The 72,089-nt window shown below is 42.6% G+C and overlaps 1 protein-coding gene and 1 long non-coding RNA gene across 4 annotated transcripts; both read right to left on the reverse strand.

Annotated features, from left to right (window-relative positions):
- Positions 1–5,940: 5,940 nt before the first annotated feature.
- LOC115177211 (protein eva-1 homolog B-like) lies at positions 5,941–30,604 on the reverse strand. 3 transcript variants are annotated; one of them, XM_029737796.1, is made up of 4 exons: positions 30,487–30,604; positions 10,866–11,031; positions 7,515–7,614; positions 5,941–7,296 (listed from the first exon to the last, which is right to left on the reverse strand). In XM_029737796.1, exons 3-4 carry the CDS (start codon positions 7,579–7,581, stop codon positions 6,866–6,868), a joined length of 498 nt encoding a protein of 165 aa, XP_029593656.1. In that variant the 5' UTR covers positions 7,582–7,614; positions 10,866–11,031; positions 30,487–30,604; the 3' UTR covers positions 5,941–6,865. The 3 variants fall into 3 exon arrangements, with proteins under 3 accessions (XP_029593656.1, XP_029593657.1, XP_029593655.1); XM_029737797.1 differs by lacking the exon at positions 30,487–30,604 and adding an exon at positions 29,882–29,898; XM_029737795.1 differs by lacking the exon at positions 30,487–30,604 and adding an exon at positions 20,073–20,371.
- Positions 30,605–51,734: 21,130 nt separating this feature from the next.
- Positions 51,735–52,631, reverse strand: LOC115176804 (uncharacterized). The gene is made up of 2 exons (XR_003872286.1): positions 52,474–52,631; positions 51,735–52,136 (listed from the first exon to the last, which is right to left on the reverse strand). It is a non-coding gene; the product is annotated as an uncharacterized LOC115176804 (long non-coding RNA).
- Between the last annotated feature and the right edge of the window lie 19,458 nt (positions 52,632–72,089).

Below are 72,089 nucleotides of genomic sequence, written 5' to 3' on the forward strand. Positions count from 1 at the left end.
CAACAATTGGCTCAAGTTACCCCATGGCAAACACTTTGACTATATTAGCCCACACAGCTACAAGGATACACATTTATGCTAGGTTTAGGAGCTCATATAGACCCCAACTGATGTATAGAACAATCTTACAATTATCTACTTTGGTTTAGATACAAGCATCATGAAACCTCTGACACTATCACGTTTGAAGGTAAGACCCAGGTGCAGACAATGTCAAAGTAACAAAAGTGTATTAATTCGAACATGGGCAGGCAAAGGTACAGGACGGTAGGCTGGGTCAGGTTAGGCAGAGGTCGGTCATCCAGAGTAGTGGGGCAAAGGTACCGGATGGCAGGCAGGCTCAGGCAGAGGTAAGTAATCCAGAGTAGAGGGCAAAGGTACAGGTCGGTGGGCAGGCAGAACGGACAAAACCGGGAAAATAGAAAAGGCGGGCACAAGGGGAAACCCACTGGTAGGTTTGAGGAACAAAACAAACTCACAGACAGACAGAAAACACAGGTATAAGTACCCAGGGGATAATGGGAAAGATGGGCGACACCTGGAGGAGGGTGGAGACAAGCACAAGGACAGGTGAAACAGATCAGGGCGTGACACACATGATAAATTCATTTGAGTTGGTAAAAAATACATTTTTGGGACCTAACTTGCTTACCACTTTTTCCATGTGGTTTCTTCCTTCACAGACTCCATGAAATGATGACCTGTTCCTAAATGTTTGGTCAAATTATACATTTTGTGTATGGTTTCCTAGAAACAAAGATGGCTCAACTTACCCCTTTAGCTCAACTTACCCCACTCTCCCTTACCGTTCTAAGGTCCGGCCTGAAAAGTAGAAAAGGCGTTGTTGATCGTGTTACTATCAGTCTTTTTCTAACAAATGAGTGTTCAATGGCTGTGTAATAAAGACTAGGGGCTCTATTCAATCCGCATCGTGGAAGTTCAGCTTTACAGCGTAATTGAAATTTAAAGGCAATGTTCCCGCTTTACCAGAGACTACATTCATGATAAACGCTGCATATTTCGGCTAAATCGAAAATTACCATTACATTTCTATTGCGGACTCATAGAGCCCAAGCTCTTTAGAAGAGGGTTTACACCAGGGTTGGGGTCAATTCAAATGAAACTCAACGAATTCAAGAAGTTATTTGAATTAAATATCCCAAAATGCCAAAACGTTTGACATAATTAGGGTCTCCTTTTCAATTTATTGAGAACTCATTGAAAATAGATGCCCTTTTTCAATTATTGAATTGGAATTTCAGTTTACTGGTATCAGCCACACTAAGATATCAAGTCATTCTAAATAGATTACACATTCAAATGATATTGCTATTCATTTTATTTATTCATAGCATTGTACTCGACAGGGATATTACATTTTAATCAACATGTCAGTTTTCACATCAGTACCATAGAGTCCGTTATAAAGCTAGCTTACTCCATGGGCCTACAGCTTTTGGAAAATGGCTCACTAAGTGTGTCACTTTCCCCATACGGGTTACATGGAGGAGGGTAAGGCTCAGGTCAAGCCTCTGACCGACAAGACCCAGGAGAATGCTGAGAAGATGCATGAGCAGAAGAAGCCCTTCGTCAGTGAAATCGAGAAGCAGGTCCACTTCCACCCCATGACTGACAACATCCAGACCCAGTTCAGTCCTCTGGCTGACAACCTGCAGGCCCAGTTGATGGCCCTGGTCGACAAGATGCAGGCCCAGTTCAAGCCTCTGGCTGATGACTTCCAGGACCAGATGGAGCAGCTCTTCCAGACCATGGTTGACCAGACCAAGGCTCTCCTCCCCCCCAGTAAAGCTAACATAACATCCTCCTAGCTTGGATTCAGGCCATACACAGGGGAAAAAAAATTCCCCTCTGTTTCACCTGTGTCATGTCCATCTAACTCCTTCTCTTGACATCGTCTTGAAATTATGCAGAAATTTCACCAATAAAGGGGTTGAAAGGGGGTCATTTTGTCTGTGATTGTTTCTCTATATAAACTCAGCAAAAAAAGAAACGTCCCTTTTCAGGACACTGTCTTTCAAAGATAATTCGTAAAAATCCATATAACTTCACAGATCTTCATTGTAAAGGGTTTAAACACTGTTTCCCATGCTTGTTCAATGAACCATAAACAATTAATGAACATGCACCTGTGGAATGGTCGTTAAGACACTAACAACTTACAGACGGTGAGCAATTAAGGTCACAGTTATGAAAACTTAGGACACTAAAGAGGCCTTTGTACTGACTCTGAAAAACACAAAAAGAAAGATGCCCAGGGTCCCTGCTCATCTGCATGAATGTGCCTTAGGCATGCTGCAAGGAGGCGTGAGGACTGCAGATGTGGCCAGGGCAATAAATTGCAATGTCCGTACTGTGAGACGACTAAGACAGCGCTACAGGGAGACAGGACGGACAGCTGATCGTCATCGCAGTGGCAGACTACGTGTAACAACACCTGCACAGGATCGGTACATCCGAACATTACACCTGCGGGACAGGTACAGGATGGCAACAACAACTGCCTGAGTTACACCAGGAACGCACAATCCCTCCATCAGTGCTCAGACTGTCCGCAATAGGCTGAGAGAGGCTGGACAGGGCTTGTAGGCCTGTTCTAAGGCAGGTTCTTACCAGACATCACCGGCAACAACGTCGCCTATGGGTACAAACCCACCATCGCTGGACCAGACAGGACTAGCAAAAAGTGTTCTTCACTAACGAGTCGCGGTTTTGTCTCACTAGGGGTGATGGTCGGATTCGCGTTTATCGTCGAAGGAATGAGCGTTACATCGAGGCCTGTACTCTGGAGCGTGATCGATTTGGAGGTTGAGGGTCTGGGGCGGTGTGGCACAGCATCCTCGGACTGAGCTTGTTGACATTGCAGGCAATATCAACGCTGTGCGTTACAGGGAAGACATCCTCCTCCCTCATGTGGTACCCTTCCTGCAGGCTCATCCTGACATGACCCTCCAACATGACAATGCCACCAGCCATACTGCTCGTACTGTGCGTGATTTCCTGCAAGACAGGAATTGATGAAAATAATGCACTGTACTGCCATGTAAATTATTGAAGGTTAACCATCAAGTTATGAGGTTGAAATTAGATTAATTTGTGGGTGGAGTTTGATGGGAAGTGCTTGTTGAAGTTCAAGCAGTATTTGTTTTTGATATACTGACCTTTGGGCCAGTCCATCATATAGCTTAAGCCCTGTTTGTTAGTATTCTGAAGTAGTTTTTTGTATTGAATGCAGTTCAGCTGAATTGTTGTATTAAGATTTAATTCATTTCATTGATTGTGACCTCTAGGCCTACTACACAGTAAGCTATCCAACAATGATTTTCTCAAAAAAATTGCATTGGAATAGAAAAGGTTACAAAAACTAAGAAAAAGGCACAAATATGCAGTCATGATTACACATTTAGTATAACTGATTTACACTGTGGACTGGGACTTGAGCCAAGCCCCTCGATGTCGTGGAAGCCATCGTCTATGATCTAATCCATGCACTCACGGCAGGAGTGGTGATCACAGGGATGCGATCACAATGCTGAGGAATAGCCCACCACGTAACTGAAAATAATAAGATATTTTGTTTATAGTGCAATGCATAGTCCTAATCATCATCACGACATCACCATCAAATTCTTCATCCATAATCCTAATTATCCCCACCTCCACCACCATCATCATCATTATCATTATCAACAACTTCATCATCATCGTCGTAAAAAAGGTCTTTCAACCAATCGGCATGCCCAAATGGACATTGGAGACTCCTCCGACTCCAGGTCAGTGTTATCGTTTAGAAGTGTTGTCCCACAATGTAAGTTATGGCTATATAATCATCATCGTCAACATAATAGTTTAATAAAAATGTATTGTAATTTTAAATGGAAAGTGTATTGAAGACAGACCTAATTCAAATTCGATTTAGGCTAAGCAGTTTACCTGTTTCAAACGCAATTTAGGCCTACCTGTCTTTAGAATCTTGTCCTCTCATCTGGAAACAAGGGAAGAAAACATTTCTCTAGCTTCCCTGTGGCTCAGTTGGTAGAGCATGGTGTTTGCAATGCCAGCATGGTGAGTGTAATGCCAGGGTTGTGGGTTCAATTCCCATGAGGGGGCCAGTAAAAAAATAACAAATATGAAATGTATGCATTCACTACTGTAAGTTGCTCTGGATAAGAGCGTCTGCTAAAATGTAAAATGTCTCCAAAATCTCTGCAGTCCCTTCCCAGGGCTGTAGCCAGGATCTGAGTTTTAGTGGGGTGGGGAGACGTCAGTGGCTTTCCATGTGGGTGTATGAGTGTGGAAGACACAGAGGTGCACCAATCAGTATAGACGCATCGTGCTGACAACATCAAAAGAGCCTTTCCAGAGTTAGGTATCAGCCAGACTAATGACTTATGCCATGTTACGGCTCTATTCAATCCGTAGTGCTAAAGATCCGCTTTGTAGCGCAATTGACAATTAGAGGCAATGTTCCCTCGATTGTGGAGAGCTCAATTGGTCAGCTCAGTTGAAAATTACCTTAACATTTTAACGCAGATTTTCTGCGATACTGATTGAATCCAGCCCTTAATATGATATCTGAGTGAGAGTGACTAACAAAAACAATGTGGGCCCTCTGGAGGTCAGGGCACCTGGGGACGTGCCCTTCGTGCCCGGTCGGTAATTTGACCATGATTACTTCAAGTTTAGATAGCTGGCTAGACTAACTATAGTAATTTACCAATCAAAAATGTTTTAACTGATATGGACTGTCAGTGAGTGACATATAACAAGAGGAAAACTGCTGATGCACAACGAAGTTTTGAAATTGCACCTTGTGTATTCTACTATAACTCTCAACAGCAAGTTGAGACCCCAATTATTATAAATTCTAATTCGAAAAAATTCCAGATGTCCAGACCTCTGTGTCATCATATGTAGCTAGGTCCTTGGCCACATACGGTTTTAGCCCTGACCTCAACAGAGAAAACCTCGCCAAGGCAAACCTGCTACCCTGTCTGCTTTTCCAGCACATTGTGTACTTCGAGGAGGTTTAAGACATGTTTCAAAAGTTCCTGGCTGGTTTCCTTTACAAGCCATGCCTTCCTCCTCGCAACGTTGGCATGGCCTCTCTATACATTGGTGTCCAGCACAGTCAGACTCTAGTACTAAGGCTTCTGGCTGCTAGGTTGGCCAAAAAGTCAAATGGATATAAAACATACCTACTGATCACACACTGGTTGAATCTATGTTGTGTCAAGAATCAAGTTTTAATGTTACATGCACGAGTACAGTGAAATGCCTTTCTTGCGAGCTGTAAACCCAACAATGCAGTAATCAATATAAATTACTGCATTGGTGTCACGCCCTGACCATAGAGAGCCCTTGGTTCTCTATGGTGTTGTAGGTCAGGGCGTGACTAGGGGGTGTTCTAGTCTTTTCATTTCTATGTTGGTGCTCTTGGTATGGTTCCCAATTAGAGGCAGCTGATGTTCGTTGTCTCTAATTGGGGATCATACTTAAGGGTTCCCTGTTTCCACCTGCTTTGTGGGATATTGTTTGTTAGTGTGTTTAGCACTACGGCTTTCACATTCGTTTTATGTTTGTTTATTGTTTTGGTAGTTTCACTATAGAATAAAGTATGTGGAACTCAACTCACGATGCGCCTTGGTCCGCTCCTTTGGTCCGCTCCCTTTGTTCGTGACAATTGGTTCAACATAATTTCAATGAAATTACGTTGAACCAATGTGGAATAGATGTTGAATTGATGTCTGTGCACAGTTGGTACACTGATAATGATATTTTGTTGGAGGGCCAGGTCTTTATTTGGTTAATAACCTGTACAGCTAAAGCCCAAGAGAACCAAACTGGATGATGATCATACCAAAGATACATAAGCAGACTGTTATTCATCAACGTTCAACATGATTCTGTTGGCAATCAAATATCCTTTTTCCTGTGTTTTATTTCATACAATAAAATAAGACTTTATTTTGTTAACACTGGGTTGTGCCAAAACATTTAGCAAACATGATTTTTATAATACAATATCTTAAACTTATCTATTTAACATTTCAAGGCACACATGGTAGCAAATGATTAAGATTAACAATGAGTGACCTTACAATCCATTGTAATTAAATGGCTAAACTGAGGTTTTTCAGTTGTTACATTTCACCCCTAGACTATCTTTATATTGTACAGTATATTCAAAATACATAGCCCAGGGACATTTTAAGGAAGAGCATTGTTTGTCTAAAAGACATGTGTAACAGAAACGACCACAAGGCCTTTTGAGTTTAACACTTTAATTATTTAATTTCCCCAAGTGTAATTGGTTCTGACAACAGCCTAAAACTGTGTCTTTAAATTGAGCAAACTGAGCAGTCCAAATCCAAAATGACTTGACATCAGGTGAAAAATGGTCCCACCGACTCTATTTCTATTTTCTTACTTAGGCGACGCTATTTCCTCACAGAAGGTTCCAAGACCACTCTAAAGCATTGAGGATCATTTCCTAACATAATGACTAAAAGTTCACGGAGCTGTCCCGCTGTAAACTCACCAATGTGTTGCGGGAAACATGGCCCCATAGCAAACAAAAGGAAGTGACCTCTCAACGTTCAGAACATTTCACATCACTGAATACACACCAGATCGAAGTAGCGCGCCATTTGTGACCTGCCTGTATGTAACAGCATGAGTAACACCCCTGATGGGAATCGTAAGGTCTCCCTCAGGGGCACTGACCCACCCAGAGGTCTGAATCTAAGTCTGTCTTTGGCGGGTGTGGACCACAGTGAACCCCCTGATTCCATAGCATCATAGTTCTATATAGTATGTCCATTCAGTGGTCCTGTAGTACTGGGCGTTAGTAGTAGTGCACCCGACCTATAGTGCCTGTTCCTGAACCCAGGATATCAGGCTGCCCATTTCTCCAGATCTCCCGTATGATTCGCTCCCTCTCCTCCAATCGCTGCGCCCGCTCCAGCTCCTCGGCCGACGTGAACACGTTAACGCTCAGTGTCCCGTCCGATTGGCTGTGGTTGTGGTGGATGCCAATGGGAATCTCTGTGGTGGGCAGGGGGGCGGGTGTTTCAACGTCACCCTCCTCTTCCTCATCCTCGCTATCTGCATCACATTCGTCCTCACTGAAGTCCTTTAAGTGTTTCTTCTCGGGCGTGGAGGCCGGGATGTTGGTGCGGGGCTTGCAGGAGATCCGGATGACCAGGAGGCAGAGGGTGAGGACCAGGCCGAAACAAACCCCGATCACAAAGTACAGCCCAAAGCTCTCCGGGTTCTCTACGGGACAGAAAAAGATCATTGGTAAATTCACCTAGGATCACAAAACACCACAATATGTCAAAAAGTAATTGTGCTAGTAGCCTAAATCAATATTGTTATGACTGGCACATTGGCGATTTTGTTTCATTGATTCATTTTGTGGTACTTTAAAAGCAATGTGACAACTGCTGTTGTTAAAGTGATTGATTGATTGATTGATTGATTGATTGACTGACCTTTGATGTGTGCGTAGGCAGCTATGCTGTTGCTCAGGAGGTCCATCTCTTTCCTCTTTTCATCCATGCTGACGATATGTCCAGTAGCCCTTTCTTACACCTAATACAAATAAACACAACACACTGCATCAGAATTCCTTGCGATCTCAACTACTATGCCATGCATGCAACGCCAAGTACTGTCTGCATTAATGTATGCATGAATTCAGTTATTCCCACCATGTATCACAGAAACTTCCACACACCCTCAAACAAACTGACACAATGAGGTTTGGCCAAAAGACACATTTGGCCAAAAGACACATTCTACCCTCATGCACCCCACAGCTACCCTAATGCTACCCTCATGCACCCCACAGCTACCCTCATGCTACAACAGCTACCCTCATGCACCCACAGCTACCCTCATGCTAACCTCATGCTCCCCACAGCTACCCTCATGCTACCCTCATGCACCCCACATCTACCCTCATGTTACCCTTATGCACCCCACAGCTACCCTCATGTTACCCTCATGTACTCCACAGCTACCCTCATGTTACCCTCATGCTCCCCACAGCTACCCTCATGTTACCCTCATGTTACCCTCATGCACCCCACAGCTACCCTCATACTACCCTCATGCACCCCACAGCTACCCTCATGTTACCCTCATGCACCCCACAGCTACCCTCATGTTACCCTCATGCACCCCACAGCTACTCTCATGTTACCCTCATGCACCCCACAGCTACCCTCATGTTACCCTCATGCTCCCCACAGCTACCCTCATGTTATCCTCATGTTACCCTCATGCACCCCACAGCTACCCTCATGCTACCCTCATGCACCCCACAGCTACCCTCATGTTACCCTCATGCACCCCACAGCTACTCTCATGTTACCCTCATGCACCCCACAGCTACCCTCATGTTACCCTCATGCTCCCCACAGCTACCCTCATGTTATCCTCATGTTACCCTCATGCACCCCACAGCTACTCTCATGCTACCCTCATGCACCCCACAGCTACCCTCATGTTACCCTCATGCACCCCACAGCTACCCTCATGTTACCCTCATGCACCCGACAGCTACCCTCATGTTACCCTCATGCACCCCACAGCTACCCTCATGTTACCATCATGCACCCCACAGCTACCCTCATGTTACCCTCATGCTCCCCACAGCTACCCTCATGTTATCCTCATGTTACCCTCATGCACCCCACAGCTACCCTCATGCTACCCTCATGCACCCCGCAGCTACCCTCATGTTACCCTCATGCACCCCACAGCTACCCTCATGTTACCCTCATGCACCCCACAGCTACCCTCATGCTCCCCACAGCTACCCTCATGCACCCACAGCTACCCTCATGCACCCTACCGAAACACTTCTGCTACCACAAACCCCCATAATTCCCCTCCCCTTTACAATGTAGTTAAAGTGTTTTACGAATGCCTCTAGTGCCACACTAGATGTTTTCTCATTTGCTATCGCGCCAAACACACTGACCACAGCATTTCTCCATAGTAACATTCAAGTGACATTTTCTCAAAATTGGGGTTACAAGTTGATCAACTTTCAAAGCAGAATTACTTTCACATTGTTCATCAACTGTAGTGTTTGATATACCATTTTCTAGCTCTGAGTCTACTTTAATCCAATGTAAAAAAAACACAATTTCAAATTTTGCTACATAAGACCGAATCGAGCCGGTCGGTCACACATGTCTTTGGGTGGGTGAGGACAAGGCCTACTGGTCCAGCTGTGGCAAACAAAAGCTCCACTGTTTCATCCTCAAATACCAACAGCGCAAACTGGGATCATGACATATTTGACACATGGTTCTGCCTGTGAGCTGGGACAGGCCTCTACAGTGAGGGGCCAGGGGTCAACTCTCTCCTCAGAAGCCAATGAACAGCACTTCCTCCAACGAGCCTTCCGGATCAATAGGGGCACGGCCCAAGGACCTCTGCGTTGTTTTTACAGTACCTGGGTTGTTCACCCTTTTAATTTCCCTGACTGACACAAATGGGTGAAGACCTGGAGGACCTGTGTTGTTGCTGTTGTTTAAATATCTATTTTAGTCACACTTTTATTGTCCCTGACTGAAACAGAGTCACTGGGTTTTCCTTTCTTAATCTTGATCTGAAGGGAGCTCTGCCTGGAGAGCAGAACCAAATGTGAATGATTAAGCTTAGGCAAGTCATTTGATTGGTTTAAGTTTTGGCCACTGGGCTTATCCCTGGTGACGCTTTCTGGTCGTCTGAGTCTTTTCCTCAGCGTTTCCTGTCGCTCTGTTTGGCTCCATTGTGTTCCTGCAGGCCCTCGCTGGCCCGGTCATTACTCCCTCGCCTCAGGCTCCCCAGGAAGTCTCAAGTTTCCCTCACAGAGAACCTTGGGGCGCCACGCCTCGCCACGCAACAAAAGTACTACGCCTGGTCCTGCTTCTTTACCAATGTGGTCAATTACATAGGCTAGGCTATAACAGCGAGCCCCTATGCTACCCCTGTGCTTTTGAGAGAGCAACAGTGAAAGAGAGAGAGAGAGAGAGAACCTGTTTCCAATCGAAGTGAGAGGCTGGGTGGATTCTCCCATATGCAACACTCTATCCACAGGGTCATGTGGCTCCTACTGGGTCTCTCCCGCATTTCCTGTGCAACCCCCTCTCTTCACCCTCAACCCTTGTCATAGCCCTTTCCTGCTGACTCTGCCCTTTTCTCGTCCGCTCCACTATTGTTCTCCCCCCCGACCCGCCTTGATGACATCTTCACATGGTACATGGTAGGCACATGGCACAGGAAAACCAAGACGTGATAGATAGCGACACAGGGGCCCAGCCAATACGAGTATCCCTGAATCTTTAGATGTGTTAGCATGTTAGCATTAGCCTCCGATCCCTTTCATTCTACATGTGTTCTGTGTTATGGCTCCTAGGGGAACAAACATGTTGTTCAAGTATGAAAAGATGGCTGACTCTAGCACAGTCACATAGAGTACTAACCCGTGGAATTGATCACAACAAACTAAGTCATAGCACATGGCCTACAGATCATTGACATCAAAAAATGGCACAGTCCACCGGTTTTTGTTCTATGTCACCTCAACATTGTTGGGTGAACTCTTCAGTCTATGGTTTCTACGCTAATGTGAATCTCAAGGATATTATGCTGTTGTTATCATGCTCATTTATTGATACAAAAATGAAACAAAAACATGGGGCAACCATATGTATTGCAGCTGTTCATAGCACATGCCTGACTCTTTTTAAAAAAGCACAATACTCTTTCTGTTGCTGTAAGATATAAAGATAGGCAATAAGAAGTACAGACAGATGTACACTTTTGTATTGTAACATTAACCTTACCATAAAATGAAGCTGTAGAGGTAACTCTTCAGTCCCAGCTCATGGTGGAAGTGGAGAGGTTTGCTGAATGATTGAGTCTCTCTCTCTCTCTCTCTCTCGCTCTCTCTCTCTCTGGATCTATGCCCGTGCCCTTCACTCCTCAGGCCGAACAGTTCATTTGGCCGCCCTGAGACAAGAGAAAACACACAGACACTCACACAGCCGTCAGCCTACATCAGATCCAAACTCACTGAGGCGTTTGCAATGCAAACAATGACTGGCCTTTTGCTGTTGCCGAGGGATACACAGTCCGGCAGCAGACAAAATGCAGGCTTAGCTTTCAGTAGCACAAAAGTTCATATTTTGATACGCAAACGCATACATATACAGTGCATACTGTATAAATACAGTTTACATGTGCATATGTCCAAAAGGCATGTACAACCATGATGAAAAGGCATGTCAGAAAATATATTAAACAACGAAACACTACACATGTATGGAGACTACACAACAATAAATTATGCGCAGGGAGACAGAGACATTTGGTGGGGGGGGGGGGGGATTTGTCCTATGGTGTTTGTAATCAAACATGACAAAGAGTGAATTCTCTCTAGGTTTTTTGTGTGTACTCCTAAGCACGTATATGTTTGAAGTCAAAGCTACTAACAAGGGATAAATAAAAGTACATCAAATATCTCTGATACAGTCACAGGCTGATGATTTCCTGGAATAGTTTAACATAGAAACTTAAGTCTCATCCCATCTCTGACACATCAAACCACTGTGATATCCTCAGAGCACTTTGTCTCCAAGAAGTAGAACTCCTAGCCTGTAAACCCGACAGCCACAATATATTCCACAGAATATGAGCAGCTCTTTACATTTCAGGTGGGGAAAGAGGACCATGAAAAAACGCTGCGCTTTGATTTTTCGCAAACCCTTTTTTGTGTTGAGAGGAAAAAGCCCAGTGCCAGCTTGAGTTGGTTTAGCAGGGCCTCTTTGCTTTCCAGTGCAGATTTTGATCTTGCTGACTTTTGCCCTATGTACACTAATGCTGGGCCGAGAGAGTGTTCGGGGCTAGCAAGGACACAGGGAGCAGTCGCCATAGCAGCATCTATTCTTTAAAAACAAATGTTTTGGCAGCATCTCTTCACTGCAGGCCACCGAGTCATACGGTCAGCCTTTTGTTTTGGACCACAGAAGTGGGATCCATCCTGTATGTGTTGTATGTATAGCCAACTACAGTCGTCGTAATTGCCAAACAAAAAAACAGATCTCGGACGAGGTCACCTAGGCCTAATCCTTGCTTAGCTATTTGAAACGATTCTTCGTCTAGGCAAAGCAGCCAGTATCCACATAGGATTCTGTCTAAAGAGCTTTCCAATGCAATATAATGCTTTGGTCTCAAGGGTAATAAAGTGTAAGACCTGAGTGACTTCACCAGTTCGCCATGGTCATGGCTAATGATTGGACTGCTAACTGGGCCTAACTGCTCTTTTCTCAGAGTGGAATGCACCAGAACGTAATTCATCAGAGCTCAGGCATCTGAGAACGGTGGTTAAAGACAACCGGAGACTCATTTGAAGCCAATCTAAACAATAATTAACCTGGGCCTGTTGTTTTGTTGTGCTTTTGTTTTACCGGGAGGAAGAAATGATGAACAGACGTGCTCTCGACCTCCCTCAACGCACTATCCCATGACTCAACTTTCAGTCATGTTCTCCAAGTGAATTAATTTTCTATTCAATAGCAGATGTTGCCATGTCCCTTGACTGTTGGAGAGAAAAACACTGTTTACATATGTTTCGGTATTTCTGCAGTTTTAGGGACCTTGAATGTGTGCTGAAAATGTTCTGGCATATTACTCCCCTCAAGAGCCTCTAAAGAAGTTTAAATGCTGACTGGATCATTATGCCACTACAAAAAAGTTGTCACAAACAGGTTCTCAAAGGGTTCTTAGTGGTTGTAGAATTCTATATGAAACCAAACTGGGTTCTCCTACACCGACATGCCAAATACCCTTTATGGTACTAGAACCTTTTTTTGGAAATAAATGGAGGCACACTTCAAGCTAATGTTACGTGAGAAGGCTTCCACTTTCATGGTCTCACTCATAGATTACATCACCTTGCATGTGACCAGATAATGCCTGTCATTCATTCCTAACTGACCTCATAACCTCAGGTCAAACAATTTGAACACATAATCCACTTCCTGTGTCCTTAGTCACATGGTGGGCATCATCAGTGAACCAATGAGTTCACATTGAAGCCAATCAGTTTGTACTTATTAAGTGTATAAGAAAAGTGTATCTTGACACCACGTCAAGATACAAGAACAATGAAAAGTTCATCCAAGTCTCAAATAACTGTAAGGCCTAAGCACAAATAGTGCTGAGACTGACGCCAAGGTAAACAACATGTGCTGTTGTGAGGCCTGGGAAGAGTTCATTCTCTATTTCTGACTAACAGTTGTTTACTTTGGTTGGGAGGAAAGAGGAACCAAATTAAGGAAAATCCTGTCCGTTACGTTGTGTGATATTTTTGTCCTTATCAACTTGGAGAAGAGCACAATAGCTTTTCCTTTCCTACCAAGTTTCCTCCCATACATCTGGTTGTACTGTCAGTCCGGAACCCAGTCCAGACAAACACCCTCATCTCCCACTCCTTAAATTTGACAAACAACAAAATGGAAGCCCCGCCACTTGGTTTGTTATAAACCTGGGTCAAAGAAATGTAAACAACTCAAATTCATAGATGGAGGTATGGATACAATGACTGACTACCCATGAAGTCAACATGATAGTTTTAAAGTTGGCCTTTAAAGTGAAGGATAACATTGTCTGATTGTTTAAGCTTTGTCTGACTGCCTAAGCTAATCACGCTGTTTTTGTCTTGAGGGGAGAAGCTGATTATGCCGTCTCACTCGATACTTCCTAAATTATTGACGAGCCACATAGTGACAGGGACCAACCTCAGAAGCAAGAGTTTTCGCTCCTATTACCAAACAGAAGCCCTTTTGTACACTATAAACCATTCATAAAGTATCTAACCATAGTACTCCTCTGTCACGTCTGAGAAATCACATGAACAGCCCCTGAGTAGGATTTTATCCAGGGAGTGTAGCCATAATTGAATTACAATGAGAAAATACATTACAAAAAACTGATCCCACAAGGGAGCCAGTACGCCTGTTTCCTCACCATAATGACACACTTTGAGAACCACAGAGCGAAAGGGATATTTTCGATACATAGAATTTATGTGCAGCCACAATAGTTCCCTGGCACAATGGATGGTCTTTCTGTGGTTTGCCTGGCATAGGTCTTCAGTGAGTTGAAAAAGCCCAGATTTGAATTTAATCACATTTAGTTGTTTTTATGCACATATATAGCCTAGTCCAACAGCTCTGTCATGGGAGATCAGAGACATACTGTAACTGGTGTCACTTTGAGTTTGAGTGTAAAATGAGGACCATTTTATAGCATTCATCAACTTTGCCGCTAACAATGTTAATTAAACAGTTCCTTGTTTCTTAGATTTTTGTTTCAGCTACTGAGAAAATATGTCTGGGATTAATGATCCATGGGATCAAATGGACCACTGAGGAGTAATTTATTCATTGTTTTGAGCACATGGAGGCAGTTCTAAGCTCAATATATTCCACTTGACTTTTGTAACTTGAATAAATACTGTATGTGCAATTGAGCGGCCGGTAGAGATAGTGCTAGTGCTTTGATTTACTTAGTTTCCATTTTTCTCAGAAAGCCATGATGTGAGATTCTGTAAGTAGCAGAAAAGCAGGTTAATGGCTGTTCCCTAGAATGCTCATAAACTGAAGTTGTATCACAAAAGTATTTACTGGATATTTTTTTCCATACCTTTCCTATTTTAACAGCTTTCAGTAAAATAGTTGACCATGTGGCCTCAATCACGCCAGTGTATGGTCTCCCAGGCATTCTCTATACCTAAACCCAGCCAACCAAGATCACCTGACCACCAACCAAGGCAGGACAGCATCCAAGTCCAGAAAAGCCTGATTGAACTTTTTACTAGATGGGATACAGCTTTTGTCATATTTAATTTTTCGTGAGAGGTTAGGAGAACTTACGCAGCAGGTTAGGAGAAGAGGTTAGGAAAAGAGTTAGGGTTAGCTAAAATGCACCAAAAAATCAACTTTTGACATTAATTTGACAGAAGCTGTAACCTTTCTAGCCCTGTCCCTCTCCCTGAGACAGACAGGCAGAGGCGCATGTGGTAACGTTCCAACCGATAAAAACGGACACTTTTCCTAAGAGCTAGGGCTCTGTTCATGCTGGTGCCTGCAAAAGCATTCAGAGGGTAGGCTTCTGGTGAAGGCATTTTCTGTCCAGCGCAGCTGGTCTTTCTTGACGGCCATGAAGGGTTGAAGGGGCATTTTGGAGGAAAGAGAGTGTCTTCCTTTTTTGTTTTCTCTTGACATGGGATCTTGGGGATCAAGCTGTGCTAAGTTTTGGTTCTGTTTTCCATTGCACCGTGCCCTAGCCATGGGCTTGTACTGTGGGGGGAATTATTCCAGTCAGACATGTGTTTGCCATCAGGCTCAGTGACACTGAGCACAAGGTAGAGCTGACCCCAAAGATGGCTGCCTGCTGAGAGTATGGGGAGCTCCACAGAGCTGAAACTCAAACTTAGAAAATCTGCTTTTTCGTTTCTCCTCTGAACAGCGAGCAGGATTGCCACCCAGTGAAGGTGGTTTCCAAACAGTAGCCTTGGATTAACTTTCTGGGGGCTTTAAGTGAGACATTTTAAACTGCCCACTTGGCACAAACTGGGAGACCTTTTTTGGGGTATTTTTTCACCAAACTTTTAACCAAAATGCACTTATATGGCTCAAAGATTGTTTTGATTTCATTTTCAATTCACACTCATTGACAACGCAATGAAATATAATTCAAAACTAGATGTTGTACCGACATTTGTGCACAGTGGGTGGACATATTTGAGTTACACATCATTCTCCATTACACACTTTTGCCACTTACTGCCTTGCTGACAGCCAGCCAGGTTTGATTTTGACTTTAGACTCAATTAACAACAGCTTTTTAACACTGTAGCTTTCAAGGACCAGAACTTTCTTCTCAGTCAAGGCATTAAACATTCTGATCTAATTCACAGGGCAGGTACTCAATAAGGAGGTTGTTTTAGTTTCTTTATGTCATACTTCTCCACGTGAGGCCATGATTTCATTTAAATGGAGAGTGCCAACTTCAACTCCAGTCCAACTTGGTTCAGCAGAGAAGCCTCTATGCTTTGCAGTGCGTATGTAACTGCCACCTGTGACAAACCGAAGCAGGTATTTTAGTGACATAAGAAATGATCTAGAGAGCAATCTCTTTACCCCATGAGGATTGGGCTGGTGGGGGTATGGGGGGTACTGGAGATACGGGCCCATGGGGGTGGGGGTTAATAGTGGCCAGATGTGGGGTTGAGGGGTTTGATGCTTGACAGAGACAAAGCGCTGCTCTCATATGGAAATCCAGAAGAGGAAAGACATGCTCTATCTTCATATCGACTTTATCATACGTGTTCCATCTCTATCCAGTACTGTACATACAGAGCCCAGGACATTGACGCTCAGAATTGGAACTTAATGAGTTTGTGTGTTTGTGCACAGGAATGTGTGTGTGTGTGTGTGTGAGACGGAGCGTGAGAGTGTCTGTCTGTGCATACCACCATATGTGTGTTCATTTTTGCCCCCTCGCATGCACCCCAGGTGATCCCCAGCCTCAAGCTCCAAAAATGGAGTTGTGATCTCTGATCGATCTGGGCCAGCATGCAACATCCGACCACAACCACACACTGTATTCATTACACAGGACTTGTGATTACCCTATGACACAAAACGTGTTAACCCTTTCCATGGGTGGCTGGGCAGAGTTAACTGTCCTGTCCACAAACATGTAGACATAAATGAAGCCTAGTCTTCTGGGTAAGTGACCCGTGGTGTCATTTTTAGTCTGTATGGTATGAATTCTTTAGTTCGTCAGGGTACAGTTTTGTCAGAGCTGGACAGACCAGTTGGTGTAGACCATGAATATTTGATAACCAACCTTAAACTAGGATTCAATTATAAGATTAAGCTTCTGTGTCCAGTGTCTCTTATTTAATGTGTAAATAACTAGAGATACTTTACAAATGTCACTATTCCTTCTTCACCATATGGTTTCTCTCTTCCCCCAGATTCCCATGTAAAGTTTAAACAAATTCACCCTTAAATCCAGGGCTTATTTATGTTCTTGGACATTCACATGTGTGTACAGAGAAAGAGAGAGAGAGTGAGAGAGAGGCTTAAGGCAAACCCTAGTGGATTTAGCACGTCAAACATCCCCCTAAGTCTAAGGAGACCAGGGAGAAGCCGTCGCTAGAAAGAATTGAGCCTTTATGAGACAGCAGTGGTTTTAGTAGGAGTCTTGCTAAACACAGCTTCAGAGATAAATCACTCATCAACCTATTATTTGTCAATGGCGAATCTGAATCGAATACAGTCTTGTTGGCTTTACATCTGATTAGATGAGGCAGTTCATAGCTTCTGCGTCTCCTTCAAAACCTGTTTATGACATCTAATGGCTGGTGGTCTACAAAATATAATATACTGTATGCCCCACTTCATTTAGATGGCATGTCTCAAACTCTCTCTCATGTTACACGACAAAGCAATCATTATACCAACACAAATGGGAGAGTAATGTTTCACTCACCCTGAGAAATTGTCAGACGTGAGTTACTCTATCAGTGTCTGCTAGGAGAGAATAGCAAGACCAAGGCAATGGCTTAAATAGCGATACCAAGGCATCATTACAGGATGGTAGTGGTAATAAAGCAAATACACCACTCATAAAATACATCACTCATCTTGATCCTGGGCTATGTGTGTCCGTGAAAGCACTCCAAAACACTGTTGTCTCCTGTGCAGTAAAGGGCCAGGCAAACGGTTTAGAGTTTAGACAAGCGTTTCAAGTCAGAGATTGACTTGTGACTCCTTAGAGGCCACAGATAAGGCAAAACCACCAGTAATAAAACATGGGGCAGTGAGATAGAGGAGAACAAGAGGATGGAGGGGAACAAGGCTGGGAGAGGTCAGATACAAGTCAACTGTCCCAGAACACGCCTGAGGGTTATAGGCATTCACACTTATCCTCTGTTATCTGTCACTTTATCAGATTGACACAGGGAGGCACAGCAAACAGCCTGCCCACTTAGATATGCTAATTAGAGGGGACCTCTGAGAATGGCTATCTCCTACTGATAAGAGGACCACAGCACTCCAGTGGAGACGGTGTGCGCATGTGTATGTGTGTGAGACAAAACCATTATCCCCCCCCCCCACACACACACACACGTATGCACACACACACGAAACGGTGGGCTGCACATTAGCGAAGCGTGACGCTCTAACCTCGGCTCCCCCTGATCGTATTACGCTGTTGATGCGGCCCTCACCACAATACAGGATGTTTTCTATTTATTGTGGCGAAAGTGCAGTCATTTATCACCTCAAGGTTAGCCACTGTGCGGCTAGCTGCATCAGCCCTGCTCTCTGGCACTGATCCATCAGATACGTGTTGTAACCACACACACTTCATACTGTAGCTCTTGTTGAGACGCTCAAAGGTGAGCATTGCTTCTCTTGAGGACACTCCAACAAGAACAGTATAACCCCCTATAAATGAGCTTGAATCACGTAAAGATATGAATATAGCTACTGAAGGAAGGAAACAAGGTACGACACACAGCGCTGGAACCTATAGCTGTGTGTTCTATTGAGTGTACTGACTGAAAGGGAACCTCTAGTCATCATTAGAGTTTTAAAGTGTTTTTAAAGTGTTCGCAAAGTCGTGCAACCGCAAGAGTACTGCTTTGCAGAGTTCTGAAGGAACATAAACTGCAAAACATGAAACAGCAGGCACTCATTGAAACCTCACTGTACCTAGACACACACCACACGTTGCACCCCCATAAAAATCAATCAGTTTAAGATAGAGATATCAGCATCTGCCTATGTCGCACTTCCACATCTGCGGTGAAAGGTGAAAGAGCTAGAGCTATGTTTGTCATACCATGAGACGTCACGAAAATCAGTCTTCCCAAACTATTATGACCCCTCTATGGAAAGATGAGACTTTCACAAACCCGATGGTTTTCTCCTTTTTGCTTTACGACTCCAATAAGCGTCTTGGAACTTGTCTGAAGTCGGTACAGCCAATCTGCCAACTTCTGTCTGTAGAGTCCTAACAGTTTGGGCTACACACTAATATGATACCAGTTGAAAAAATGTATGGAAGTATTTATATATATAAAGACTGTTTTGTGCCAAAAATAAGGGGTTAAATACATGTAAAAAATAATTTACAAATGTTTCCTGATCTTTCTTATATCGCTCAGATATAGGAGTGTCACGCCTGCTCCCGCTCTTCCTCCCCCTTCCCCAGCCGGCTTGCCCAGCGCCTATGTCTCGGCCGGTTCACCCAGGTGGGACGCCGGGTGGCGCCCCTGGGGGGGGTACTGTCACGCCTGCTCCCGCTCTTCCTCCCTCTGGCGCTCGAGGGCGCCAGACTCCCCAACATTACGCACTCAAGTCACCTTCAGTACGCACACCTGCCTCATTGGACTCAATTACTTGTGTAATTTCCTTCCCTATATCTGTCTGTTTCCTAGCTCTGTTCCCTGCTTCGGGATTGTTTGTCATATGTCCTTGTTTTCCCGTGTGCTGACGCTGTTCTTGTCGTGTTCTATGTCCGTTCCTGAATAAATGTTTGACTCCCCGTACCTACTTCTCCTGTACGGCGTCGGTCCTCACAAGGAGAGACATTTCAGAACAAACTTCCTTTTGATATTTTTGGGGGGCTATCTGTTGTTCCATGTAGTGAATCTGTTATTCAACACGTTTGTATGGGCAGGACGGCCCAATATAATTTTTAATATTTATTTATTTTTACATATTTTTGGGATATACTTCAAGAGGTCTAAAAATTATAAATCAAATAGCAAAATGAACCTTGTTATGAACGTCTTTAAAAAAAAATCCATATAGCTTAGTAGAACCTCCTCCCCCAGCTTAGACTCTTATGGGTTTTAAGGGAAAAGCAACAAGTTACAGCCTTTACATTGTAAATACAGTGATATAAATACCTCGTTGAGGTTCATATGTTATTATACATACACAGACTGGGGTTGTCACACTTACCAAGTAAGTAGTGCTGTCAAGGTGTCTTCTTAGGAAAGTTAATTCCTGTCAAGATAAGGTAAGGCTCAATGCTAGCCTCAGTCAAAACAGTCCACTTCGCGCCTTCAGGTTGGGAAAATCAACACAACAAGCAATCCTGACTTTGTCAATCTTGCCGATTCCCTGTATGTGACTACTGCTGTTCTCCAGTCCAGGAACGTGTAGAGAAGCCTATAGGGAAGATGTGGTAACTTCCTCTGAATAACAGACTTTCCCTCTCCCTCACAGTCTCCACTCTCTCTGCCAGCAGCAGGAATAGCTGTCATACAATCCCTCTAGGAGAGAGAGAAAAAAAGGAGGAACGAGGAACTGCCAAAAATGAGCAGGGTTTGGGAAAGAGGGAGGGAGGGAGGAAGGAAAGAGGGAGGGAGGAAGGGAGTATTGGGAGGGGAGTTATTCCCCCTCGTCCCCTCTGTTAAGATGATGAGCAGGAAAAGCACAACCCCTCGACAAATTGATTTTCCACACCGAGTACAGAATGACAGCAAACACAAACAAAAACAAAACACGAGGCACAACAATGAAGGATTGTTGTTTACCTTTGGAGCCATTAAAAATAACTGTATATAGGAAACAAAACTGTACTGTATTGCAGCTTAAGCCTTTTAGATATAAAGATGAATGGGAAAGTGGAACATTTGGGGGGTAGGACTAAACATGTAATCTGAATAGTATGACAACACCCTCACTGAAAGCTAATTGCTAACAGTTGTGAGCCACACTCAGAAACATATGGCTATCAATATGATTTTAAAATCCATTATAGAGAAGACAAGGAAGATTGAAGAGGTTTGAATGCATAATATGAGATATCTATCTAGTAACTATCCTTATTGAATAACAAAATAACACAAAACGACAAAGCCATGTAAGTATCCATACTCTTTTGAACACTTTTGAAAAACAAAAGGCCTACTTTTCAAGCTTAGCACTTGGCCATGAGAGCATGACATGGACATAAGTCCTACATTACAGACAGCACACAGTCGTCTTGTTTTGTAACCCAGACTTACTAGCAGGGAGCAAACCCCCAACCAACTTAAGAGAGTGAGCAGTAAATACACTGGGCCACCAAGCAAAGCCTTGACCAGATTTAATTAAAGCCAGACGGAGTGGGTGGGCACGGAGATACAGTATTTCCCATCAACATGGACTGGGTCTCCATGGGAATCAAGGGAGGGGAAGACTTCTCTACAAAGTGCTGTGAAATCAATATTGAAAAGCTGCATTAAAAAGTTCTTCATCAAGTTTCCTTATTTCTCAATGGGGTCAATGTTGGCGCAAAGCTGTTATTGTGATACACCCTGTTGCGGAGGTGGAAAGTGAAAGAAACATGGTATTGGGATACGTCCCAAATAGCACCCTATTCCCAATGTAGTGCACTATGGGCCCTGGTCAAAAGTAGTGCACTATAAAGAGATTAGGGTGCCATTTGGAATGCAGTCTTGGTTCCTGTCCACATATTTTACTCATTAACCCACGCTCACTAGAGAGCAGAACTTAACAACCCATGATGGGACACAAGCTCTTTTGATGCTCTGGAGATGGATTCAGTTCAATTCGACTTCATCGTGGAGTGGAGATGGGTAACAACTGCGCATGTGCGCTCTCAGGGGAATCCCTGCCTCATAGAAACGGCACGTTATGCCCTTATTCACAGATGCATGTTTTTTTGTGTGTTACACATTAATTATACAAAGTTAACCACAGCCTACAAATACTGACAGTGTTACACATTAATTATACAAAGTAAACCATAACCTACAAATACTGTATGTCTGATGACAAAATACTCGCTACTGGAGGGGCACCGATGATGTTGTTGAGTCCTATTTATATGAGCCTGAGTGTTCGGATGAAGATTTGAGGCAAATTGAGCTTCAGATGGTCGCTGCCGCTCTAGCCACCAAAGCCACAGCAGTAGCTGGACCAAAGCCCTAACCCATCCCCAGGATCAACACAGACTGGTGGTGCAGTTGTGGCAATTGTGCTCCAATGGCACGAATGAGGAATGTTTCCGCTGCAGAGAATTTGAATACGTGATGACAATTCCTACAGAAATAGAGGAACGTAACGATGATGAGGAGCGGTAAGGTTGCTTTTGCGACCACAGGGATTTTGCTGCCCACATAAACTCTGGTGTCTTGGAAACAATTGTCCGTATTCCAAAAATGAATTGGTGACGCAACCCTGTTCCAGCTGGGCAAAATGGACAGTTATTTAATGAGTAAGTAGCTAAACTTTACTTCATTGAATGATTGCTTATCGTAAATCTATGAGCGGGACCATTAGTGGGTTTATGTTTTCACGTTAGCCCAAAACACAATATAGCCTATGTTTATTTATCACAATGGTTTTAGGATACTCTATTCTGCAATGTAAGGTGACACAATGTCTATTGTCTCTCACCCTCCGTCAGAAATACACAGGGCACATATGCTAACCTGTAGAGCACATTTGCATTTTGGCACTGCGCCAGATCCAGTCCATGGAAATACAGTAGCAATGGTTGTATCTTTTAGTATCCTTCGGTTTTCTTTCTCCATAATTTCAGATGACATATCTCAATCATATGCATTGTCGCTGAAGTGCTTGCTACACACACACAGCGATGCAAGGTTGGCTGCAGGGGTATTTACATATTTTATTGGAAAACAGTGAAATTTGGTACCTTCTTCCCTTGATTTCCTGTATAAAGTGCAGCCAGGGACCGAACACCAGCTTGCTCTTGCTGCCATTTCTGTTTCCACTTTGTGTAACTGACTTTACCTGCGATACGCCTAACTCCATCAACTTTTGCACAAGCTCCATCTCCCCTCCCAAAAACTTGAATCAATCAATCAAACAGTGGCTAGGAAAAACTCCCTAGAACGCTTTAAAAAGAAACAATGAATTTGTCCACAGTTCGTGGATATCAGAATCATGAATTCACTGGCAATGGATCAGAGCAAGGCCAGCATCCAGCAATGTCACATGTCCCGTTTTTGCTGCTGTTTCAGTACAGAACTACAGGGAGAGAGATGGGGAGAGGAGGAGAGGGCAAACTCCACTGAACTAGTTTCAATGTATGGAATCACTTGTATGGAATCACAGTTTCTCTATTTTGGGTAAACTTCTCCTTTAAGGGTTAAGGTTTTGGATATGGTTAAATCATGAAGTTTAGGCACTCATTCAGAATGGTTAAGGTAAGGGTTAAGGTTTGGGATAGGGTTCGAAACAAAAGACTAAAAACAAATGTCCACCACTGGGAATAAACACACAACTTTCTGATGCAGAGTTATGGGATTACACCCATCCGCCACCCCTGTCCACATCATCTTAGCAAAAACCAAGCCTACTTGGCGCCGACAGATAGGGCTGCCGTGCGTCTAGCCCTTAGGAAACTTTGCGGTTTTCATTTTTTGTATATGCTATTTCTTGCATTATTAGTCCAGACATGTTTTTGTGTTATTACATACAGCCGGGAATAACTTTTGGATATCAAAGCGGCAGTAACTCACCAGCTTTACCAGCATTACCACAAGGAATACGACTTCCTGAATCGGATCCTTTGTTTGTACCCCCTAGGGCAATTGAACTAATTCCAGAGGCTGACCCAAAACGCTGCCCGAAAGAGAGTCGGAGGAGAGGTACTGAAAGTGGACGTCTAGTCCATCTCAGGAGGCGCACACACCATCCACCGCTTCCGAGTATATTACTCGCTAATGTTCAGTCTCTGGATAATAAAGTTGACGAGCTCAAGGCAAGGATTTCTTTCCAGAGAGACATCAGGGATTGTAACGTACTCTGCTTCACAGAAACATGGGTTTCTTGGGATATACTGTTTGAGTCCGTACAGCCAGTTGGGTTCTCAGTTCATCGCGCAGACAGAAATACATTTCTCTCTGGGAAGAAGAAGTGTGGGGGTGTATGTTTCATACTTAACTACTAATGGGTTGATTATGAATAAATACAGGAACTCAAGTCCTTTTGTTCACCCGACCTAGAATACCTCACAAACAAATGCGACCGTATTACCTCCCAGGAATTTTATCTTTGATTATAATCACAGCCGTGTATATTCCCCCTCAAGCCGATACCATGACGGTTCTCAAAGAACTTCACTGTGTTTACGGACATATTCAATCTCTCCCTATCTCAGTCTGCTGTCTCCACATGCTTTAAGATGTCCAACATTGTTCCTGTACCCAAGAAAGCAAAGGTAACTGAACTAAATGAGAATCGCCCCATAGCACTCACTTCTGTTATCATGAAGTGCTTTAAGAGACTAGTCAAGGATCATATCCCCTCTACCTTACCTGACACCCTAGACCCACTTCAATTTGCTTACCGCCCCAATAGATCCACAGACGATGCAATTGCCATCACACTGCACACTGCCCTATCCCATCTGGACAAGAGGATTACCTACTGTATGTAAGAATGCTGTTCATTGACTATAGCTTACCATTCAACACCATAATACCCTCCAAGCTCATCATTAAGCTCAATGCCCTGGGTCTGAACCCCGCCCTGTGCAACTGGGTCCTGGACTTTCTGACGGGCCGCCCCCAGGTGGTGAAGGTAGGAAATAACACCTCCACTTCGCTGATCCTCAACACTGGGGCCCCACAAGGAGGAATGCTCAGCCCCCTCCTGTAGTCCCTGTTCACTCATGACTGCATGGCCACAAACATCTCCAAATCAATCATCAAGTTTAGAGGTTGACCGGTTAATCGGAATGGCCGATTAATTAGGGCCGATTTCAAGTTTTCATAACAATCGGTAATTGGTATTTTTGGACACCGATTTGCTGATTTTTTAATTTTTAATTTTTTTATTTATAATTTATTTAACTATGCAAGTCGGTTAAGAACACATTCTTATTTTCAATGATGGCCTAGGAATGGTGGGTTAACTGCCTTGTTCAGGGGCAGAATGACAGATTTTTACCTTGTCAGCTCGGGGATTCGTTTTTGCAACCTTCCAGTTACTAGTCCAACGCTCTAACCACCTGCCTTACATTGCACTCCACCAGGAGCCTGCGTGGCAGGCTGACTACCTGTTACACGAGGGCAGCAAGAAGCCAAGGTAAGTTGCTAGCTAGCATTAAACTTATCTTTTAAAAAACAATCAATCTTAACATAATCACTAGTTAACTACACATGGTTGATGATATTACTAGTTTATTTAGCGTGTCCTGCGTTCCATATAAGAGATGCGGTGCCTGTTAATTGAATCATTGAATCACAGCCTACTTTGACAAATGGGTGATGATTTAACAAGCGCATTTGCGAAAAAAGCACTGTCGTTGCACCAATGTACCTAACCATAAACATCAATGCCTTTCTTTAAAATCAATACACAAGTATATATTTTTAAACCTGCATATTTAGTTAATATTGCCTGCTAACATGAATTTCTTATAACTAGGGAAATTGTGTCACTTCTCTTGCGTTCCGTGCAAGCAGTCAGGGTATATGCAGCAGTTTGGGCCGCCTGGCTCATTGCGAACTGTGTGAAATCCATTTATTCCTAACAAAGGCCATAATTAATTTGCCAGAATTGTACATAATTATGACATAATATTGAAGGTTGGACAATATAACAGGAATATTTAGACTTAGGGATGCCATCTGTTAGATTAAAAATGGAACGGTTCCGTATTTCACTGAAAGAATAAACGTTTTGTTTTCAAAATGATAGTTTCCTGATTCAACCATTTTAATGACCAAAGGCTCGTATTTCTGTGTGTTATTATGTTATAATTAAGTCTATGATTTGATAAAGCAGTCTGACTGAGCAATGGTAGGCACCAGCAGGCTCGTAAGCATTCATTCAAACAGCACTTTCGTGCGTTTGCCAGCAGCTCTTCGCAATGCTTCAAGCATTGTGCTGTTTATGACTTCAAGCCTATCAACTCCCGAGAATAGGCTGGTGTAACCGATGTGAAATGGCTAGCTAGTTAGCGGGGTGCGCGCTAATAGCGTTTCAAACGTCACTCGCTCTGAGACTTGGAGTAGTTGTTCCCCTTGCTCTGCATGGGTAACGCTGCTTCGAGGGTGGCTGTTGTCGATGTGTTCCTGGTTCGAGCCCAGGTAGGAGCGAGGAGAGAGAAGGAAGCTATACTGCTACACTGGCAATACTAAAGTGCCTATAAGAACATCCAATAGTCAAAGGTATATGAAATACAAATCGTATAGAGAGAAATAGTCCTATAATTCCTATAATAACTACAACCTAAAACTTCTTACCTGGGAATATTGAAGACTCATGTTAAAAGGAACCACCAGCTTTCATATGTTGTCATGTTCTGAGCAAGGAACTTAAATGTTAGCTTTCTTACATGGCACATATTGCACTTTTACTTTCTTCTCCAACACTTTGTTTTTGCATTATTTAAACCAAATTGAACATGTTCCATTATTTATTTGAGGCTAAATTGATTTTATTGATGGATTATATTAAGTTAAAATAAGTGTTCATTCAGTATTGTTGTAATTGTCATCATTTCAAGTAAAAAAAAACAAAATCGGCCGATTAATCGGTACCGGCTTTTTTTGGTCCTCCAATAACCTGTATCGGTATCGGCGGTGAAAAATCATAATCGGTCGACCTCAAGTTTGCAGACGACACAACCGTAGTAGGCCTGACAACCAACAATGACGAGACAGCCTACAGGGAGGAGGTGAGGGCCCTGGGAGTGTGGTGCCGGGAAAATAACCTCTCACCCAACATCAACAAAACAAAGGAGCTGATAATGGACCTCAGGAAAATGCAGAGGGAGCACCCCCCTATCCACATCGATGGGTCCGCAGTGGAGAAGGTGGAAAGCTTCAAGTTCCTAGGCGTACACATCACTGACACACTGAAATGGTCCACCCACACAGATAGTGTGGTGAAGAAGGCGCAACAGTACCTCTTCAACCTCCGGAGGTTGAAGAAATTTGGCTTGGCACCTAAAACCTTCACAAACTTTTACAGATGCACAATTGAGAGCATCCTGTCAGGCTCTATCACCGCCTGGTATGGCAACTGCACCACCCACAACCACAGGGCTCTCCAGAGGGTGGTGCGGTCTGCACAACGCATTCACCGGGGGAAAACTACCTGCTTGCCAAGACACCTAAAGCACCTGGTGTCACGGGAAGGCCAAAAATAAAATCAAGGACAACAACCACCCAAGCCACTGCCTGTTCACCCCGGTATCATTCAGAAGGTGCGGTCAGTACAGGTGCATCAAAGCGGGACCGAGGGACTGAAAAACAGCTTCTATCTCAAGACCATCAGACTATTAAATAGCCATCACTAGCACATTCGAGGCTGCTGCCCTATATAGACTTGAAATCACTGGCCACTTTAGTCAAGGAACACTATTTACTTTAATAATGTTTACATATTTTGCATTTCTCATCTCATATGTATATACTGTATTCTATCATATTCTACTGTATCTTAGTCTATGCCACTCTGACACTGCTCGCCCAAATATTTATATATTCTTAATTCCATTCCTTTACTTTGGATTTGTGTGTATTTTTGTGAAATTGTTAGATATTACTTGTTAGATATTACTGCACTGTTGGAGCTAGAAACACAAGCACTTTGCTATACCCGCAATAACATCTGCTAAACACGTGCATGTGACAAATACAGTTTGATTTGATACTTGATGGTAATCGCGCTCACTGTTGCCCAATGACTGTATATATGTATAGGACACAAAACTCAGAAATAACGATATAATTCATGCCTTACCTTTGAAGATCATCTTCTGTTGGCACTCCAATATGTCCCATAAACATCATAAATTGTCCTTTTGTTCGATAAATTACGTCGTTATATCTCCAAAATGTCAATTTATTTGGTGCGTTTGATAAAAAAAAACACTGGTTCCAACTCGCGCAACATGACTACAAAATATCTAATAAGTTACCTGTAATCTTGATCCAAACATTTCAAACAACTTTCCTAATACAACTTCAGGTATTTTTTAACGTAAATAATGGATAAAATTTAAGACGGGAACTGTGTTCAATACCGGACGAAAACAAAGTGGAGCGAGCTTTCAGTGCCCCAACCACAACAGTACACTAGACTCGACCCTCATTCTGAACAGCCATACTTCTTCATTACTCAAAAGAAAAACATCAACCAATTTCTAAAGACTGTTGACATCCAGTGGAAGCGATAGGAACTGCAAGAAAGTGTCTTAGAAATCTAGATCCACATAGAAACCGCATTGAAAACACTGTCACCTCAAAAAAAAACATTCCTGGATGGTTTGTCCTCGGGGTTTTGCCTGCCAAATAAGTTCTGTTACACTCATAGACATAATTGTAACAGTTTTAGAAACTTTAGAGTGTTTTCTATCCAAATCTACCAATTATATGCATATCCTAGCTTCTGGGCCTGAGTAGCAGGCAGTTTACTTTGGACACGCTTTTCATCCAAAATTCAGAATGCTGCCTCCTATCCTAAAAAAGTTAAGTAACTCCAGTTGAAGGCCGACCAGGGTACTGCAGGTTGCCATTAGCAACTAAATTATCCTCATAACTTCTTCTGTGTGCTATTTTAAAATAATCGGTTCAAGGACATACATTATTGGTACCATGATTGCCTTCGATTTTATAGATTTTTTCCCATTAAGATTGACCATGAAGTTGAAAAATGATTAATTCAGTATAATTGGGGATCTTGTTTTCTGCTAATGCCTGCAATACTGCGGTCGGCCTTGGACTACTGGGGCTTCAACGAGAGGGGGCAGTCGTTCTCACTTGCTGTTGCCCCTAGTGGATGGTTTTGAAGGAATTTCCCGATGTCCTCAAGACATGGACAGAGGTCCAATTTATAATTCACTCTTCTTCTTGAGCCACCTAGCCCCCTAGGTTTGCAATTCATAACATATCATATTAATTGTTATTCGTAACATATCATATGAAATGGATGGACATCCACAAATTAATACATACCATAAGAAATGTAACTTATAAATAAAATAGAGGGAGACAGACGTTTACTATGTTACGTCTACCCCTGAGTCCAGGTTGACTATAAATGTTAAGCAGGTTTTGGAAGAACAAAGACTATGAAAGTATAGCCTCTAGCTCAGATTAATCCTCATAGAACAGTGTTTGAGAGAAGGGAATAAGGGTGCGCCCACGCGATCCAAAAGATTTCCTTTAAACTCCTTTGTTGATGCTTTGTATTGTGTGGGTGGATGTGTGAATGGTACTGGGGAACACTGGTGATGAAGGTCTGGGCTGCTTTACAGACACATTCACACAAAGACAGAAAACGCCTGGCAAACACTGGTGCCAACCTTATACATAAATAATATAGGCTACATATGCTTAGCAAAATGACCCTTATCCCACACGTATGCACTTGTTACACATAACTGTGAACATAACAGGGTATTAAGATTGACATGGTTAGCTGTTATGCTAGCTAGTAGTTAGCTTCAAGATGAGGAGCATTGACTGTAATAAACAACGCCACGATTTTTCAACACAGCCACTAACCTGATAATTGACTATGATAATTTTATCAGTCAAGCTTCAATGGCCATTGAAAAGCCCAGACAAAAGTGAGACAGTTAAATCCATGGGATAAAAACACCTCGCACCACTGTAATAGTCATCTGTAGAAGTGCAGTACGCTGGAAATGAATGTCATGGGAGAGCTCCCAAAGGGAATTAGCATACTTTGTTTTAAATCAGAAACGGATTAAATATTTTCCAACTCCAAACACATGTTGCTCAGCCTCGGCTTGAGCTGTGATTGCTTACCTCGACTGACACTGAAATGAAAGAAATCTTAAAAAGTGAGCAAGATGGAAGGAATGGAGGGAGGAGAAAGGAAAAAGCATGTTCCTTTTCCAATTTACATGTCAGACATGCCAAGATGAAGATAGCATGCCAAGACACAACAAAATGCCTTGGCACCTCGCAACCATTCATTAGCTAAAGACGGCTCCCTTGACAAATCTACCGGATTATTGGTCCAGTTTTCCCTGCAGGTAGAGCCCACACCTACACCCACCACCCGGTACATAAAAACACATCTTTGTCTTTTGGCCCCTCGTAAAACCAACTGGAGGCATTAGCCAGGAGACACTTTATGACACACATGGCAGTGGCTCCACGTTCTGTACGTTTTGTGATCAGGGAGCTCCACTTCCCTCTACATCAACTACTCCTATGCACACACACACACGCATGCATGCCGGCTGACACGCACACAAACAAACACACGCAGAACCCACAAAGAACATGCGCACATGTACACACACACACACACACACACACACACACACACACACACACACACACACACACACACACACACAGAATCCACTCTCTACCTCCCCACTCCCTGCTGAGCCACTGCTTACCTTGTGATACTAGAGAAGTGATGACAGCCAGCTCCGTACTCCTTTCCCCTGCCTCTACTCCAAAGTGAGAAGCCTCACAGAATCCTGAATTCCTCTATTACAGCCAGTTTTAACCCCTTGTTAACTGACCATATCGTGGAATATCAGGGACACTATGGTGTTACCCAGCCATTGGGGTTTTACAGCCCAATATGTTTCCGGGGAGGGACTGCAGCTATGGTAAAATGGGCGTGAACTGTGACGGTTCTGGCACACCCATGCAGCATGGAAGGAAGGAGAAAAAGCTACAGTAAGCCTCAGGACTGAAGAAATGGTCTATTAGGCGGGAAAGGCTGGGTAGGCTGGTACAGGAAATGGCTCAGGGAAGACTGGGGAGGCACGCCCCTGCACGGCAGTGGGCAGTGATCCCATCATGCAGCCCCAGGGCCGCGGGCCGAATATAAGGCCCCTGTGTTTCCCTCTTCTCAGAGGGGGTGACAGAGTTTGAACTGGTGCAAGCCAGGCTCAGAACTGAGGGAAAGAGTGTGGAGGGGAAGGTCTGTGTTCCCCTCGGGAGAGAAGGTGGAGGGGACGGAGAGAGGGTGGTGTGGGATTACATAAATAGTTCCACACCCTGGCAGCCAGGCATCTTGACTTCCATCTACCTCTTCCCATCTCTCCCATCCCTCCCTCCCTTCCTCCCTCTCTCCCTCCCATTTCTCTCCTTGACAGCCCTGTGCCAAGCCCCCAGGGCTGTAGGGCCCTGCAAGGTTGCAGCAGGCACGTTGGAAGCACTCCTCACATTCCTGTGCTTCAGCTTATCCAGATGATACGCTAATGTTAGACTAGTTGGTATTAACTGTTTCATTCAACAGAGTGGATTGTTGGCAGGACCTGTATTCTTTGTGGGGTGAAATGGTCCCTAAAGCAGCCATAATGCATAGGAATGCGTATGTTCTATTTATTTTCTACAGAATGAACTCAAGAGACTGAACACAACTCATTCATCACTAGTCTTTTTTTTGTGGAGGGACTAAACTCATGACAATTTGAAACATATACTTGGATATTGTCAAAATCTTGTTTTCCAAAGACCTAGATTTGCATACAAAAATAGTTCAGCGTGCGTGTGTGTGTGTGTTGTGCGTTGTGAGGAAATAGTGTGACGGGATTACTTCCCCAGTCAGCCTTGAGGCAGTGGGTGCAGACTGGCACCTTTGGACCCCTGTATGTGCCATTATCAATATTTAATGGGGACCGGCATCAAACACTCACAAGGCCAAAACACTCATTATTACTTACGCCTGCAGAATGGAATTCCAGAGAGGGATACTATGTCATGTTTATTAGGCACCAAACGGAAGAAAACGTATTGAAACAGTGAAGGATTCATAGTTAAAGCTCAAGGGTTAAAACCACTGGTTTTGTTGTTAAAATTACATTAAATGCCATCCCACACTTGTCCATGTAGTTTTTAAGTAACTCCCTTGTCATTTTATACTTGTCTGTGTTGTTTTGAATTAACTCACTGAACTGGTGTCAAAATAACACTTTTGAAAGTGTTGAAAATAAACTTGGTTTCAGATGTTACTAAAGTAAATGGGGACAAGATGAATGTTGTATGCTGAATGACTGTGATGTTACTAGCTATGCCTGTCATGGGCCGTTCAGTAACACGGTTGTTGATTAAAACCATTCTAGAACCCACCTCCTGAAAGGAGTTCAACAACCAGTTACTGAGTTACTGTAGGTCGGGACACGAACAGGGTTAGAAAGTTCAGAACCAAGTTTGAACACTTAACATTGTTATAAAATGGCAGTTGACAGGGCTTAAAAGTAAGGTGTACATGTAGGCGTTCAGCCTTCCAAGTCTTCCATGCGTTGGAATTTTGGAGTAGCTGAACCATTCATTTTCACTGAAAGTATAACTTTTACGCCTATAGCATTTGTGCTTAAGAGAGGGAGGGATATGAAACACTTCTGTGCAGCATTGTGCAACTTGAACATTCAGTTTTACTTGAGCTTGACTAAACTTTAGTTACACAGATTTTCTGTTTTCAACCATTTTCTGGAAAACCCAGAGTTAACCACATGTTACCTTATATCTGAACCTACCAGCCAGTGCTATATTAGCTCATAACTGTTTGGGCCAAAAATCGAAAGGAGATGCTGATGTTGACATAACATGTGGTCCTTTGCATAGCTGTGGGAAGAGTGCATCGCGGTGAGTTAGGGGTAAAGCATTGCATGCATCTATAATCACATTCTATTTGAGCACACACATTTTTAGGATTTCCACGCATGGGGATTTTCATGGATTTTTTTTAGCAGGGTAAGGAAAAAATTGGCCTTTTATGAACACAATTCATGCATTTTATGTCATTTACATGATAGAAGACATTCTTTCTTAATACCACACATATGGCCGAATGCAAGCTACTGCGCAATTCACTATTCAGGTAGGATGCAGTTTTGGAACTGAATTATTTTTTCTTAGTATTTATAATAATTTGTTTTATCATTATTATTATTATTGTATATCATTGTTATTACTGTAGGCCTATTTATTGCAAAACATGTTTTGTTTCATTCTGTTGCGACATTGTCTTTGGCTAAATTATGTTTGAATCTGTCTTTTGAATTTTGTGTTCTGTATTTAGTTTAGGATAGGTTTTAAGTAGGCCTGTCGTAAAATAAATATCATCAGCCTATTGTTGTCATGTGTTGGGTACGGTAGGCACTAGCCTTTATTGGTAATTGCTGCAATATATTGTAGCCTGTTCAAAACCAGTTCGCAAGTGTTTTATTTCATTATGTTGAGCCATTTTCTTTGGCCAAATGAAGTTCCAACTGTAATGTTCTGGTTGCTTAGATATAATATCATGCTTGTATTTTCCCTATAAACAATGGCTTGATATACTTTGGATATTACCTTAATCTTACATCTAGATGTTCCGCTAGCGGAACACCACTCCAATATCCAATGATTGGGCGTGGCGCGAAATACAAACTCCTCAAAAATCCGAAAACTTTTCAAACATATGACTATTTTACACCATTTTAAAGACAAGATTCGCCTTTATCTAACCACACTGTCCGATTTCAAAAAGGCTTTACAACGAAAGCAAAACATTAGATTATGTCAGCAGAGTACCCAGCCAGAAATAATCAGACACCCATTTTTCAAGCTAGCATATAATGTCACAAAAACCAAAACCACAGCTAAATGCAGCACTAACATTTGATGATCTTCATCAGATGACACTCTTAGGACATTATGTTATACAATACATGCATGTTTTGTTCAATCAAGTACATATTTATATAAAAAAACAGCTTTTTTACATTAGCATGTGACGTTCAGAACTAGCATTCCCACCGAACACTTCCGGTGAATTTTCTAAATTACTCACGATAAATGTTCACAAAAAACATAACAATTATTTTAAGAATTATAGATACAGAACTCCTTTATGCAATCGCGGTGTCCGATTTTAAAATAGCTTTTCGGTGAAAGCACATTTTGCAATATTTTGAGTAGATAGCTCGCCATCACGGGCTAGCTAATTTGACACCCACCAAGTTTGGTACTCACCAAACTCAGATTTACTATAAGAAAAATTGGATTACCTTTGCTGTTCTTCGTCAGAATGCACTCCCAGGACTTCTACTTCAACAACAAATGTTGGTTTGGTTCCAAATAATCCATAGTTAGATCCAAATAGCGGCGTTTTGTTCGTGTGTTCAAGACACCATCCGAAGGGTAACGAAGGGTGACGCGCCGACGCATATCGTGACAAAAAAATTCCAAATATTCCATTACCATACTTCGAAGCATGTCAAACGCTGTTTAAAATAAATTTTTATGCAATTTTTCTCGTAAAATAGCGATAATATTCCGACCGGGAGTCGTTGTTTTCGTTCAAAGACTGAAAAAGTAAAATGGACTCTTCACGTGCACACCCGTCTCATTGTTCTCAGATCGACCACTTACCATATGCGCTACTGTTTTTCAGCCAGAGACTGCAAAGTCATCATTCAACGTTCTGGCGCCTTCTGAGAGCCTATGGGAGCCTTAGAAAATGTCACGTTACAGCAGAGATCCTTTGTTTTGGATAGAGATGACAAAGAAGGCCATGAAATGGTCAGACAGGGTACTTCCTGTACAGAATCTTCTCAGGTTTTGGCCTGCCATTTGAGTTCTGTTATACTCACAGATACCATTCAATCAGTTTTAGAAACTTTGGAATGTTTTCTATCCAAAGCTACTAATTATATGCATATTCTAGTTTCTGGGCAGGAGTAATAACCAGATTAAATCGGGTACGTTTTTTATCCGGTCGTGAAAATACTGCCCCCTACCCTAGAGAGGTTAATGGAACATTTGCACTTATATCCTATTACCATGTGCGAATTGCTGTGCTTATAATGTGAAGAAATAGCCTAATAGTTTATCAACATTTTAAGCTAAACGTTCTGATCTGTTGCGTCCGCCACATTGCTTAAAACATGTTTTTTGATGCTAGTGGTTGTATTAATTTGGGATCTATCGCATCCCTCAACTGTCCCAGACTGTTTAGAATTTATCTCACAGAATAGAATAGGTTGACTTTTGTACTATGGGGGACAGTAGACATAGGCTAGTGCTTTTGTTGTTCGTTAGGCCTACTTGTCACGACTTCCTCCGAAGTCGGTCCCTCTCCTTGTTCGGGCGACGTTCGGCAGTTGACGTCATCGTTCTTCTAGCCATCGTCGATCCACCTTTCATTTTCCATTTGTTTTGTCTTGTCTTCCCACACACCTGGTTTCAATTCCATCAATTACATGTTGTGTATTTAACCCTCTGTTCCACCCATGTCCTTGTCCGGTATTGTTTATTGTAAGTGCTTGTGCACATTATGTCTGGTGTGCGTCGGGTTTTGTACCCATTTATTGATTGTTCTGTTTTCCGGTGGTTTTTATTATTAAACTGCGCCGTTGGAAACACCATTTTTCTCTGCTGCGTCTGACTTTTCTGCCGCCAGTACGCACCCCTTACACTACTCATCTTGTTAGCTGACGAAAAGTAAATGTTGCCAGTTCCCCCAATATCTTCAATATGCACCTTGGAATTGGAGGTGCATATTGTTGCGTCCCCGATATATCTGTCTTAACTTGTAGCCTGTGTGAGTGAGAGACGCAATCCGCAGCACACTCAGGGAGAAGGGCACAATGCAGCACTCCGGGCCACAAAAGGCATGGATTTTTTTAGAGTGCATTACGGCCACAAAGGGGATGCCACCGTGAAATTCGAGGCATTATCAAGTGCTGGTCAAATTGTGAATGAGAGACAACTGGAGTGTTTACAGCCCGCGCAAAAACTTTTTTCAAATCATCATCATGCAGCCTTACAATGTATAAAAAATGTAAACATATAGCCCGTTTGTAGAACAACTAAAGTTACATTAATAGTGTGTTGAGCGGTTAACAAAGAAATTGGTACTACAATAAGCTTATTAATGACATATTTTTTTGATTTCACCATTATTTAAACAGGTAGGCCAGTTGAGAACAAGTTCTCATTTACAACTGCGACCTGGCCAAGATAAAGCAAAGCAGTGCGACAAAAAACAACGACACAGGGTGGCACTTGGTGACAAAATGGATGGCACTGTGATAGACCGCATCCAGTTTGCTGAGTAGAGTGTTGGAGGCTATTTTGTAAATGACATCGTCAAAGTCGAGGATCGGTAGGATCGAAAGTTTTACGAGGGTATGTTTGGCAGCGTGAGTGAAGGAGGCTTTGTTGTGAAATAGGAAGCCGATTCTAGATTTAATTTTGGATTGGAGATGCTTAATGTGAGTCTGGAAGGAGAGTTTACAGTTTAGCCAGACACCTAGATATTTGTCGTTGTCAGAACCGTCCAGAGTAGTGATGCTAGTCGGGCGGGCGGGTGCGGGCAGTGATCGGTTGAAAAGCATGCATTTAGTTTTACTAGCATTTAAGAGCAGTTGGAGGCCACGGAAGGAGTGTTGTATGGCATTGAAGCTTGTTTGGAGGTTTGTTAACACAGTGTCCAAAGAAGGGCCAGATGTATACAGAATGGTGTCGTTTGCGTTGAGATGGATCAAGGAATCACCCGCAGTAAGAGCGACATCGTTGATATATACGGAGAAAAGAGAAAAGAAAAAAAGAGTAATTTAATAAGCATATAGAAGTACCTATTTCTTTGTTAACCTGTAACGTCTGCTTCCAACTCACACTCTCAAACACGTAGATCCCCCGAATGCAGCTCACTTTCCAGCCCACTTTCCAGCTCACACTCTCAAACACATAGATCCCCTGAATGCTGCTCACTCTCATAATCCCAATAACCTGAGTTCTGATCACCTGTTCACACACCTGAGGTTCATTATCACACACTATTTAGTTCAGTTCTTTGCACCCATCATTGTGAGGTATTGTTTGTTTTGTGACACGCTTCTATTCGGAGCTCTGGTTTTCCCGTAATTTAATCCTCCTTAGTATGATAATTTTTGCCTGCCTCACTAACGACGCCTTTTACCTGTACCTTAGCCTATTGGATTTCCTGTTATCAACCTATTGCCTGATTTCCCGGACGAGGTTACTAGCCTTTTCCCTGCCTGTACTGTTTTTGGACTCCCTGTACTGTTTTTGGACTACCTTCTGCCCCTGGACCCAGCTACCTGCTTCCTCCTGTGGTCCTTTACAAATAAACACCTGTGCTCTGCGCTTCAAACCAGCTCTGTCTCCCATCGTGTTCATTAGAACAGTTCATTCAGAACTGCTCAACACAGAATAGTCGCATGTGCATACTCCTTCAAATCGTTTGGAGAAACTATATTTTATTCAGCTTTGTTCAGTTGTGTTCTTCATACTATATAATAATATAAAATAATGCCACAGAACTATTGTCTGCTAAATGAACTAGTGTAGCCCACAGCCATTTGGCATAGCCACATCAGGACCTAACATAAGGACAACTCAGAGTATGCTATTCTTTTCTTCTGAAGTAGACTACATATTCTTCATATCATGCTTCTTTAGATCTGTCTAAAATAAATAATGGATTTATTGTGAAAGTGTAGGCTATATTGCATGGATTTATTAGACTTTTTAAAATGGCTTGAAGGCGATGTGGGGAAGTTAGGAGATGCTAAATGTGTTTGTTAATTAACGGTCAATCACCGTGAGACTGACAGTTATTTGCTTGACAATCACAGGCTGAGGAAATTGTGACCGCCACAGGCCTAATCCATTTTTTATATATTCTTGTATGTTTGTCACGTTCATTTTTTTTTAAACATCTACTGTTAACTACAAAGTCTTTAAACACAATCTTTCTCCACAATCAGCTTCTCATCTGGCCCAGTAGTTACACTGCACAGTTTGGAACGTTCAATATTTAACTCAATGCTACTATTTGTTTTCCATTGCAAAATGTTTTAAAACATTTTCCACGTCATGCCCTGATGAATACACCCCTGGTGAACCACACTGAGGGAGTAAACGATTAACTTCCACATTTGTCCAGCAGCACAACTCATTGTAGCCTACAGCCAATAAACTCAAGGCCTATTCACAGTTTGTGTCTTTTAGGAGTAAAAGATTCCCAAAAATGATGACCAGGACCATTGGAAAGTAAACAGCTTTGAAGAGCCTTTGAGCCTTTGAAAACAGTCATCGATATAATGGTTCTATTGGTCACAGACAAAAGAGTATTAGGTCGTTGTCTCCTGGGTGTGTGACACGTGGTCACTGTCTGACGTACATCCTCCTTGTTAAACCTTGTGAGATGCCTCTGACATCATCAGCGTCCATTAAACACGGCCCTATTGAACTCCATATTCTTAAGTATTTTAAGATCTTTTAACTTGTGTCATCTTGTTTTCCACCATAAATATAGAATAGAACCCAGTACATATATCTATTTTATATTTATGTGTACCACAGTAATAACGGAGCTGTGAGTCGGAAAGCAGGTGCAGGTGAAACGTTTAACTTAATCGGGGTAGGGGGCAGTATTTTGACGTCCGGATGAAAAGCATGCCCGTAGTAAACTGCCTGCTACTCAGGCCCAGAAGGTAGGATATGCATATTATTAGTAGATTTGGATAGAAAACACTCCGAAGGTTCTAAAACTGTTTACATGATGTCTGTGAGTATAACAGAACTCATATGGCAGGCAAAAACCTGAGAAAAAATCCAACCAAGAAATGTGGAAATCTGAGGTTTGTAGTTTTTCAAGTGATTGCCTATGTAATACACAGTGTCTGTGGGGTCATTTTGCACTTCCTAAGGCTTCCACTAGATGTCAACAGTCTTTAGAATGTTGTTTCATGTTTCTACTGTGAATGGGGAGAGAATAAGAGCATATGGAGTCAGATGACTGAGAAAATGACATGAGCTCAATCACGGGCGCTCCCATGAGAGTTAGGTGTGTTCCTTTTCATTTCTGAAGACAAAGGAATCGTCCGGTTGGAATATTATGGACGATTTATAAAAACACCCTAAAGATTGATTCTAGACATCGTTTGACATGTTTCTACGAACTGTAATATAACTTTTTTGACTTTTCGTCTGAACTTACTGCGCGAGCACAATGCATTTGGATTACTCGACTGAACGCGCAAACAAAATGGAGGTATTTGGACATAAAGATGAACTTTATCGAACAAAACAAACATTTATTGTGGAACTGGGATTCCTGGGAGTGCATTCCGATGAAGATCATCAAAGGTAAGTGAATATTTATAATGTTATTTCTGACTTCTGTTGACTCCAAAATGGCGGGTATCTGTATGGCTTCTTTTGTTGTCTGAGCGCTGTACTGAGATTATTGCAAAGTTTGCTTTCGCCATAAAGCTTTTTTGAAATCTGACACAGCGGTTGCATTAAGGAGAAGTGTATCTATAATTCTTTGAATAACAGTTGTATATTTTATCAACATTTATGATGAGTATTTCTGTAAATTGATGTGCTCATTCACCGGGAGTTTTGAGAGGCAAAACATTTCTGAACATTACACGCCAATGTAAAATGGGGTTTTTGGATATAAATATGAACTTTATCGAGCAAAACATACATGTATTGTGTAACATGAAGTCCTATGAGTGCCATCTGAAGATCATCAAAGGTTAGTGATTAATGTTAGCTGTATTTCTGTTTTTTGTGACGCCTCTCCTTGCTTGGAAAATGGCTGTGTGGTTTTTGTTGTCTAGGCGCTGTCCTAACATAATCTAATGTTATGCTTTCGCCGTAAAGCCTTTTTGAAATCGGACACTGTGGTTGGATTAACGATAAGTGTATATTTAAAATGGGATATAATAGTTGTATGTTTAAGAAATGTGAATTATGAGATTTTGTTGTTTTGAATTTGGCGCCCTGCTATTTCACTGGCTGTTGGCGAGTGTGTCCCGCAGGTGGGACGCTAGCATCCCACATACCCCAGAGAGGTTTAATAAAACAACAAAGCCAGAAATGAGACAATTCCATGTGGCTATACGCCGGTAAACAAGCATAATACCAACTGGTGAGAGAACATAAGAGAGTGACATATAAAGGGGAGGAAATGTTGACATTTTAGTCATTTAGCAGACACTCTTATCCAGAGCGACTTACAGTAGTGAATGCATACATTTCATACATTTTTTTCTCTGTACTGGCCCCCCGTGGGAATCAAACCCACAACCCTGGTGTTGCAAACACCATGCTCTACCAACTGAGCCACCCGGGTAAGGTAATGAAGTCCAGGTGTGAATCATAATGATTAACAGGTGTACGTAATGAGTGCCAGGTGTGCGTAATGATGAGTCCCAGGACCGGTGGTTAGTATTCTGGCGACGTCATACGCCGGAGGGGAGGAGCAGGAGAAGAAGTGACAGTACCTCTCACCGAAGCGCGGCTCCAGCTGCAGATGGACGCCGACCAGAGGGACGACCTAGAGGAGCGGCTCGGTCCGGGCAGTGAAGGTGGAAATCACGGATGATGTTGGGGTTCAGCCACCGGAACCTAACACCGCTCCTCTGGGCCATACCCCTCCCAGTCCACCAGATATTGGAGCCGACCTCCACGACGTCAGGAGTCCAACAGAGATCTGACAGCGTATGCTGGACCCCCCCTCAATGTCCAAAGGGAGTGGAGGTGTGTCATGGGTGACAGTATCAGCTAGGGGACCAGGAACCACTATCCTAAGAAGGGAGACATGAAAAGAGGGTGAGATATGATAGTGACTGGGTAGTTGTAACCTGTACGTCACCTCATTGACCCTCCAGAGAACCTTGAACGGCCCCACAAACCGGGGGCTCAGTTTCTTGCAGAGCAGGCAGAGTTTCCTGGTAGAGAGCCAGACGCGGTCCCCAGGATGGAACACAGGGGTCTCACTGCGGTCTGCCTGTTCCTTCTGACGATGGACGGCTCACTGGAGTCTCACGTGTGCGTCGCTCCACACCTCCTCCGCGCACCAGAACCACTCATCTCCTGCAGGAGCCGCGGTCTGGCCCGGGGTCCACGGGGCCGGCTGGAAACCCAAAACACACTGGAAGGGGGTCAACCCAGTGGAGGAGTGATGTAGGGAGTTCTGGGCATACTCTACCTAGGGAACCCTGCCGGTTCTGACAGTGACTCCTCAGGAACCTCCCCAGCTTCTGGTTCATCCTCTCCACCTGCCCATTGGACTGAGGCCAATACCCATAAGTGAGGCTGACCGTCACCCCGAGCTTCTCCAAGAAGGCCCTCCAAACTCGTGATGTGAATTTGGGGCCACAGTCAGAGACTCTGTCCTCTGCCATAATGCCGGAAGACCTTCTGGAAGAGTGCCTCAGCGACCTGGAGAGCAGTGGGGAGACCAGGAAGAGGGATTAATCGACATGAATTGGAAAATCTATCCACTACCACCAGAATGATGGTGAAACCATCAGAGGGGGGAAGATTGGTTACAAAGTCAATGGATAGATGTGACCAAGGTTGCTGAGGCACGGGAAGCGGAAGGAGCTTCCCTGCTGGAGCATTCTGGGGGAACTTGGTTTGAGCACATACGGAACAGGAGTTGACATACCGAGTGACATCCTGCAGCAAGGTGGGCCACCAGTACTTCTCAGCGATGGAGTGGATGGTGCAAGAAATACCTGGATGTCCAGCGACGACAGCTGTGTGCACTGGTCAGCAGCCGATCCTTTATCCCTGTGGGAACATAGATGCGCTCGGGAGGACTATTCCGGGGTGCGGGCTCCCTCTAGAGCCTGGCAGATGTCCACATCTATGTCCCAAACCACTGGACCCAGGACACAGTAGGATGGGATTATGGGTGCCCTCTGGACAGGAACCTCTCCTGAATCGTAGATACGGGACAGAGCATCTGCCTTGATGTTCTTAGAACATGGGCGATAGGTCAGCGTGAAGTCGAACCTGGTGAAGAAAAGTGCCCACCTGGCTTTGAGCGGATTCAGTCTCTTCGCTGTCCGTATGTACTCTAGGTTACGATGGTCGGTGAGGATGATGAATGGTTCCTTGGCTCCCTCCAGCCACTCCTCTAATGCCAACTTCACCGCCAGGAGCTCCTGATCGCCAATGTCATAATTCCTCTCTGCAGAAGACAGTTTATTGGAGAAAAAAAGCACAAGGATACAATTTCAATGGGTTACCCTGTCTTTGTGACAAACTGCCCCCACACCCACCTCAGATACATCTACCTCAACCACAAAAGGTAGCATGGGATCTGGGTGTTTTAGCAAGGAAGCGGAGGTGAAACGCCCCTTGAGGAGCCAAAAGGCCTCATCGGCTGCTGGAGACCACACCAGTCTACGAGGCCCACCCTTGAGGAGGTAGTTGAGAGTGGCGATGGCGCTGAAGTTCCTGATGAAGTCAGGAAGCAGGTGCAGGTGAAACGTTTAATAAAACATCAAAACCAGAAACGAGTCAGTTCCATGTGGCTATACGCCGGTAAATAAGCACATCACCAACTGGTATGAAAACATAAGAAAGTGACATATAAAATGGAGGAAATGATGAAGGTAATGAAGTCCAGGTGTGAATTATAATGATTAACAAGTGCGCTTAATAATGAGTGCCAGGTGTGCGTAACGATGAATCCCAGGACCGGTGTTTTGTGTTCTGGCGAGGTCGTACGCCGGAGGAGAGGAGCAGGAGAAGATGTAACTGCCATGTAATATTGGTCTTTTCACAGCTATCTTGTAATTGACCAATATGAAAGGTTCCACCAAATTATATTTTTTATGAGATGTAAAAAATTATAGAGCATATAAGCATAACCATGTCCAATAATACTTGTATACCAAATGTATTGATTGAGGTAAACACAAAAAATGGCAAGCGTGGTGGTTTGGGTTTGATAAAGCACCAGGCCTGCAAGCTGGAGCCAGTTAACTGTCCTACCCTCCCTCCCCCTATCCCACACTGGCGACTTCATAATGACAGAGTCCGTCTGTAGTTGCCCCACCTTAAACATTCTGCTACTTTGGCCTCAGTCCGACCTCTTCCTCCCCAAACCACCTCCCCAAACTCTCCTACTTGCCTCCTCTTTGACCCTCAAAAGTCTTGACAGATGCGTTCTTTCCCCTTTAAAAAAAGAGAGGCTACGATGAATCTCTCAAAGGCATACTGTGTTCAACTCACAAGGGAAACAGAGAGAAAGAGGCAGAGATGGAGACAGAGAGAGGTGGGGAGAGAAAGACAGGGAGGGAGATGGAGAGACGATGGAGAGGGAGAGACGAGTCCTCACATGCCTGTGTTGACCTGTGTTTTGAACTCTGGTGCCTTGACCATTTAATTCACTTAATTTCACAAGACAGGGACATGACAGATCATTAGCCTGGGAATATAGTAACTATTTTGATTCTATCTCAAACTGTTCAGACATTACAGATGTTTTCGTGAGAAGACCTGTTTCCAGGATGTCTCCTCGTCTCACAAACTCTGTTGTATGTCAGCTGTTGTATGTCAGAACCAAATGGCCGACAATGGAGAATGCAGTGGATTGAGACGCAACCCATGCAAAAACCTGAAGTCTCTAGCTTATATTATATTATATTAAATATTATACTCATTTGATTTTGGTGCGGATGTGGATATGAACTCCATATATTTACTTTTTCTATGTTCTACTAGCTAAATAATATTAGTGACATGTATACAGTGCCTGTAGAAAGTCTACACCCCCTTGAACTTTTTTTTCACATTTTGCTGTCATAAAATTCCATCTAAAAAGGTATTACATTTTAAAAAATCCTATAGATCTACACAACCTTCTCCACATTTTCAAAGTGAAAGAAAGTTATAGAAAATTGTCCAAATTAAGAAAATATTATAAACCTGAAATATCATAATTAGATATCACCACTCTGCTGAGTTAATACTTAGTGGAAGTACCTTTAGCAGCCATTACAGATGTGTTATCATTTTCATTAAGATTCTACCAACTTTGCAACTCTTAGGGCAACATATACATGTATCCATAGTTTTTGTCAAAAATGCTCAGGCTCAGTAAATTTGGTTGGGGATTATTGATGGACAGTGACATTTTAACCTTGTCTCCAATTTTTTAAAGCAGTTTTAAGTCAGGACTGAGACTAGACCACTCAGGAACACTCAACCCAACTTGGAAAGCAATTTTGGTGTGTCTTTTGCATAAACTTTTGTGTAATTGGAAAATACAACCATATGCCAGGGTTAGGTTTTCACTCAATATTACTGGCCTGTATGACAAAGTGAAAAGAAAGAAGTCTATGTTAAATAATGTATTATGTGTTAAATCATCCATTCTGTTTGCAACAAGGCTGTTAAGTAATACTGCAAATAAAAAAACTACGGGGATGGGTCAAATCCAATACAACACAACACAGAGTGAAAATCTCTCTATTTTATGGGTTATTATGGGTATACTTGTCATTGGGGCGGCAGGTAGCCTAGTGGTTAGAGCATTGGGCCAGTAACCAAAAAGTTGCTAGATCGAATCCCCGAGCTGACAAGGTAAAAGTCTGTCGTTCTGCTCCTAATATTGAGGTGAACACCCTCAATTCGTCGTGGCATGGACTCAACAAGGTGTCGAAAGTGTTCCGCAGGGATGCTGGCCCATGTTGACTCCAATGCTTACCACAGTTGTGTCAAGTTGGCTGGATGTCTTTTGGGTTGTGGACCATTCTTGATACACACGGGAAACTGTTGAGCATGAAAAACCCAGCAGTGTTGCAGTTCTTGACACAAACTGGTGCGCCTGGCACCTACTACTATACCACATTAAAAGGCACTTCAATCTTTTGTCTTTCCCATTCACCCTCTGAATGGCACACATACACAGTCCATGTCTCCGTTATCTCAAGGCTGAAAAATCCTTCTTTAACCTGTCTCCTCCCCTTCATCAACACTGATTGAAGTGGATTTAAGTGACATCAATAAGGGATCATAGCTTTCACCTGGATTCACCTGGTCAGTATATGTCATCGAAAGAACAGGTGTTCTTACTGTTTTGTATTCTCAGTGTATGTTGCCCTAAGAATTTAGAAAATGTTCTATAACTTTCTTTCACTTTGAAAATGTGGAGTAGGTTGTGTAGATCTCTTGGAAGAAATTGTGGAAGTAGTGGATACAGCTCCGGGCGAAGTCATCCCCCAAGCCCCCTCCTCTTAGTTGATGTCCTATACAGTACATGAGTCACCAAGTCTGAGTCCCTCTACTCTACTGCCTCCACTCAGACAGGAATCCCAGGAACGGCATGCGGGTGCCTTGTGGCACTCCGGGCTGCAATTTGATTTACACGTAAACAAGCGTTCCTGCCAACAGGAAACCAAGTCAAAGCATGTTTTGAATTCCCAGTTATTCACAGCTATTCCTGGTCTATGGCAAAGAAAGAAAAAGGAGGATGTTAAAAAGAATTACCACAAAAAAATTGTGTTTTTCTCAACACTATACCATGTTAAAGGCTATAGTGGGATTATGATTTAAGATCATGAGGCATTTATACATGATAATCAATGGGTATCATTCATTCAATTGTTTAAAAAACATGGCTGTAAATATCAGAGTAAGCCTTTAAGGCTGTGAAACCTTGTGCAATATGTTGGTTTCGTTCACCTGGGGCAAACGTCCTTGTTTGTCAAAGGAGGATTTCCTTGCTGATAGAGCTCATTAAGAACAGGGTGTCTTTTGGTCAAGGAGTTCTCACTACGAAACGCTAATGGTTTATGAGGGCTAACGGCTTGTTTATGAGTAAAAAGCTAAAGGCCTCAGGAAGAGAGAACCCCTCGTGTAGCAAGGCCAATAAAGAAATCTTGGCCAATCAAAGAGACACTTTAACTAGTGCAAACGGCCCAATATTGTTACATTTGTGTCTTGGGCCTGAAGGATCGGAAAAGGCCTTGTGATATGAGACTAATAGTCAAACAGATTTCTCTTGACTTGGGATAACACTCACAAACACATGCACACAGGCACAGGAACAGGCACGCACGCGCAAGTGTGCACACACACACACAGGGATAATGCAAGAAGTTCAATAACCAGCAGTCTACTGTAGCTGAGGGACCTTCATGCTTTACAAACGTCTAGCCACCTAGTTATATTGTCACCCCTCCCATTTCACCCTGCCAATACCCCACCCCAACCAATGAGCACTCCCTTGGGACCAAATCTGCCAATCAGTTGCCAGATAAATCCACATGGTCCCCTCACTAATGTGTCCATGCTCCAATGATATACTGTAGTTCCTGGAGCCCCAGCAAGTTTCAAGTCCTTACAAACATCATCCTCCCTATAAAAACACATAACTGCCTCACCCAGTCCTGTAGACACTGTACTGTATATACACAGACAGAGAACTAGACTTACAAACTCACAGCCCGTGGAACTCTGTGACTCTGTGAACTATCCCATAGATGTGAGCTATAATTACAAGCTCTTAATTCTTTCTGTTGTGAGCTTCTCGTGTCTGTTACGGGAAAGAGATGAAGAGGTGAAATGTTAACCAAAGGCAACCAAATGCATCAGATGAGGGTTGCATAAATCATAAGGACGCCGGTTTAGACTGTAGACTGTATAAAAGAATACCCCAATGCAGATTATAAACTGTATAAAGGAATAGACCCATGCCTTGCCAAAGCCACAGAGACAAACAATCACCTCACAGGACCAGATCTGGGATAAAATACTATTGACCGTTTGCTTTAGCCAGTGCCAGGTAGACGTGTTGCACATTTGGGACATTTCTATTTGTTCCTTTGCAACAGGCAATTTTAATCAAGCACAGGTAAAGTATTTGAAATGATTTCAAATAGTATTCGAACCCAGGTCTGGATGGATGCGTGCCTCACCACAGCCGAGGAAACCAGCAAACACAGCCTTCCACATACTGACATGGAAACTAACTGGCAGCAACTATATGACTCTGACAACAAACAATCTGTTTCCAGTCATCCGCTTTCCACAATTTAATATCTGGACTTGTGCATAGGGTATACAGTATGAACATTGAAATACCACACAGAAAAATGTGGGCACATTCTAGCATTTAAAACATAAATTAATGTAGAATCTACAGCACGTGTGTGCGTGTGTGTGTGGTGTGTGTGGTTAGGGCATTTTTGTGTGTGTGTGTGTGTGTGTGTGTGTGTGTGTATTATGATGACGTAGGACAGATCCATTAGCACCAGTGCTCTCCCTTTCATTAAGATGGCCTACAGGAGCATGCTAGAGCAGAGGGGTATAATCAGTATAATGACAGGGTGACACACATACTGATGATAGGCAATGGAGACCAGAGCCAGGTTAACAGGCCAGGCCCACTGCACATTTACTGCAGGTTAGCACCAGGTTCAATTCACATTCTTCCCCTAGCGCAGGACCCAACAAGCTCAGGCTGGGAGAGGGGAGAGAGGACATGCCAATCCTGAATTTCCTCCACTCTGTCTTTATCACACACACACACACACACACACTGTAGTCTAAAATAATTGTATTCCTCACATCTACATGGTAAACAGACAATATGCACATTTTTCTGTGTGGTATTTCAATATTCATACTGTATACACTAAACAAGTCCAGACATTTTGAGATATTTAACCTAAACTGTCTCCATCTCCAATTCCCAAATTACTTGCAACACTCATACATTTTGGTCTTCTGAATCACTCAGATTTCCTCTTACTGTTTCTTTCAACTTCTGACGGCTGCTGGCTAACTCAATCCCCATGCAATCCCTCATCACTGTGGCCCTCCCCTTCCTCCCTCTCCCTGTGCCGGTAACTGTTGACTCAGTTAATTCAAATAAACAGACTGAGTTAGTGGCATCCTCCTGGGCTGGAGTCATTTCTGCATGGTGTCTGCTCAGCCATTTGGCCTCTACCAGTTCAACGACCCAGGAGTGCTGCTCAAAGGACACCCGCACTAATGATAACAGGAAGCACTGCTTTTCATCAAAGTCCATCTACAAGGCAAAGATTGACACTCCACATTAATCAGTGGGGTTTAGACATATGGTTAGTGCAAAAGGAATCCAACCTCTTAGAAATGGGGGAAGAGACTGCATATTCCAATGAGCAACATACTGTAATTCAAATGTGTGTTTAAGGCAAAAGTACTGCAAACAAAGACTATGGGTTTTAGTTACACATGGCTATAGTAACGATATGCAAATATTGTATTTTGCTCTGTCACCATAATAGTAGTTTATAGATAAAACATGGTCTAAAATCATGTGGACTAAATGTCTCCTTTTACATGGAGGTTAGATCAGCTTTAATATTGCTGATAGATTGAAGGTTTTATCAATGTAATTGTTTGCATAATTTCTGATCCCCCTAATTTATATTTTCTCAATACATTTTTCCCCCTACCATCCTACCCTAATTGGACTTAACTAACGGTGTCACGGCTGTTTAAATGATCGGACCAAAATGCAGCGTCTGTTTCGTTCCACATATTTATTAAACTGTGAAACGTAATGCAATACAAAAAATAAACTGAAGGACAAAACAACAAACCGTGACGCAGGAGGAACAAACACTACTCACAAAATATAATCACCCACAAAAAACAAGTGGGACAAACATGAACTTAAATATGACCTCCAATTAGAGACAACGACAACCGGCTGCCTCTAATTGGAGGTCATGCCATACAAAAACCAACCTAGAAATACAAAACTAGAAACTAAACATAGAAATACAAAAACAGACAAACACCCCCGTCACGCGCTGACCTACTCTACCATAGAAAATAACAACTTACTATGGTCAGGACGTGACAAACGGACAATACTTCTACTGCTACTTACAGCTATTTTGCTTACATCTATGGTACCAGTAGTTAAATAATTATATATATTTTCCTAAATTTCCTCTTTCATCAAGGACTGGATTTTCACCAACAATGGCCAATCCACCATTCATTTTGATCTTAATTCCAACCCTACGATATCCACAGATCAAGAGTTCATTTTGATGTACAGTACCAGTCAAAGTTTGAAAACACCTACTCATATCTTTACTATTTTCTACTTGTAGAATAATAGTGAAGACATCAAAACTATGAAATAATACATATGAAATTATTTAGCAACCAAAAACGGGTTAAACAAATAAAAATATATTTCATATTTGAAACTCTTCAAAGTAGCCACCCTTTGCCTTGATGACATCTTTGCACACTCTTGGCATTCTCTCGATCAGCGTCATGAGGAACAACATATTAATTCTCTCAACATCACCAAGAATGGTTCAGAGTTGAAAGCTTAACAAACATAGCCAGGTCTTGACTTTTATAGAGAAAATACAACCCCTTTCTGTACACGTGGCAGTCAGAAGATAGTGTGTAAAAGGTCATTAGTTGTCTGTGCAGACTTTAAGATAGCATGAGGTTGATAGCACTAGCATATACAAGAGACTATTTTTTAAGCAGTAAAAGATGGGATAGCATGACTAATTATGTAATTTTCCACAACATTTCTTCCCTTTTGAGACTAAGTCTCAACCTAATAAAAAATGACTTACAAGCATTTCATTAAACAAGCATTAACATGAGGAAAAGAGGAAAGGAAAAACTCTTCTTACACTTAGTACATTACAATTGTAAATGACCTCCGAAGTCATTGAATTTTTGAGCGTTGACATAGTGCCAGAAAGGAGGAAAGGAACATGTGAATATAAACATCAGTACATACGTTATCACCACACACAAGGCAATCGCTTCGTTGAGACTGTCCATATTGCCACAGGGTCACCATGACGGTAGGCCACCATTAAATTAATGTTTTAACCTTGATGTTATGGATTTTCGTAGTCTTCATCAGACAAGTAATCAGACACCGGAAATAAATCAGGTAAATAGGGTTCTGAGGTGTCTCCTTCAGGGGTTAGTAATGGCATGGCAAGAGTAGTCTCAACGACAATTTCTTAACACAAGTTATAATAAGCATTATTGTAAAAAAAATAACTAAGCCATAAATCAACCAATTAAATATTGTAGCTCCCATAACACCAAATAATGACTGAACCCATCCAAATGGATTCCAATCGTTGTCTGGTTGGTGTTCGTTTGCAAGATTACTGCTGAGATCTTTCAGATGTTCCACTACCATAGTCAAGTTACCCTCACCCTAAGGTATGAATGTACAGCAATGGTCACCTATCATTTTGCACACTCCCCCCTCCCGTGCTAGCAACACGTATAGCCGTGAGGCGAGCGGCTTAAAAAAAAACTATTCACCTTTATTTAACCAGGTAGGCTAGTTGAGAATATGTTCTCATTTACAACTGCGACCTGGCCAAGAATAAAGCAAAGCAGTTTGACACATACAACAACACAGAGTTACACATGGAATAAACAAACATACAGTCAATAATACAGTAGAAAAAGTCTATATGCAGTGTTTGCAAATGAGTTAATATAAGGGAGTTAAGGTAATAAATAGGCCATGGTGGTGAAGTAATTACAATATACCAATTAAAATCTGGAGTGATTGATGTGCAGAAGATGAGTGTGCAAGTAGAGATACTGGGGTGCAAAGGAGCAAGATAAATAAATACAGTAAGGGGATGAGGTAGTTGGATGGGCTATTTACAGATGGGCTATGTACAGGTGCAGTGATCTGTGAGCTGCTCTGACAGCTGGTGCTTAAGTGGTTAAATTTATCTAAGATTCTAATTTATATCCTAATCGATCTAAATCATGGGCATTTTCCAATGCCCCATACCAAGGAATTAACCCGCGCCAAATTTTTTCAAGTTTTGAGGATAGTCGTGACTGAATTGGAACATCATGCCTTTTGGTGAACACCAAACGTGTTTGCTTTTTTTCTTCTTTAAGCAATGACTTTTTTTCTGGCAACTCTTCCGTAAAGCCCAAATCTGTGGAGTGAACGGCTTAAAGTTGTCCTATGGACAGATACTCCAATCTCCGCTGTGGAGGTTTGCAGCTCCTTCAGGGTTATCTTTGGTCCCTTTGTGGCCTCTGATTAATGCCCTCCTTGCCTGGTCCGTGAGTTTTGGTGGGTGGCCCTCTCTTGGCAGGTTTGATGTGGTGCAGTATTCTTTGTATTTTTTAATAATGGATTTAATGGTGCTCTGTGGGATGTTCAAAGTTTCTGATATTTTTTTATAACCCAACCCTGATCTGTACTTCTCCACCACGTTGTTCTTGACCTGTTTGGAGAGCTTCTTGGTCTTCATGGTGCCGCTTGCTTGGTGGTGCCCCTTGCTTAATGGTGTTGCAGACTCTGGGGCCTTTCAGAACAGGTGTATGTATACTGAGATCATGTGACAGGTCATGTGACACTTAAATTGCACACAGGTGGACTTTATTTAACTAATTATGTGACTTCTGAAGGTAAGTGGTTGCACAATATCTTATTTAGGGGCTTCATAGCAAAGTTTTTTTTTTAAACAAATTATTTTATTCACTTTATTTCACCAATTTGGACTAATTTGTGTTTGTCCATTCAATCAAATCAAAAATAAAAATCAATTTAAATTACAGGTTGTAATGCAACAAAATAGGAAAAAAGCCAAGGTGTGTGAATACTTTTACAAGGCACTGTATGTGGGTTGTAAAGGGTTGTTTTCGGTGGAGGTCCGGTTTTCCAACCTCCCCCCGATGCCCCCTGTTTGGTACGTTCGTTTCGACATGTTCTGGCGAAATGTCCCTCCTTTCCGCAGTTGTAACAAGCAATGTTCCTGTCCTGTTGTTGCTGTTGTCTAGCCCAGCACTGGCTTCCCTTCCTACTTATCCTCTACCCCTTCCTCTTCCCTTCTGTCCATCATTTTGAGGTCTTCCCTGAGCCTGCCGCTGCTGGCTCTGTCTTTGATAAAAAGCCAGTTGTGCAGCTTGTAACTCCTTCTTTTTCTATTCTCTGTTTTGTCTTTTCACGGTTGTGAATTAGGGAACGTTACCAGTGGTGCCTGGAGAAAGGTTGTGTTTGGGTCCCCTTTTTAACCTGTTCTGGTTGTGACTGTTGCAGGTGAGGGACTTAGCTGTGTGGTAGGGGTCGACGTCAATGGTGGACTAAGTTCCTAGAGTCCATCAACACCAGAGACGAGACTCAATGTGGGCGGTGCATGGAACGGATTTCCACTGCTCATGGGCCACCTCCGAGGGGTCTGCTGGTAGAGCCGTGGTGGGGGAGACGGCTGAGCGAGCTGCTGTCAGACAACCAGTGCTGGTGCTGGTGCAGTGGATACAGGGGAATAAAAGGGGGACGGAAAGTCATTATCATCATCATCCCTGTTTCTCCTTCTTTTCTTATCTTCCTCTGTCTGTTTCTTCTTCTAACTTTCTTTCACCATTATTCCTTTAACTTTCCCTGTCTGATTGTCTTTCGGCTTCCCTCTCACACTTCCTAAACTTACCCCAATCTATTAGACATGTCTTGCCTTTTTTGGTTTCCTCAAACTTCTCTAAGCTCTTTCTACATTCTGCTAATAAAATGTCACTCAATGTGCCTTTGATTGGAAAATCTTCTAATTTGTACCAGAGCGGTACCTGTTCCAGAATGTCCCTACCCCATTTATCGGCCATTACTTTCACTGGTCCGGTCAGTGGATCGGGCAGGCAAGGTTCTCCCTTGCTGCTCTTGGCTCCAATTGTGATACTCCACTATACACACACACTCAAACACATACACACAGGCAACAGTGTTTAATTAGGAATGTCTTCCTTCCTTTTTTTATTTTATATATATACACTGCTCAAAAAAATAAAGGGAACACTTAAACAACACAATGTAACTCCAAGTCAATCACACTTCTGTGAAATCAAACTGTCCACTTAGGAAGCAACACTGATTGACAATAAATTTCACATGCTGTTGTGCAAATGGAATAGACAACAGGTGGAAATTATAGGCAATTAGCAAGACACCCCCAATAAAGGAGTGGTTCTGCAGGTGGGGACCACAGACCACTTCTCAGTTCCTATGCTTCCTGGCTGATGTTTTGGTCACTTTTGAATGCTGGCGGTGCTTTCACTCTAGTGGTAGCATGAGACGGAGTCTACAACCCACACAAGTGGCTCAGGTAGTGCAGCTCATCCAGGATGGCACATCAATGCGAGCTGTGGCAAGAAGGTTTGCTGTGTCTGTCAGTGTAGTGTCCAGAGCATGGAGGTGCTACCAGGAGACAGGCCAGTACATCAGGAGACATGGAGGAGGCCGTAGGAGGGCAACAACCCAGCAGCAGGACCGCTACCTCCGCCTTTGTGCAAGGAGGAGCAGGAGAAGCACTGCCAGAGCCCTGCAAAATGACCTCCAGCAGGCCACAAATGTGCATGTGTCTGCTCAAACGGTCAGAAACAGACTCCATGAGGGTGGTATGAGGGCCCGACGTCCACAGGTGGGGGTTGTGCTTACAGCCCAACACCGTGCAGGACGTTTGGCATTTGCCAGAGAACACCAAGATTGGCAAATTCGCCACTGGCGCCCTGTGCTCTTCACAGATGAAACAGGTTCACACTGAGCACGTGACAGACGTGACAGAGTCTGGAGACACCATGGAGAACGTTCTGCTGCCTGCAACATCCTCCAGCATGACCGGTTTGGCGGTGGGTCAGTCATGGTGTGGGGTGGCATTTCTTTGGGGGGCCGCACAGCCCTCCATGTGCTCGCCAGAGGTAGCCTGACTGCCATTAGGTACCGAGATGAGATCCTCAGACCCCTTGTGAGACCATATGCTGGTGCGGTTGGCCCTGGGTTCCTCCTAATGCAAGACAATGCTAGACCTCATGTGGCTGGAGTGTGTCAGCAGTTCCTGCAAGAGGAAGGCATTGATGCTATGGACTGGCCCGCCCATTCCCCAGAGCTGAATCCAATTGAGCACATCTGGGACATCATGTCTCGCTCCATCCACCAACGCCACATTGCACCACAGACTGTCCAGGAGTTGGCGGATGCTTTAGTCCAGGTCTGGGAGGAGATCCCTCAGGAGACCATCCGCCACCTCATCAGGAGCATGCCCAGGCGTTGTAGGGAGGTCATACGGGCACGTGGAGGCCACACACACTACTGAGCCTCATTTTGACTTGTTTTAAGGACATTACATCAAAGTTGGATCAGCCTGTAGTGTGGTTTTCCACTTTAATTTTGAGTGTGACTCCAAATCCAGACCTCCATGGGTTGATAAATTGGATTTCCATTGATTATTTTTGTGTGATTTTGTTGTCAGCACATTCAACTATGTAAAGAAAAAAGTATTTAATAAGATTGTTTGTTTCATTCAGATCTAGGATGTGTTGTTTAGGTGTTCCCTTTATTTTTTGAGCAATATATATATATATATATATATATATACACACAGTGGGGGGAAAAAGTATTTGATCCCCTGCTGATTTTGTACTTAAAATTATAGACTGATCATTTCTTTGTAAGTGGGCAAACGTACAAAATCAGCAGGGGATCAAATACATTTTTCCCCACTGTATATATATATATTTAATTATACTATGTAATTTTAAATGCTATACCCACATGGTAGTTCCTCCTATGCAAATTCCCAAGTAGGTTTTACATGTATAGCTGGTTTCCCAATCCTAAACAACTGTTTTACCAGTGCACTGATTCATACATTTTATTTTACAATGTTTTTCTAATATTCAGGAATATTTTTTGACTTGAACCTCAGGACCCTGCCCTGGAATCACATAGCTCGTGCATTTACATTTTACGATCGTAACACATGGCATATTTCTTCAGGACTTTGTCCTGGTATGTCTATAGTACCTCAGTATCTTATTCTGGAATCGCTTTCATCAGGGCTCTCTCCTGGTATCGCTAACACAAAGTTAACTTTCCCCAATTGGAGGTTTGCATTTAAGACAATCAGTCTCACCCTTAACTCTGCATGTTCGGAATGGCGTATCCACTCACTGACGTTCCCAGCTGGTCTGGGGCAGGTCCCTTTCTGCTCCGTTTTAGTCGGAGTGTGGGCTCCCTGAGCCACATCTAACGCAGCCCTGCGCGCAGGTAACCTCGTCTCCATCGGGAGTAATCAGCAAGTGGAGTTAGCCGTCCATCTTTGTCTGCAATTTTTCAGGGAAATTCTAGAGGACGAGAGAGACTGTAGATTTTTCCAACAACAACTTTATTATAAGATTTGCAAAAATGAAGTAGTCAACATCACCAAGAATGGTTCAGAGTTGAAAGCTTAACAAACATAGCCAGGTCTCTGCTTTTATAGAGAAAATACAACCCCTTTCTGTATATGTGGCAATCAGCAGATAGTGTGTAAAAGGTAATTAGTTGTCTGTGCAGACTTTAAGATAGCACAAGGTTGATAGCCTTGTGGCTCAACCGTCTAATTGCACTCACAACAACAAACACTATATTGTACTCCTTTCTGCAAGGTTCCATACATGTGACTTTCTGTAGATAGTAAACCCAAGGGATTTCACATGCTGCGGTTGCACCCAAGCCTCTCTTAGCTGTAAGCCCAGTCTTATGACTAAGTCACACCAAGATAAGTTTGTATCAGGTTAGAAAAAACACTGACATATAACAAGAGACTATTCTTTAAGCAGTAAAACATGGGATAGCATGACTAATTATGTAATTTTCCATGACACCTTCATTGTTGAAAGGCATGATGATTGAACAGGTTTCCTGTTATATTCATCAGAGGTGTAGGGAGAGTGAAGTCTGTGAATCTAAAAAAATAGTAATTAACCAGATGTTTAACAAAACATGCACACAACAGTTTTCATACCTTGGTTTTTGTGGTAAATGTGAATGAAAAAAACTGTTTTGATAATGGTTTTAATACACATACCTTGTCCATAATGTAGAGGCTTATGGGATTTTCAATAAAGAGGTAAAGGAGGAGGATGGTACATGTGATCTGCATAACATACCAATACCTATAGACATACCTTAGTATGTCTCCTCATCTGTATACCTGCAGACATAGACACAAAAGTGAGCATTTCAGGCATCTGCACCCAATACAGCTAGCCTTCAACAGCATGCATATTCTTACCTCTTTGTTGATTGATAGACAGTTGAATTCGGAAGTTTACATACACCTTAGCCAAATACATTTAAAATCAGTTTTTCACAATTCCTGACATTTATTCCTAGTAAAAATTCCCTGTCTTAGGTCAGTTAGGATCACCACTTTATTTTAAGAATGTGAAATGTCAGAATAATAGTAGAGAGAAGGATTTATTTCAGCTTTTATTTCTTTCATCACATTCCCAGTGGGTCAGAAGTTTACATACACTCAATTAGTATTTGGTAGCATTGAATTTAAATTGTTCAACTTGGGTCAAACGTTTTGGGTAGCCTTCCACAAGCCTCCCACAATAAGTTGGGTGGATTTTGGCCCATTCCTCCTGACAGAGCTGGTGTAACTAAGTTAGGTTTGTAGGCCTCCTTGCTCTCACACACTTTTTCAGTTCTGCCAACACATTTTCTATGGGATAGAGGTCAGGGCTTTGTGATGGCCACTCCAATACCTTGACCTTGTTGTCCTTAAGCCATTTTGCCACAACTTTGAAAGCATGCTTGGGGTCATTGTCCATTTGGAAGACCCATTTGTGACCAAGCTTTAACTTCCTGACTGATGTCTTGAGATGTTTCTTCAATATATCCACATCATTTTCCTGCCTCACGGTGCCATCTATTTTGTGAAGTGCACCAGTTCCTCCTGTTGCAAAGCACCCCCACAACATGATGCTGCCACCCTCGTGCTTCACAGTTGGGATGGTGTTCTTCGGCTTGCAAGCCTCCCCCTTTTTCCACCAAACATAACGATGGTCATTATGGCCAAATAGTTCTATTTTTGTTTCATCAGACCAGAGGATATTTCTCCAAAAAGTACGATCTTTGTCTCCATGTGCAGTTGCAAACCGCAGTCTGGCTTTTTTATGTCAGTTTTGGAGCAGTGGCTTCTTCCTTGCTGAGCAGCCTGTCAGGTTATGTTGATAAGGGACTCGTTTTTACTGTGGATATAGATACTTTTGTACCTGTTTCCTCCAACATCTTCACAAGGTCCTTTGCTGTTGTTCTGGGATTGATTGGCACTTTTCACACCAAAGTGCATTTATCTCTAGGAGACAGAACACGTCTCCTTCCTGAGCGGTATGACGGCTGTGTGGTCCCATGGTGTTTATACTTGCGTACTATTGTTTGTACAGATGAACGTGGTACCTTCAGGCATTTGGAAATTGCTCCCAATGATGAACCAGACTTGTGGTCTACAATTTGTTTTCTGAGGTCTTGGCTGATTTCTTTTGATTTTCCCATGATGTCAAGCAAAGAGGCAGTGAGTTTGAAGGTAGGCCTTGAAATACATCCACAGGTACACCTCCAATTGACTCAAATGATGTCAATTAGCCTATCAGAAGCTTCTAAAACCATGACATCATTTTCTGGAATTTTCCAAGCTGTTTAAAGGCACAGTCAACTTAGTGTATGTAAACATCTGACCCACTGAAATTGTAATACAGTGAATTATAAGTGAAATAATCTGTCTGTAAACAGTTGTTGGAAAAATGACTTGAGTCATTAACAAAGTAGATGTCCTAACCGACTTGCCAAAACTATAGTTTGTTAAACCTGTTAGGGACAGACGTTCCGCTAGCGAAATACAAATACCTCAAAAATGCTATAACTTCAATTTCTCAAACATATGACTATTTTACACCATTTTAAAGACAAGACTCTCCTTTATCTAACAACATTGTCAAATTTCAAAAAGGCTTTACAGCGAAAGCAAAACTTTAGATTATGTCAGGAGAGTACCCTCCCAAAAATAAATCACACAGCCATTTTCAAAGCAAGCATATATGTCACAAAAACCAAAACCACAGCTAAATGCAGCACTAACCTTTGATGATCTTCATCAGATGACACTCCTAGGACATTATGTTATACAATACATGCATGTTTTGTTTAATCAAGTTCATATTTATATCACAAACTAGCTTTTTACATTAGCATGTGATGTTCAGAACTAGCATACCCACCGCAAACTTCCGGTGAATTTACTAAATTACTCACGATAAACGTTGACAAAAAACATAACAATTATTTTAAGAATTATAGATACAGAACTCCTTTGCAATCACGATGTCAGATTTTAAAATAGCTTTTCGGTGAAAGCACATTTTGCAATATTCTGAGTACATAGCCCGGCCATCATGGCTAGATAATTTGACACCCACCAAGTTTGGCCCTCACCAAACTCAGATTTACTATAAGAAAAATTGGATTACCTTTGCTGTTCTTCGTCAGAATGCACTCCCAGGACTTCTACTTCAACAACAAATGTTGTTTTGGTTCAAAATAATCCATAGTTATATTGAAATAGCTCCGTTTTGTTCGTGCGTTGAGGTCACTATCCGAAGGGTGACGCGCGGGCGCATTTCGTGACAAAAAAATTCAAAATATTCCATTACCGTACTTCGAAGCATGTCAAACGCTATTTAAAATAAATTTTTATGCTATTTTTCTCGTAAAATAACAATAATATTCCAACCGGGCGACGTTGTATTCATTCAAACACTGAAAGAAAAACATGGAGTCGTCTTGTGCATGCGCGCTCCAGTGTCATTGTTCTCAGCAGGACCACTCACAAAAACTCCTGCTGTTTTTCGCCCAGAGACTGGAGAGCTCTCATTCCACTTTTTGGCGCCTTCTGAGAGCCAATGGAAGCCTTAGAAAATTACTTGTGTCATGCACAAAGTAGATGTCCTAACCGACTTGCCAAAACTATATTTTGTTAACAAGAAATTTGTGGAGTGGTTGAAAAACGTGTTTTAATGACTCCAACCTAAGTGTATGTAAACTTCCGACTTCAACTGTATTACTCTCAAATTGTGTGCACAAATTTGTTTACATCCCCATTAGTGAGCATTTCTTCTTAGCCAAGATAATCCATGCACCTGACAGGTGTGGCATATCAAGAAGCTGATTAAACAGCAGGAATGTCCACCAGAGCTGTTACCAGAGAATTTAATGTTCATTTCTCTACCATAAGCCACCTCCAATGTCAAGAATTTGGTAATACGTCCAACCGGCCTCACAACCGCAGGACACGTGTAACCACGCCGGCCCAGGACCTCCACATCAGGCTTCTTCACCTGTGGGATTGTCTGAGAACAGCCACCCGGACAGCTGATGAAACTGAGGAGTATTTCTGTCTGTAATAAAGTCCTTTTGTAGGGAAAAACGTATTCTGATTGACTGGGCCTGGCTCCCAGTGGGTAGGCCTATGCCCTCCCAGGCCCATCCATGGCTGCACCCCTGCCCAGTCAAGTGAAATCCCTAGATTAGGGCCTAATAAATTAATGTCAATTGCCGGCTTTCCTTATATGAACTGTAACTCAGTAAAATTGTTGAAATTGTTGCATGTTGGCTTTATATTTTTGTTCAGTGTAGTTCTATCACGACAAAGTTCTTTCAACAATGAGATGGAGTTTAAGAGTGTTGTGCATGGGCTATAAAATACCTTGATTCTTTATTATTAAAGAATGCAGAACCTCCAGGGTGCTTTGTCTGCTCTTTGCATACAGTACAATGAACCCGATGGCATTCATTCAATCACACAATCCGCGGAAATCTCCTTTTGCTCCACTGGGTGAAACGTAATAAACATCTCCTGTTACAGCACATGCATTCCATCCGTGCAGCTGTGGCCACCATCTACAAAGCAGGCCTGGCTTTAGTGATGCATATGTGACCCAGTCTCATGAACAGACCTGTGTTCAAATACTATTTGAAATACTTTCAAATACTTCAGCTGGTCTTGATTGAGCTTGCCTGGCCCAATGGAACCAATAGATTAGTCATGGAAAGTGCAAACCCCTTCCATCTGTCATCCAAGGCAGGTCAAAGCAAACACTTAATGATTTTGAATCGTTTTTTAACCCAGGTCTGCTCGCAGATGTTTCAGCTTCTGAAACAGCACGTAGCACAAGTACAAATGTCCACATCAGTTAAACGCCATATTCTCAAGGGTGCTATAGGGTGATAATTCTATTGGATATAGGTCATTAAAGGCCCAGTGCAGTCAAAAACGTGATATCCCCGTGTTTTATATATATTTCCACACAATGGGGTTGTAATAATTAGGACAATGCCATTTTAATGTAAGAGCTGTTTGAAAAGACTGCCTGAAATTTCAGTCTGTTGTGCTGGGATGGAGTTTTGGCCTTACATGGTGACATCACCATGAAGTAACTTAGTTAATAGACCAATAAGAAAGGATTCCAAACCGCTCTGCCAACAACAACTCATTCTCAGTTTTCCCCTCCCCACTCAGACAGTCCTAGCAAAACTGTTTCTTGAGAAATTGCTCTTTGCTAAGAAGCAATAAATGTTTTCTTTGACCATTTTAATTGAAAACTAACATAGTAAGGTACTTAATTGTTCCCCAGAAATGAGTTGATATTGAGATAAAAACGGCTGCAGTAGACCTTTAAATTGGACTAATCTATCAAATGGAAAATTGGATGGAAATGCCAAGATGTGATTTGAGAGTTAGTCCAGGATTAATGCTTGGTAGGTTAAGAATGTATCGTAGTACGGTGACCCTAAGGGGCAAACCAGAGTCTAAACCAAACATTTCTCCCGGATTATATTTGTCTACGGAATCTTGATTCTTGATTTAAAGGCCAGCCTACAGCCATAGACACGCAATGACATGATAGTATTATAATGAACATTTCATAGGTCTGAGATCAGTATAGATGGGGGATCATTCCCTGGCCAGCTAATGGTTGATTTTTTTTATGGGGGTGGGGACCACAAAAAATCTAAACTAATCATCAGGGGCCGCAGTGGCTTGCAGGTCTGCGTACCCACATCCATACCCACACATACAGTCAGAGCCAGCCATAGCATTTTGGGGGCGCTGAGAAAATGATGGTTGCAGTTCTAAAGGAAGTTTGCTGCAGTTCTATACATTTTGCCATGGGGTGGAGAGAAGATTTAGAAATTCTACAAATTTTGCCATGGGTCTGAGAGAAAAAAAATCTGTTTTACAGCTAATTTCCTGAAATTCTACACATTTTGCCATATGGTGGAGATCCGTTTTTGCAGTTTTTTATATGATATCTGAGTGCCAGTGACTAACAAAATCAATGGGGTCCCCCCGGTCGGTAATTTGACCATGATTACTACAAGTTTAGATAGCTGGCCGCTAGACTAATTTACCAATAAATAAAAAAATGATGACATGACTAATTGAGTTTCTAACCAGGTTTATATACAACCTTTTTATGCAAGTTAAGTGCATGTCAGATAAAAAATGTAATGACAGGCCTGATGGAAACAGCAAATTTGTTTGTAAACTTTCCAAATGTTGACAAAAGGTGAGATCTTTTTGTGTCTGTAAACTTAATTATGCGAGAGAAAATAACCTTTATGAGCAAATATTTATATAATAACCATCATATCGAAGTAAACTTGGAGTCACGCGATGTTGTGTGCTCCTCCCACTACGACTCGGGAAAGCATAAAGTATATTAGGCTACAGATGAAATAAATGATGATGAGCTTCACAGGGTGGTGAAAGTGCACGTTAATGAACTTGATGCTCCTTTCCAATAAATACTGAGGATCTTAAATTCTTATTCTGGTGACATGATGATCAATGCTTGGCTTCCTTTTGACAAATAAAAATAATTTAGCTCTTTTGTCCATAATAATCTCATCATGTAGGCAAGCCTACACGCACTGTATCTGTGAGCTGTTGGCTAGAGTGCATTTACCAAGACCATAACTAAAAATATTTTTGAACAAAACCATTTGTAGAGTTGAAAATGCGATATAAACCCATTTAACTTACATTTTTTATTGGGTAGATTGGAATTTAACCACAAAAGTAATATTTATGTGCATTATGTCATCACGCACATCCTTTTATCCTCAACAAGTCAATTATATGGAAACATCTCTGGTGGGAAAATGTGCATATTGTTTTTATGCAGATTTTTTTTATATTAAAACAAATTGTCAGTGACTGACATAACAAGAGAAACTGCTGATGCACAACTACATTTTGAAATTACACCTTGTGTATTCTACTATTCTCACTCTCAACAGTAAATTGAGAACCCCCCCAAAAAAATTGGGTTTTATTACATTACTAATATTTATACATTTTTTTTCGGGAAAACAATGTCAGGATCTGAGCCTAGCAGCCCTCCAGTTGCCAGGTCAGTACATCCCCTTTTTCCGGCGCCAGGCCCGGGATTCGAACCAGCAACCTTTCGGCTACAGGTCCAACCCAGTGGCTAAGAGTTATCTACCGCCCAACCATTTCTAAGTTTGGAGCAGTCTGACCGTGTCAGATGCCTTTTATTAAGATTCTCCTGAAAAATCTTGTTGGAAGTTGTCTCCCAAAGTGATATCATTACAATTGTATGCACCACATCTGACCATTAATGAATGCGCTGGTATAAATTGCGTGTATGCCATGTTGAGAAAAACTCTGAGGTGTCTGACCTCAAATCTGGAACTGTCGTTCCCGATAGTCTGGGACTGTCGTTCCCGCGTCTCCTCATCTAAACTAAGCTTTACTCATCCTAAAATGAAAGGTGTGTTTGACTGTCCTTTTATCTGGCCTAGAATTGAAACAAATTTGATTTTCAGATAGACCACCAATATGTTCTGTGGAAATGAGTTGTACGGCATCCACATTTAAAAGTTGTCAGACCAAACTCCCTCAGTTCTCAGTTTTCAAACCATTCAAAACAGTATCACTGTGTCTCAAAGTGTTGGTCACTTTTGAATCGTTGTTGTTCTATCTCCAACCAAACATAAAACTAAGTATGAGTGTGTGTGTGAGAATGTGTGTGTGTGTGAGTGTGTGTGAGAATGCGTGTATGTGTGTTTGTGTCCCTGTGCGAAAACACATGCAAGAGTATGCATGTTTGAGTTTCTGTACATGTATGTGAACACTATGCACTGTGCAGAACAGTATTGAGTATTGAGTAACATTTTTGACATGCGTTTTTCTGGATTTCTTTGATGTTATTCTGTCTCTCACTGTTCAAATAAACCTACCATTAAAATTATAGACTGATCATTTCTTTGTCAGTGGGCAAACGTACAAAATCAGCAGGGGATCAAATCCTTTTTTCCCTCACTGTATGTGGACACTATGCGCTGTGCAGAACAGTATTGAGTATGTTCATGTGTACATTTGTGGAGTGGTGTTTTGTTGGTGTTTGCACTTTTACTAATAGTATGTCTTAGGAGTGGTAAAATTAATCATACAGGTGTGGGCATGCTAAAGTTAACCTGCACTGCAGTTCAGGTAAAAACATTTGCTTTAAAAAGGGACACAATTGCACTGTCGGGTATATTTCAGAAATGTATTTAACTGCATAGATTATTGTTAGATGATCGCTGATGGTGTTGCTGCTTGGCGTCACCCAGTAAGAGAGTTTGTCACAGTAACAATGTACCGTTACTGCAACAGACATTTTGAAAATAAACCTTTTTAATATCCACAACTGTACTGTATCCTTGGTGTCTTGTCTCATTTTTTTTGCTCCTCCTACCATACCGGGTCGTGTTTATTGGGGCACGTCGTATCAAAGCACTATGTAACGGGAAACAAAAATGAGTGTTTTTTATTAGACAAGTTCAGGTAGTGCCCTCCCTGTTTAGGTCTGTTTTATCCCAGTTGGTGCCTACTGAATATGACCCAGTTCTCTGTTCCACTTCAGGAATGTCAATCATTGCCCTTACAGGAAGCCAGTGTTGGTTCCCAACTGTAAGTAATGTATGAAACCTCACAAATGCAAGGACCATTCATATGTACTTTTCTTATTACAAACACTCATTCATGGATAGAGTTACCTGTATCCACTCACATAATAACACTATGCTGAATTCAAACTGAGGCGCATTATGTGATGAATTGAAATAAGTCGTGGATGAAAATGACTTTGCTAGAGTTTTCATTTGGAATGCATAAAGAGACATCCAGGCCGATAGAAAGTGAACAAAATTACTTGAGTCTGACATGAAATAAAAGTGGTTTGAAGAAATGGGCCGTTGATGTTTTCCAAATACCAAAAGTTGAAATATGATGGTGTCACATCCAACTTTTCAGTCATTTTGAAAAGGAAAACATTTTTAGTGCCATTTAGTTTGATATTACTCAAATACTCTAGCGGTCTCGCTGGATGGTAGATCCAAGTGCAGCCCAACTTAATGGATATAGACACACACACACACGTACACACACACGGTCACCTATCCCACAGAGGTCTAGCGCCGGCATAATGTGGGGAAAGTCTTGAACACTTAGTGATTACGACCCTAACAGCTGTCCCCATTCACACACACACACACACACACACACACACACACACACACACACACACACACACACACACACACACACACACACACACACACACACACACACACACACACACACACACACACACACACACACACACACACACACACACACACACACACACACACACACACACACACACACCTCCCAGGGAATGAGGAAACATTGGGCTGTGCTTCACTTTGGTTCCAGTCAGAGCATCGGGAATGCTCCAGGAAAGAAACACAGCTGTCTTTCTTTCCACACTTTCACTTCCTAATGATGTGTAGAAGCATACGTCCCCTCAACCTCTCACTTCTTGCTCACAATTGAGATGACACGGATAATTCAATTACTGTACATTCACCGTGTTCGCCAGTGAAATATGTCATGTTTTCATTATGTTGCTGAGCTTCGACATTTTGAATGATGATGTCAATGGTTGACTGCACTTGGTCCAGTCTTGTTTTGGTGATAGCTGTACATGCGATTGACATGAATGGTAGTGGGCTTGTTCAACAGAAAGGCTGAAACAATTGACTGCTAAAACAGATTTAAAGTATTTATTTTGTTATTTTATGCAAGTGCTCTCTTTGTCTTGTAGCTCCTACTTTTCACTTTCATACTCCGCCGTAGAAACCCCTAGTGAGGGTAGAACATTTATATTCACATTAACCTAATTTGCAGGCACCTCATTTAAGGAAAGGTGATATGGGTCTGTTGAATAGATTGAGCACTTTGAAGTGGCTAATACAGTAGCTTAGCCTACCATGTTACCTTCTCACCTTGGGTGACTGTAAGAAACAAAAGGGGAATGGCGACCATATCACAAGTTATTTACTGTAAGTATATACATTACTGTATTACTTTCACTGGGATGAACATATACCATTGGCAGCAGCAGAAAACTGAAGGTGCATGGATTTTCTAACCGTGCTGGTAGAGGCTTTTCCACGGCTATGGACACAAAAATAACCAGAGGTGGAATTGGGAGGAACGCTTAAGAACAGAGTTATACGACATATAAAAAGTTTTTTTTTTAAAGTGAATTCCTAGGATGTTGCATTGGAAGTTTCATGGAGTGACCCCCCCCCCCACCCCAATATCACCCCTGCACCTAACCAACCTCCTCTTTTCTCCCCCTCTATCTAGTGATGGGAAACAGCCCTTGGACTTCCTCTGTCTCAATCTGCCCCTTCAAAAGGAGGCTATGGTGTGGGTGGGCGGTGGTAGGAGCACATCTCTGTGTAACATGCAGTAAATAGTTTCTGTAATTAAAGCCACAAACTTCAGAGCCCGGTTTAATCTGTTAAAGCCCATCGCTACAGCTCTCATCAAAGAACAGGATGAGCTAGGCACAGGACTGTGTACGAGGGTTAGCGTGTGTGGCCGACTGGCTGTGTATGTGTACGGTTTGGGAGGTACATTTTACTGCAACTCGGTTGGCTTACATAATGTGACTATTAATAAATTACATATTTGCCATACATCAACCTACAGCTGTTGACACACAGTGATATGGGAATATTGTAATGGGCTTTTCATAAAGAATTCGGACTGCAATTGTACCGTAGGTCAATCTCCTGTACACTTACAATCCCCTACACACAATACAAACAGACAGTTCTGATTGCCCTCATGAACATGGGAAGAAAGGAGGAGAGAACCAGGGGCAGGAGGGAACAACAACCAATGGAGCTCTGTGGCTGGAATAGCTACTATTTTTAACGAGCTCTCTCTTTCTCTCTCAGTCGGTCCTCTTAGCCACAGAGAGGCCAACACAGCTAGGTGGTCATTATGGGCTTAAGTGGGTAACGCTTAACTGACGACTCCCGTCTCAGGCAGTCTGATTCAGGCCCAATCTTAGAGGGTGGTGGTGGTTCTTAGAAGCAGTGGGGCGTCAAACAATCCTGCAGGGTGTAATTCTTGTGGCTGTCCCTTCGGCTACAATGGGACATGGGTGGAGTGCTGTCCTACCCACAAGCTAAGGGGAAAGAAGTGGAGTCTCCTGGGTAGTCTGGTAGCTAGATTATGCCCATGTTTGGAGCCTGTCTGAGCTGTGGGGGTCACCTGGTGCAGTATATGGTCTGTTATGAGGTCAAGCCGTCGCTGTCAATCATTTAAACAATTTGGCCGAGGAGAATGGGGCTCGGTCTGGTCGACATCATAACAAGCCTCCTCGACAGTGTCATCACCTCTCTAGCCAAAGTAAAGAAGTGTGTTTATGTTTTCATTCCAGGCGTGTGTAAAGGATGGTGTCTCTGTAGCATAAAATATGCTCTGTCTTACTTTGATGAACTGCACTATACATTTGTTCATATACTCTATAAATCATAGCTTTCCACATAACCTAGGGGTCTAATTATGGAAACATAGGAAATCTTCCAAATCCCAAATAGTTTTAATATAGATCATTCATTTGTAAATGTTCAGTCTCAGACCGTTCCATGTTAAGAAACACTGAAATAACAAGGAGAAATATTTTCTCTCTCTCTCTCTCTCTCTCTCTCTCTCTCTCTCTCTCTCTCTCTCTCTCTCTTTCTCTCTCTCTCTCTCTGATTTGAATGTGATTGAACTTAATTAAAGCCCTAATCAGACATTTGATCAACAAAAGAATAGTGTAAGCCAAGCCATAAACGCAAGACAATTAGCCAACACATTCCCTGAAGAAATGCAAGTAGAGGGCTCAGGACAGACTGAAATTCTGCACCTGAAAGAAAAACTCAAACCTAGGATTTGAGGTGCTTCAAATCTCCCCAAACAGTAATAAAATAAGCCTGTCCTCCTGGTGTACGTCAGGGCAATATAACTATCTTCCATCTGGAAATGCTTTGGAGATCTTGGCACTGGGGGCGAGATTGTATTATGTGCTGTAGTGCTATTGTTGTAAAATGAGAACCCACTGTAAAATGACGCTTTAAAGGCAGCGCAGGTGCTTCTGTTATTTATTAGGCTACCCCACCAATCACCCTCCATCATCCACACAGTCACCTCTGTCCTCCACCACTGAGGTGTGTGTGTGTGCGTTACGTCAAGTTCCGTAGAGGCCCTCATTCAAAACACCTGGCCCATCCAGACCAGACCAGCTGATAAACATACTGTATCAGCACAGTAGGTCTGCAGACAGTGGACGACGTGGAAGGCTCTGCAGGAGAGAGAGGAGAGGAGAACGAGGCACTGTGGTTTACTGCAAGACCTTCAATTCGCTATCAGGCACATATGAGAAGGATGGAGCATACCTGTGAATGGACTGTGTGTGTGGTGTGTGTGTGTGTGTGTTCGTGTATGTGCGTGTGTGTCTGTCTTCATATGCCAGAGTGTGTTTCTTCATAGGTCTGTGTGTGTGTGTGTGTGTGTGTGTGTCTTCATACGCCTGTGTGTGTGTGTGTGTGTGTGTGCGTGCATCCATCCAAGAGGTTTTTTACTTCTCTTGACAAGGTGTCAGCTGTGTTTATGCTCTGATATAAAACACAGGCAACCCCACATGGGGAGGAAAGATCTGAAGATTTACTTATTGCCCCCACAAACAGCTTTTAGTTTCAAGGGAATTATTTGTGAGGCCATTTTCTTTTTGTCTGTGTCCTGGAGTGAACTCACCATCTCCACATTTCCAGATTACAGGTCTGACCTTACGTACTTAGTTTTATTTTTGGTTAGAGATAGAACAACAACGATTCAAAAGTGACCAACACTCTTTGGTAGCTGAATTCAATTAACACAGGAAGAGACTCTATTGGCGTAATATTTTGGGATTCTGACTGAAACAGTTAATTTCTCCTTGTTATTTCAGTGTTTCTTAACATGGAACGGTCTGAGACTGCATCACCACCCAGAGAAAGTACAAAGATATGACCTTTCCACCACATTTTTCAAATGCAAATGGAGCAAATGAAAATGATAGACTTTCAGGAATTCAACAGCGACAGCCTAAAAAAACTCATTAAAATTGAAAATAAAATTCTACTGCTCTTAGAATGTCTTAATCAGACAAATTCAAAGGTTTTTATTTTCCAAATCTGACAAAGGTCCGTGGCACTCCGCCCGTTTACTGTGATATACTGCTATCAGAAAGTTGGATCACTTTGTAACTCCTCATTGGATATAGACTGAACATTTACAAATTAATTATCTATATTAAAACTATTTGGGATTGTATTTGGGATTTGGAAGATTTCCTATATGTTTCCATAATTAGACCCCTAGGTTATGTGGAAAGCTATGATCTATAGAGTATATGAAAAATGGTATAGTGCAGTTCAGCAAAGTAAGACAGAGCATATTTTATGCTACAGAGACACCATCCTTTACACACGCCTGTAATGAAAACATAAACACACTTCTTTACTTTGGCTAGAGAGGTGATGACACTGTCGAGGAGGCTTGTTATGATGTCGACCAGACCGAGCCCCATTCTCCTTGGCCAAATTGTTTAAATGATTGACAGCGACGGCTTGACCGCATAACAGACCATATACTGCACCAGGTGACCCCCACAGCTCAGACAGGCTCCAAACAGAGGCATAATCTAGCTACCAGACTACCCAGGAGACTCCACTTCTTTCCCCTTAGCTTGTGGGTAGGACAGCACTCCACCCATGTCCCATTGTAGCCGAAGGGACAGCCACAAGAATTATACCCTGCAGGATTGTTTGACGCCCCACTGCTTCTAAGAACCACCACCACCCTCTAAGATTGGGCCTGAATCAGACTGCCTGAGACGGGAGTCGTCAGTTAAGCGTTACCCACGTAAGCTCATAATGACCACCTAGCTGTGTTGGCCTCTCTGTGGCTAAGAGGACCGACTGAGAGAGAAAGAGAGAGCTCGTTAAAAATAGTAGCTATTCCAGCCACAGATCTCCATTGGTTGTTGTTCCCTCCCGCCCCTGGTTCTCTCCTCCTTTCTTCCCATGTTCATGAGGGCAATCAGAACTGTCTGTTTGTATTGTGTGTAGGGGATTGTAAGTGTACAGGAGATTGACCTACAGTACAATTGCAGTCCGAATTCTTTATGAAAAGCCCATTACAATATTTCCATATCACTGTGTGTCGACAGCTGTAGGTTGATGTATGGCAAATATGTAATTTATTAATAGTCACATTATGTAAGCCAACCGAGCTGCAGTAAAATGTACCTCCCAAACCATACACATACACAGCCAGTCGGCCACACACGCTAACTCTCGTACATAGTCCTGTGCCTAGCTCATCCTGTTCTTTGATGAGAGCTGTAGCGATGGGCTTTAACAGATTAAACCGGGCTCTGAAGTTTGGGGGCTTTAATTACAGAAACTATTTACTGCATGTTACACGGAGATGTGCTCCTACCACCGCCCACCCACACCATAGCCTCCTTTTGAAGGGGCAGATTGAGACAGAGGAAGTCCAAGGGCTGTTTCCCATCACTAGATAGAGGGGGAGAAAAGAGGAGGTTGGTTAGGTGCAGGGGTGATATTGGGGTGGGGGGGGGGGGTCACTCCATGAAACTTCCAATGCAACATCCTAGGAATTCACAAAAAAAAATAACACTTTTTATATGTCGTATAACTCTGTTCTGAAGCGTTCCTCCCAATTCCACCCATGGTTATTTTTGTGTCCATAGCCGTGGAAAAGCCTCACCCAGCACGGTTAGAAAATCCATGCACCTTCAGTTTTCTGCTGCTGCTAATGGTATATGTTCATCCCAGTGAAAGTAATACAGTAATGTACAGTGGGGGGGAAAAGTATTTGATCCCCTGCTGATTTTGTACGTTTGCCCACTTACAAAGAAATGATCAGTCTATAATTTTAATGGTAGGTTTATTTGAACAGTGAGAGACAGAATAACAACGAAAAAATCCAGAAAAACGCATGTCAAAAATGTTATAAAATGATTTGCATTTTAATGAGGGAAATAAGTATTTGACCCCTCTGCAAAACATGACTTAGTACTTGGTGGCAAAACCCTTGTTGGCAATCACAGAGGTCAGACGTTTCTTGTAGTTGGCCACCAGGTTTGCACACATCTCAGGAGGGATTTTGTCCCACTCCTCTTTGCAGATCTTCTGCAAGTCATTAAGGTTTCGAGGCTGACATTTGGCAACTCGAACCGTCAGCTCCCTCCACAGATTTTCTATGGGATTAAGGTCTGGAGACTGGCTAGGACACTCCAGGACCTTAATGTGCTTCTTCTTGAGCTACTACTTTGTTGCCTTGGCCGTGTGTTCTGGGTCATTGTCATGCTGGAATACCCATCCACGACCCATTTTTAATGCCCTGGCTGAGGGAAGGAGGTTCTCACCCAAGATTTGACGGTACATGGCCCCGTCCATCGTCCATTTGATGCGGTGAAGTTGTCCTGTCCCCTTAGCAGAAAAACACCCCCAAAACATAATGTTTCCACCTCCATGTTTGACGGTGGAGATGGTGTTGTTGGGGTCATAGGCAGCGTTCCTCCTCCTCCAAACACGGCGAGTTGAGTTGATGCCAAAGAGCTCCATTTTGGTCTCATCTGACCACAACACTTTCACCAGTTGTCCTCTGAAACATTCAGATGTTCCTTGGCAAACTTCAGACGAGCATGCATATGTATTTTTTGAGCAGGGGGACCTTGCGGGCGATTTCAGTCCTTCACGGCGTAGTGTGTTACCAATTGTTTTCTTGGTGACTATGGTCCCAGCTGCCTTGAGATCATTGACAAGATCCTCCCGTGTAGTTCTGGGCTGATTCGTCAACGTTCTCATGATCATTGCAACCCCACGAGGTGAGATCTTGCATGGAGCCCCAGGCCGAGGGTTATTGACAGTTCTTTTGTGTTTCTTCCATTTGCGAATAATCGTACCAAATGTTGTTACCTTCTCACCAAGCTGCTTGGCAATGGTCTTGTAGCCCACTCCAGCCTTGTGTAGGTCTACAATATTGTCCCTGACATCCATGGAGAGCTCATTGGTCTTGGCCATGGTGGAGAGTTTGGAATCTGATTGATTGATTGCTTCTGTGGACAGGTGTCTTTTTTACAGGTATCAAGCTGCGGTTAGGAGCACTCCCTTTCAGAATGTGCTCCTAAACTCAGCTCCTTACCTGTATAAAAGACACCTGGGAGCCAGAAATCTTTCTGATTGAGAGGGGGTCAAATACTTATTTCCCTCATTAAAATGCAAATCAATTTATAACATTTTTGACATGCGTTTTTCTGTTATATTTTTGTTGTTATTCTGTCTCTCACTGTTCAAATAAACCTACCATTAAAATTATAGACTGATCCTTTATCAGTGGGCAAACGTACAAAATCAGCAAATACTTTTTTCCCCCACTGTATATACTTACAGTAAATAACTTGTGATATTGTCGCCATTCCCCTTTTGTTTCTTACAGTCACCCAAGGTGAGAAGGTAACATGGTAGGCTAAGCTACTGTATTAGCCACTTCAAAGTGCTCAATCTATTCAACAGACCCATATCACCTTTCCTTAAATGAGGTGCCTGCAAATTAGGTTAATGTGAATATAAATGTTCTACCCTCACTAGAGGTTTCTACGGCGGAGTATGAAAGTGAAAAGTAGGAGCTACAAGACAAAGAGAGCACTTGCATATAATAACAAAATAAATACTTTAAATCTGTTTTAGCAGTCAATTGTTTCAGCCTTTTGTTGAACAAGCCCACTATCATTCATGTTAATTGCATGTACAGCTATCACCAAAACAAGACTGGACCAAGTGCAGTCAACCATTGACATCATCATTCAAAATGTCGAAGCTCAGCAACATAATGAAAACATGACATATTTCACTGGCGAACACGGTGAATGTACAGTAATTGAATTATCCGTGTCATCTCAATTGTGAGCAAGAAGTGAG

This window comes from Salmo trutta, chromosome 37, assembly GCF_901001165.1.
Source record: "Salmo trutta chromosome 37, fSalTru1.1, whole genome shotgun sequence".
Taxonomy (NCBI): domain Eukaryota; kingdom Metazoa; phylum Chordata; class Actinopteri; order Salmoniformes; family Salmonidae; genus Salmo; species Salmo trutta.

Bases quoted from the DNA above. Each gene is read 5' to 3' on its own strand.
- LOC115177211 (XM_029737796.1), bottom strand. From the start codon at position 7,581: ATGGATGAAAAGAGGAAAGAGATGGACCTCCTGAGCAACAGCATAGCT. The intron at 7,297-7,514 runs GTCAGTCAATCA...TCTGTCCCGTAG, and splicing joins TGCCTACGCACACATCAAAG to AGAACCCGGAGAGCTTTGGG.